Source organism: Cebidichthys violaceus, unplaced genomic scaffold, assembly GCF_023349555.1.
Source record: "Cebidichthys violaceus isolate CVI_PGR_0920_01 unplaced genomic scaffold, fCebVio1.0.p SCAF_28, whole genome shotgun sequence".
Lineage (NCBI taxonomy): Eukaryota > Metazoa > Chordata > Actinopteri > Perciformes > Stichaeidae > Cebidichthys > Cebidichthys violaceus.
This window is the reverse complement of record NW_027176461.1, coordinates 4,524,896-4,594,352: the sequence shown is the minus strand read 5'-3', so window position 1 is coordinate 4,594,352 and position 69,457 is coordinate 4,524,896. Positions and strand designations below refer to the sequence as shown.

The following is a 69,457-nucleotide window of genomic DNA, read 5'->3' as shown; positions in this document are numbered from 1 at the left end:
CAGATAGGTGGAATGTGAAGTCTGTCGGGGAGCCACACTTACAGCCTCCTTGCTGCTCTTCCCCAGGCTGAATCTGGAGCGCAGGGATTTGCGCGGCGCTTCTTTCTTGTCGACTTTCGGAGAAAAGCATCCGGCTCTCCCAGACTCCACCCTGACAGAGAAACACATTCAAACGATCGTCAGTATAAGCTAAGAAACGCCTTGAATTCATCTTTTAAAAAGACAAATAAGAGGCAAGTGGGGAAACGAATGGCTGTGTGGCACCATGCATTTTAAGGCATCATGTATGATCTAAATAAGATGATTGCATGTTCAGAAGGCTAACTGGAGCGTACCTGTTGACAGCGTGTCTGCTGCCGAGTCGTCGGCTCTTCCTCCTCACAGAAACGGCAGACTGCCTTCTAGACTTCCCCGCTGACGACATGGTAGTTTGGGAAGAGTCCAAGACCCCCGAAGCGCTGTAAGCTAGATAGAAGAAGAAAAAAGGGGGAGGGTGAGAAGATGTACGCTTAACCACGAGCTGTAGGGACAGCAGGATAATAGACGTCCATGTGATCAAACAACCATCGCTCATCGATCAATACCTGATCCAGGAGTGGAGGCTCCGCTGAACAAAGTGTTGGGAAGTAATTCTATCCCGAGGGTCTTTTTGACAGATCTACGTTTCTTGTTTGAGAATCCGAAAGAGTGGCCGGATTCCAAGGGAAGCTTTCGTTTTGAGGTTGGCGTTGCAATCACAGGAGTTGCAGAGGAAAAGACTGGCAGAAATCACAAGAGAATTCAAATCTTCAGATGCGTTGCATTAGTTTGTCATATTTGATTATTTGAAAACATTCCAAAAAAGACGATTCTGAGCCAAGGCACTTGAAAGAATCAGCAGGTCTCGACTGAAATTTGTGGAAGATGATCCGTGCAAATGACAGACAAGACAGGCAAAAAAAAAAACACAAGCCAATAAAGACACCTGAAGCAAAGCGCGATTAACAATTATTCACATGACTTATTGTTCATCATCCACGGCAAATTTGAGTCGGTTTGCAGAAAGCGTATTGTTTTTATGTGCAGAGCAGATGGATCGCTCCGGTATCATCATGCTATAGGACAGGCAACATTGATTTTGTCTGACCTCAGTACCTACCAAGACTGTCTGACTGGGGGACCTTTGTGGGCGTTCTATTAGTTTTTATCTTATTCAGGGCACCATTGACCATATCTGAAATGTGAGACAAACCCAAGCGTATAAACAGTATTTACTGACTAAACCTGCTTCAAAGTGAAATGATTCATTTTACAGTCACTGCTCCATTTGAGTTAAACATATCTGTGTAATGTCTCTGGATATTTCCAGTGCAACTGGAATCTATCTGACATTTGAATGGAATCTTCGCAAACTGCACTTTTGACACGGTCTTACCTCCGAAGCTGCGTCTGTGTCTCTTCTTCATCCCTGAGTTTAAGTCCAGCTCCACAAGTCCATCGGTAGGGGACAGACCCCCCGCTTCACAGCCCATCATGGCTGGAACTTTGTCGAGAAGAAACTGCGGTAAGACACCTGTGAGAGAGAGAGAGAGAGAGAGAGAGAGAGAGAGAGAGAGAGAGAGAGAGAGACACACAGAGAGAAAGAGAGAGAGACAGAGACACAGAGAGAGAGAGAGAGACACACACACAGAGAGAGAGAGAGAGACACAGACACAGAGAGAGAGAGACAGACAGACAGAGACATATTTAGTGCTGAAAAGCTTTGGACTGACACAAAGGTAAGATGCATCGCGTCCTACCAAAGTTGTGGGCGTTCTCTATGAAGCTGTGCAATATGGCCGCCTGCAGCTTGAGGCGCTTCTCGGTGTTGGCGTTCATCTTCTCCGTACCGTCTCCAGCGTGGAGGATGTTGGGAGCCAAGATTACAGACAAGTTACTGCTATCCATCTTGTTCTCCGCACTCCTGTGATTACACAAAGAAAATGACAAAAAAGCATGATGTAAATGGGGGGGTTGGGGGTTAGATGTAAAAGCAGTCCAAATTTTTTTTTAATATATTCTAGCACCTTTTGGACACATTGTGTAGGAAGTCAAAGAAGTGACGCAGGATGCTTAGGTTTCTGTCGGGTAGAACACAGGACAGCAGCATGGTGGCGGAGGTCCTGTCCTCCTCGGCGGGGAGCTGCTGGGCTTTGAGGAAGGCCTCCTGCAGCTCCGTGGGCAGCACAGGCTCCGGCAGCTCCCTGAAGAACTGCTTCACCAGACCGGCCACGTCACAGGGAAGCGCGGTGGACAGGCATTCCTCGCCCGCATCCAGCTTTGCCTGGACAAGACAAAAAACACACTCTGAAAACAACCCCTCTCTCTCTCAGGGGTCAAGGTCCCTCGGTGAATCCAGGGTAAACGTCAGCGATCACTCACCCTGAGCGCTTTCAGGCGAACAACAGAGCCAGATTTCCTGAACAGGCCCTCTGTGTCGACATGTGCCAGCAGCAGCATACACGCGTCGACCAGGAAGCTAAGAAGGCAGAGAAATATTAGTATATATTTACCTGAGAGGACAAGAAATAACTTGCCAGCTGTAGGCTCAAACTAAAAAGGAAATATGCATATCCACTTGCCTCGGCACGCTCCCACATTCCATATTATAATACGGTAAGCTCTCCAGGGACACCCCGAAAACCTTTGTCTGAGGGAAACAATGGAACAATTCAAAATAACACATTACTCATCCATGTTAAATGTTAAACAGGAAGGCTACACCATATGAGGAAAAAGCCCAATCAGCTGTTAACGCTATTAAACCGATCACCTATGTCACAAGTTTGTTTTTTCCAAGCTAAAGTTTGAGCCATTTCCTGCTAATGCAGAACTTCAGTGTGCATTTTGAAAAGTCACAAAGTCTCTTGCAACAGGCCTCGTGACTCCTGAGAGCCAATTACAAGTAAAGTACACAAGAAGAAAACAGGGCCTTCAGTTATTACATTACCTGCCATTCTATTAGGAACGGCATATCCTCTAGATGTAATTTATCCTACCGCAGGTACAAGTTTTTATTTGTCAAAATGCCAAATACACCCACAACAATCTGCCATAGAGAGTTTAGAGAAACCGTTGCCATTGTTTGTGGTGTTAGCCTCGGCTTTCTATGAACTTTATGGCGTGAATAATCTCGGGAACAGCCAAACAAAGCATCTGCACTGACTGACATGAGCGACAACGGCCTGTGAACAGACGGGTCTCATCAGTGGGGGATGCTTTCAGTAATATGCTAATACGATTCAATTGCTTTAAAATAAATAACAGTGTGTCCGAGGCTGATGCTGTGAACTTGTTGAGTCGTGGTCTGCCACAACGGATTGTCAAGTGGAAAAGCTTCAGAATTAACTGCAAATAAAACGCCAGTGAATTGGCGACAGATATTTATTTTTTTGTTGAACTTACCGAGTAGCTGGCTGTTGACTTCCAGCTGGCCGCTTTGTTTTTGTTCCAGTTCTTTGTCTTTATCCCGTACGCTGCGCGAAGGTGTTGCACAGCCACCAGACGCATCACATTCTTCTCCATGACTTTCATTGTTACACACTTGTACTTTCAGAAGAACGTCGCAACAAATTCGTTCACTCGCTTCTGACCAGGAACCAACTAACGCGACATTATGGAGCACCTATTTAGCGGCTAGCTTCGTGCTTCAGTTGCAATGCAGTTAGCTCGCTAACGTTAGCCAGTGAGGTTTTAGCAAGTTACATAAACTATACGAAAAAAAAAAAAAAAAGAAAAAGCGTAATGGTGTCACACGACTCACAGTTGACGTTTGCCTCCTCTCAAACGGCCATTTGTATGAAATACCTCGATTTACTTCGTTAGCTAGCTAACTGCATTGTGCTATGGTTCGCTCGTCGGAACGGTTGGCAGCCTGTCTCACAGTTTCCGCAGAGCATTCAAACGGCGGCGCTCCCGACAACTCTGTGCTGTGATTGGCTGGTAACGGTTCGAATCACATTCTCCTGGGGGGGGGCGTGTTTTATCACCCAGGGCAGCCTCGTCGGGCGGGGCAGGTCTCTTTTGGGCCAGATGAAGTGGACGCATTTTGTCAACCGGTTGACTCTGTAGTTCAAACCAGTCGCACCTTTTAAATGGTAGATGCATACAGTACAGTACAGTACAGTTGTTCTGCACGTATTACGATCATATCATACACATAACCACATTCATGGTTGTAACTGACAAATGCCCATATTTGATGATGTAGCTGGTGAATCCCGTTTTTTTGTGCATTTATGGAACAGGATGTTGTCTCTGTGTACATCATTTGATAATGCTTTTGAAAACAATATTCATGTTCAATGAATGAGACAACTTAAAGAAGAATGATAGGACTGTAGAGGACTGAAGTTGCATGTAGTGGGGCCATTCCTCATAGATACTAAGACCAAGAAATGAAATGTTGTAATAAATTGCCTAGAAGTCATATAATATATGCGTATAAACCTAAAACACACCGGTGACTGCATCACATCCTCTTTCCTGGCTTTAAGAAACCCATGTAGTGTAACCTCATGTGCCAAAAAAGTCTTTTGGCACGAGCCCTTCACTTAATATTTGTATATGTATCCATTATTAATCCATTATCTTCACAACAAAGAAATAACCTGAGATAAGAAAGATAGCAAGACAATAGCAGTATTTGTTCAGTTTCTCAAGTAAAAGTGAAAGTTCACTTTTGTCTTCAACCACTAGGTAGAAGCATCACCACGGCATCACCAGCCATGTTTCAGCAAACTCATTATTTTGTGTATTTGTATTGCTGAAAGCAAGTACAGTAGAGGAGATACTCTCACAAGGGCTTATCTTTATTACAATAGAACGTACACATATATATACAGGAGACAACAACGTACAAATGCATGGTCGGATGGAGGTCGGTTGTGTGTTTAGAAGCACTTTCTGTGGACGATGGAGGGGCCGGCTTCGTCGTACTCCTGCTTGCTGATCCACATCTGCTGGAAGGTGGACAGGGAGGCCAGGATGGAGCCACCGATCCAGACGGAGTACTTCCTCTCAGGTGGAGCGATGATCTAAGCAAAGAGGAAACACCATTTCAGTTCATATTGAGCCTTAATTTGCTTTGTGATTGAAACGTGGTGACTTAAAACATTTGCAGTTCTCTCACCTTAATCTTCATGGTGCTTGGGGCCAGAGCTGTAATCTCCTTCTGCATACGGTCAGCAATACCAGGGTACATGGTGGTACCACCAGACAGCACATTGTTGGCGTACAGGTCCTTACGGATGTCAATGTCGCATTTCATGATGCTGTTGTAGGCGGTCTCATGGATACCAGCAGACTCCATACCTGGTAGAAGACAAGCAAACAAGATGGGTTTTGAGACAAAATACAGCATATTAGATCTATCAACTAAAAAACTAAAAATGGAACCAATTACTCACCAATGAAAGAAGGCTGGAAGAGGGTCTCTGGGCAACGGAAACGCTCATTACCAATGGTGATGACCTGACCGTCGGGCAGCTCGTAGCTCTTTTCCAGGGAGGAGGAGGAGGCGGCGGTGGCCATCTCATTCTCAAAGTCAAGAGCCACGTAGCACAGCTTCTCCTTGATGTCACGCACAATCTCACGCTCAGCTACGGAGCAGAACGTTTGAGCGTTGAGAAACAGCACTTGTACACCTCTCTCAGTAAACAAATCAACCACGATGACATAGACCTACCAGTTGTGACAAAGGAGTAGCCACGCTCAGTCAGGATCTTCATCAGGTAGTCAGTCAGGTCCCGACCGGCCAGATCCAGACGCATGATGGCGTGTGGCAGAGCGTAACCCTCATAGATGGGGACATTGTGGGTCACACCATCGCCAGAGTCCAGCACGATACCTTTGGCAAGCAGAAAAAGGACCACAGTGAGTGAGCTATGCATGCCTGTTAAGGCCTGCCCTCTTCGAGCATGTGTCACATCGTAAAGTATACAATGCTGCTGACATCTCATGGCTGGAGAGGGCTTAGCACCTCCTCTTGACAATGAGACAGGAATCTATCCAGATGACAGGCAGCCTCAGAGTGTAAATGTTCAACAGTTTCTCCCTTGCAGCACAACTTCCTCTTATTTTAGCTCACTGTGCAACTGACAACAAACTAAATTGGGTACATGTGAAAAAGCATGCGGTGTACTGACCGGTGGTACGGCCAGAGGCGTACAGGGACAGGACAGCCTGGATGGCCACGTACATGGCGGGAACGTTGAAGGTCTCAAACATGATCTGCAAGAAAAAGCAAGAAGAATGCAAAAAGGTTTGTCTCAACCCGAGAAGAAAGACGTGAACGCGGAGCGTAGAGTAGTGACTGTGACGTACCTGGGTCATCTTCTCCCTGTTGGCTTTGGGGTTCAGGGGGGCCTCAGTGAGCAGGGTGGGGTGCTCCTCAGGGGCCACACGCAGCTCATTGTAAAAAGTGTGGTGCCAGATCTGCCAGAGGAGAGAGAACAGCTGATGTCAGGACTGGAACGACACGACTGAACAAACAACAACCGGGTCCTCTGCATAGAAGCAGCTTTTTACGATGGCGGGCCCGGCTGAGAATCCTCGAGGATGCGGACGGTCAGCTGCCATGAATGTTGTGAATGAGTCGCCGTCAACACACACCTTCTCCATATCATCCCAGTTGGTGATGATGCCATGCTCGATGGGGTACTTCAGGGTCAGGATACCCCTCTTGCTCTGGGCCTCATCACCGACGTAGCTGTCCTTCTGACCCATACCCACCATCACACCCTGAGGGAAGAAGCACGAGAGGACCATAAGACATAGGAAGAAGCTGCTCTTACTTATTCTTCTGTCATTGTTTTTTTTTTGTTTTTTTAGATTTCTTTTGTTTTAGCTGACCTGGTGGCGGGGCCTTCCAACGATGGAGGGGAAGACAGCACGGGGAGCGTCATCTCCGGCGAACCCAGCCTTGACCAAGCCAGAGCCATTGTCGCACACGAGGGCGGTAGTCTCTTCGTCGTCACACATGATTAGGCTTTACTGGGGTGGTCTGGAAATTTGAGGGGTGGGGAAGAAACACAACGAGGATTTAGGATGAGAATCAGGAACAGCTGTTTAAGCTGCCCCGTCATAGAACACATAGCTGTTATAATTGAACAATCACAGACGCTTTATCGCTGGATTTGCTGACGATGTGACGAAGTGACTAGACCATAGCCTCACGATTAATATATGTATTAGCTGTGATGCAGTGTGCCTTTGAAGACCTGCCAACACCCACTCATAACTGCTTAAGTTATTATCACTTTGAAACACAAATACGGCGCCACCTCGATGGGTGCTATTCCTAGAGAGCTAATTAGACATGCCTTGGGATGCTATTTTGGTCCCAACCTTGCTGTACATCTACTGATACCATATCACCGCAGCCTGGGGATTGTTCCCGGGACATCTCAGAGCTGCTGAGGTAGCACCAAAAAGGGGCATAACAGAGAAACCTGTGGTCTATTTTAAGCTCAGCACCCACACTGTGCTTAACAGGGTGAAACAAGTAACACTTCCATCTCCTGCTATTTCAGGGCTGAGAGAGCTTGTCTGAGAGCCAAGCCAGGACTCATCTGTCTGCACAGCGTGGCACTTTTGTATTACTACATGGCTCCGTGCCCCAGCTGCCTTTTAGCATCATTCCTTGGAGCATGGGTGGATACGGCCGACTTCTCCACAGCTTTTGTGCATCGATCCAAGTGATACTCCCAGAAGATATGTTTGAGACACTACATATGTTGTTCTGTCTATACTTTCTATAGCATGGAGTGTCTTTGTCATGGAAAATCACATCATCTAGTAATGTTAATTACAACATCCCATGGCAGTCAGCCTAACATAACCGGTAACTCCAGTTTGAACTGTATCATCATCCCTTTCAGTTAGTCATTATAACGTGGGAAAGCCATGAAGTTACATCATCCATTCATTTATTTAAGTCTCATCAGCTCAAAGCACGACACATCAACTTTGTGAAACTAATCAAGTGACAAAAGATATCCAAAGCGAATCAGGAAAACAAGTTGTGAATGTACTCACCAAGGTGCACTGGTAGGCGGATGCTTCCACTGGGACAAAGGCTGAGGGTGGGAAGAGCCCTTTAAATAAGACCCAGCCTGGGATGAGGGACCAGGGGCGGAGCCAGGGGTTCACACAAGTCCAAATAAGAGCTGCCGGCAAAAATCAACAAGCCACAGGAAAGTGTGTTTCACATACATGGATGGGACTTCTTCTACAATGAAATACCTCGACTGACACAGTCTTAATGAAGTGTTGGTTGAGAATGAACTTAATGTGATGGATAATGGGATATTATTGGAATTATTGTATTATTTAATGCAAAAGAACAACATTAACATGAATGCATTTATTCCTTTTAAAGATAAAAAGTAATCTGCATTCCTAGGATTAAAGTTTCTCTCATGAACTTCATGAAATATGTAACTTCATGCCATAAAACAATTCATGCTTGCATGAGTGTTGCAGTATAATTTCTTTACAGCCCTGCAATAACACATTAAGACACTTTAAATGTGTCCCAATCAGAGTTTTAAAATACTGTGATTTCTGTTACTCTGGTGGATAAAGTGCCACTCTATACCAGGCAGGAACACACAACACATGTCATACCTCTATTAGGTTCTAATATACTCAGAAGGGCCCACTATGATGACCCAGTCGAGACAGCGCCACTCGTGTCTTGTTAAGGAGATGAAAACATTGCATATGTCTGTGAACCATGCTGCCGGTATGTGCGCTGAGCTTCCTCGACTTGCGGAACAGCTGATGGTAACGCCAGACGGGGCTCTGTGTGGGATCTGGCCGTCTCAGAGGCATGTGGTGTCAGTGCTCCCAGCTGATTGGCCCGGCTGTCTCCTTCTAGGGTTATGGTGAGCAAGAGAGTCATTAATGAGCAGCCACTGAGGTTCCCAAGCCGTGAGACTGCAAAGAGGAGGTCCATATTTGTGCCACCCACTTTTCCATATATTTTCCTTGATGTACAGTGTACCTTATGAGGTAATGCTCTCATCTACAGTATGCAGGAATGATACAAACATTTGACAGATTGTTTGTTGATGCAACATCGTTCCCAAAGATGGTCAGACCATTCGTGTAGGTGTTATGATTGAAGAAATGTATTGGTTTGGGTCTTCAGGTTGAGGAATGACTCAGATGTGAAAGGGGAGTACATAATATGTGAGTTTATATCAAAGCTGGAGGTATGTGAGAGCATTCTTCTGCTCCGGGCTGCCTCACCACACACACACAGCCTGCTAAATATAGCTGTGTTTCCTCTCTGTCTCCACAGATACATGCAGGAGCTGGATGCAGCTGAAGCATCTCTTAGTTATTTGCATGCCAAAGAAGACTTTCATAGATTGGATTGATATCATGTTGATACATGAATAAAGGGGATGTGATTCATTACCAGGCTTCTCTACCAAGCAACAGCAAGAGACTCCTACATACTGAAGCTTTGTCATAAAAAGTAATATATATATAGAGAGAGTGTTTTGCAAAAGCTTCAGACAATTTTTTTATTGGAACAAAATATATAACAGAGAGCCTGCATTACAAACTGGAGGTGTTGGGTTTAAAAGGTGTTTCTGGTGCTCTCTGCCTCTGCTGCATCCATTTTGACCATCCTTGCATGCATTTACTTTACTCTTGAATATGATTCCATTTGTTTATAATGTCATCCCAGAAACAATATCATAAAAATATCATAATCTTAATTCAGAAATCTGACATGGTATGAAATCTCAAAGGAATTCCTCATGTTTTAAAACCGTGAAGATTAGAGCTTTACTGCGCATGTGTTGTACCCATGTTGCACCCATACTGTACATATACCAGGACATGAACCTGTTATTTAGACTACACCTACCGTATACATTGTACTTATTCCCTTACTTCACGTTCGTTGACGTGTACCTATCAGTAAGTACTGTATTGGTACAAAAAAAGGCTTCCAGTTGAGAGGATAATGCTGCCCTCTAGAGGCCATGCCTAAGAACGCAACGTGATGACGTTTCACCTGCGACGCAGCTTGCAACAGCCACGCGCCAGTTAGCAGCGCTGTTGTGGTTCGCCTGTCGTCTGTTGTGAGTTAAGTTAGCCGCTGCTGAGTCGTGTAGTGACGGCGAGGTGACTTTCTGCTAAAGTTCCGTGTTAACGAAGTGAGAGAGGAGCGGAGCGGCGGCGGCGTGCTGGTACTTCCTCTTCCTCCTTCTCTCTGACAGCTGTGAGTGTGACAGGGCGGGAGGACCGCCATGTAGTTGAAGGCAGAAGAATGAGCAGTCAGGGCACTCCAACAGAAGAGACAGACGACTACGCGGCCCAGCAGGAGAACGAGCTTGAGGCTCTCGCGTCTATCTTTGGAGATGACTTCCAGGATCTGCGGAACAACGACCCGTGGAAGGTAACGCCAGCTAAGAGGTGGTAGCGGAATGCATGGCGTTTAATGCGCTGTTGAAGGGGGGGGGGGGGGAGTTGACACGCGACCACTACGAATGCTACTTGTAGTTATCCGAAGGTGGTCACACCCACCGTTGACGTTTCGTTGGCTGTATTTTCAGGTTAAAAGGCCTCCAGAGGTGCACCTCTGTCTGCGGCCCAACGGGCTGAACAGCGGACGGGAATGCTACGTGACCGTGGAGTTGCAGGTCAAATGCCCACCCACGTACCCAGACGCGTGAGTACTGACCCCTGACCCTTACCATGTATTGACTATGGCCATTACTGCCACTGCACTGCAAGTCTCGTTCGCCAAGCTCCTCCTGTGATGCATCTCCAACGTGGTCCTCGTATCACAATGTAGCGTGTGAGTCTGAAGTGCTCTAATTCATTAGTTGTGCGCATACTAAGACGCCCTGCCTGGTAAACTTAATTCAACTTTAGTATAAATTAAGTCTTTCTTTCCCTTATTCCCCCTTCACATATATTCACAATAACACTGTTTCTACACAATGCAGGTAGCACATGTTATTGTACTTGGCTTTGAAGCATTCATTCGGCACAGCTGATGTTAGCAGCATTGTCAAGTTTATTTATAGTTTCAAGAATTTCACACTTGCTTTAACACAGCAAATAGGTTTAAAGGCTGGGTGGTGCTCTAATTAAATCGTGTGCGTGTGAAACAGAGTTGTCATGTGACAAGTGCTCTAGTCTAGTCTGTAAATCCAACATCATGCAGTGACCAGCAAGCCCATGAAAAACTCCAAAAAAAAAGAAAAGAAAAAGCCACTAACGGACAGAAATATTTACAGACCTAAATCATTGTTCTGGTACTGGCAGTGAACAATAGTTTAGACTATTTCATTCAGGCAAAGTTCTTGTACTGCAGCTCGAGTCAATATGTTGGCTGGTTTCAGGGTTCCTGGACAATAATGTTCTTTAATAACTACCTAAAACAAGTTTATCTGCGTGAGCCCCACATGATCGGTAAGAAATGAGAAATATGCTGCTTATTTCCCCACAGGCCAAACTGTGGCTTTTGACACATTCCAGGACAACCCGGGCCTAATCTGAACAAATGTCATCTCGGTGTTTACCAGCGATCATTCACTCTTGGTCATTTATGTCTTGCGGCACCAACAGGCCTCCAGAGCTGGAGCTCAATAATGCCAAAGGTCTGTCGAATGAAAACCTCCAGAACCTTCAGAGTGAACTCGCCAAGCTGGCGACTGCGAGATGTGGGGAGGTGAGGATGCGCAGACGGGCAGACATGTATATGAGCGCACAGGCTACTGGTATTGACCCACCTACCTACCTGTCCACCTAGGTGATGATTTACGAGCTAGCGGACTACATCCAGGGCTTCCTGAGCGAGCACAACAAGCCCCCGTCCAGCTCCTTCCACGAGGAGATGCTGAAGAACCAGCGGAGGCAGGAGGAGAAACGAGCCCAGGAGGAGCAGCAGAAGATGGACCAGCAGCGCAAGCAGGAGGAGGAGATGGTGAGTAAGAGGGACAGAAAGCCTTTCGTGGTGGATTACTGTTATCTAGGGGTTTCATAATCGTGTTATTTCTAATTGATTCGTCCGGTCCACTCACAAAGGATGTTGGATTTCCTTCTGTGGGACCAAAAACGTTAATCTCATCTTCTCTGTGGAATTAAAACTAAATCATTACCACTTATCCTATAATAAGAAGCAGAGAACTCATCGTCTAATTAATAAATCATACATACGTGTGTGTGTTTGTTTATGTAAATACAATAAATATACAGAAAAGATACATAAAAGTATGTATCCTGTGGGTATTTTCTTAAATAACCAAACCCACATCTGACAGAAGTTCCAGCAGAACAGGAAGTTGACCGGGGTATTTTTTTTGTTTTGTTTTGTAGGAAAAAGAGATCATGGCTGAAATCCAAAGAAGAGAGGAGGAGAAACGGGAGGAAAAAAGAAGAAAGGAAATCGCCAAACAGGTGTCTGCACTGTTTCCACTGATCTCTCCACAGAAAAGCAGTAAAACATGACTCCACTCCTATTATAACGTCTGCAGAAAGATCGCATGAACAGAGTGCTGTGATTGACCTTTTTATTCACAGGAGCGACTTGAGAGCGCCTCCCCTCTGGGGAAGAGCCCACCCAGCCCCGGAGGAGCTCCTCCTGAACTCATCGAGGCCAAGAAAGCTGCGGCTAGCCGCCGACGGACCGCCTCGAATACACGCCACAGGTACGCAGCGAAGCCAACATGCTTCTCCTCTCAATGCTGAAGAAACGTTGCAATGATTCTTAAAGTTGTGTCCCTGTTCCCAGACGTGACACGGTTAATGAAGACAACCCTCGATCACAAGAGCTCCTTCACTTCTACAGCAGCACTTTTGGAGAGCTTGTCGTCCACAGAGGGAAAAGCTTAGGTGAGAGCGTGCAGCCGGTCCGGTGCAAACGTAGCTTAGTCCGCCCTGGTCGCCTGTGTTTACGTTTACGTCTGCGTTCGTGATACCGACAGGTGAAAGCGAGGGCCTCCGCCGTAGCGTTTACTATGGATTTGAGGCAAACTCGGGAGACTTTGCTGTGATCTACGAGTGGTCCCTACGCTGGAACAAGAAGATGGGCAAGTTCTTCACCAGCCAGGAGAAAGGGAGGATTGAGAACTGCAAAAAGCAGGCAAGTAGAGAAGGAACCAGGTGTTATCATTTGGAAATTAGTGGTTAAATAATGTATTTGACGGGGGATGAATATACTCCCTGTGTAGATCCACGGGGCGGAAAATGAGTTCAACTCCCTCCTGCGGCTGGACCACCCGAACTTGGTGCGCTACATGGCGATGAGCTCCACCGAGAAGGAGGACTGCCTCGTGGTTGACCTGCTGGTGGAGCACGTGGCCGGCATCAGCTTGACCCAAAGCCTCACCGCCCACACGCCGGTCCCCATGGAGAAACTGTGCCACCACACGGCCCAGCTGCTGGCCGCTCTCGACTACCTTCACACCAACTCGGTGGTGCACAAACAGCTGAGGGCCTCCAGCGTGCTGGTGGACTCCGACGGCAACGTTCGCCTGACCGATTACAGCTTGTCCAAGAGATTCGCCGACATGTGCAAAGAAGACATTTTCGAGCAAGCCCACGTGCGTTTCTCAGAGGACACGGCGATGCCGACGAAGACGGGCAAGAAGGGTGACGTGTGGAACTTGGGCCTGATGCTGCTGGCGCTGAGTCAGGGGAAAGAGGTGCAGGAGTACCCGGTGACGGTGCCAGCCAGCCTGCCTGCTGACTTCCAGGATTTCCTCCACAAGTATGTATGACTGGATACATCACCAGCTTCTTAAAGGAGAACACCAGTGGTTCATTTTGTTCGCCCATTAGTCCAAATCCTTTTCGTATGAAGTTCTTTTCTACACAGATTTCATTTAGATCTTTTCCTAATTTGCAATGTGTCTGCTTTGTAGCACCGTAGACTAGAGTGTTCCTGTTCTACAGTAGAACCGTTGTGCTGTGCGTGTCTTTGTCATAGGTGTGTGTGCCTGAACGACGCTGACCGCTGGACGGCCCAGCAGCTTTTGGACCACTCCTTCCTCAAGCCTCCGTCGCCTAAAAACCTGCCACAGCACCGGGAGGCCAGCTCAGAAGGTGACACACCCCGCCCAATGTACAATGAGGTGGACAAAATATTAGAAACACCTTTTTGAAGATTCAGTAAAACAGAAGCAGAAATTGCGACCAAATTGTTCTAAAATTGAGTCAACAAACAACTAAATTCAAGATTTCTCCTGAAAAACCGAGCCGTGTAATCATTTAGTCTATAACATGTTAGAACTTAGTGAAAACTGTGCATCGCAAAAAGCAAGGTGGCGTCTTTAAATAACGATGGATAGTTCAATTTACCAAGCAGCAAATACTCACATTTTAGAAGGTGGAATCATATTAAAATTGTTGCGGACAAATTTTCTGAGAACTAATTGAATTTACTTATTTTTTTTACAGCAATAGTATTTATAGCAGGGTAATTGTATTACATGACTTTGTTCAGGTGTTTCTGTTATTCTGTACAGTAAGTGTATACAGTGTGAAGAAGAGGGAGTTGATCTCTTCTCCCCCCCCCACACGTTTGTGATGTTAAAAAAAAAAAAAAAAAACAGTTTAGAAATTGATAAATGAGAAAGATGAACTCCAACAAGAGAATCTTGTCACATTTTATTTGTTGTCTTCTCAGAACCTGCCGTGGACTTTCCATCATCCGTCATCCCACGGAGCCACCTCCTCAACGCTCCGTTCAGCTCCGAGATGGAGAGGCAGTTTTCTCGCTACTTCAATGAGTTTGAGGAACTCCAGCTTCTTGGAAAGGGAGCCTTTGGCGCTGTAATTAAGGTAGGCTCTTCTTCTTTTTTTGACACACTAGCTTTAACCGGGAGAGGATTTTTTTTTTTTTACGCTTTGTTTCTTCCTCTTTTCCTCTCCTGCATCTCCAGGTTCAGAACAACCTGGACGGCTGCTACTACGCTGTGAAGCGTATCCTGGTCAACCCGGCCAGTAAACAGTTCAGACGGATCAAAGGCGAGGTGACGCTGCTCTCGCGCCTCAACCACGAGAACATCGTCCGCTACTACAACGCGTGGATCGAGCGGCACGAGACGCCCTCGTTGGGGTTGCTGAGCAACACCGACAGCTCCGAGGCTTGGAGCGCCTGCGACAAGCCGCCTCGGATCAAAGAGCCGCCGCAGCGCATCAACGAGCTGGGCCTCGCCGACGCCGCGGAGGACGCCGCGCCTCCTCCGGCCCTGTCCAGCTCGGTGGAGTGGTCCACCTCCATCGAGAAGTCATCCAGCATCAAATGTAGCGGGCACCAGTCGAGTGACGAAGAGGAGGACGACGACGACGAAGATGTGTTTGGTGCCTCTTTTTTGTGAGTGTGGTTTTTTTTTTGTTTTTTTTTGTGGCAGTAAATCCAGACTTCACCTCTTGATGCGTCACTATGTTCTTCTCTTTTAGGCCGTCGGATAGTGACTCGAGTAGTGACATCATCTTTGACAACGGAGACGAAAGCACAAACGAGATGTCGCAGGTTTGAATATTAACGCTTCATTATTCATTCAGCTCTTTGCGTACGTCGCCGTCGGGCTCGGTGCGACTAACAGATGGTGTTTCTCCTCGCAGGTGGAGCCGAGCAAACTGCCGGTGACCGACACCACGGAGAGCACCGACTCGGACCGACCCCTTCTTATAGCACATTACTTATACATACAAGTAAGCTTTACCTCCATGCTCCGTTCTTCTTTTTTTTATTTATTATTTTGCCACTAGAGGTCTCTGTCTCACATCTAATGTATGTTCTCTGTTCCCGACAGATGGAATACTGTGAAAAGAGCACTTTAAGGGACACAATAGATCACGGCCTGCACCAGGACCAGAACCGCTTATGGAGACTCTTCAGAGAGATCCTGGATGGCCTCGCTTACATCCACGAGCAGGTGTTTGATATATGTGTGTGTTTACGTGTCCCATAACATCAACGATTACACTTAGAAATTAAGAAAAACATTCTTTAAATACCTGTTGGTTTTTATGTATGGTAAGCAAAAACATGAACAAAAGGGAAGCCATGTTTTCAGTGACCCGTGACCGAGCACATCTCTTCATCCAGCCTCCTCTCTTTTTAGGGTATGATTCACAGGGACTTGAAGCCTGTCAACATCTTCCTTGACTCGCAGGACCACGTGAAGATCGGGGACTTTGGCCTGGCTACAGACCATCCTGCTAATGTGGTACGCTTTACCCCGACGCTGTGCTCAGTGAACAGCTTAATGGAGTTAATGGGAAGGAAGTGCTTAGCTTAATAGTTAAATTCATGCTTGTGCGTCTGAATAAAATGTGTAACTCCAGTGATGGAAATGTTGTCAGGCTGCAGGTAAATTTGAAGTGGAGGAGACCGGCTCAGCAGTGATGCCCAAACCAGACCCAACAGGTGCAGAGCGTTTGATAAGAACATTCACACGGTGCGATTCTGTGATATGCTCTTTCTTCTCTTGACACGTTGTGCTACTGTTGCGTCACCGTTCTACAGGTAACATGACTGGCATGGTTGGCACGGCGCTCTACGTCAGTCCGGAGGTTCAGGGAAACACCAAAGCCACCTACAACCAAGTAAGATTGTAATTTAAAGTTGAGATGAAATGGACATTTTTTTAAGATCACATCTCCTGCCATGGCACAACTATTTTACAATATATGCAAAAAAAATGTTTTATATCAAAATCCAAGAATCTTTTCTCCCTTTAAAACAAAATATGATGTGTTACGTAAGCTAGAACCAACCAAAAATATCATGACATCATCCATCAGTCAATCTCCAACTTTCAGCGACAAGGTGTGTGTGTGTGTGTGTGTGTGTGTGTGTGTGTGTGTGTGTGTGTGTGTGTGTGTGTGTGTGTGTGTGTGTGTGTGTGTGTGTGTGTGTGTGTGTGTGTGTGTGGAGCCACAGTCCTTTGTAACTCCGTACCATTCTAAGCCTGCTCACTTATCCCTCTTGTACATCACTCAAATATTCCGTTTCGCTGGGAATACTCGCAGTACAGAAACTAAAAACACTCTTAACTTCCCTGGAACTTTAACCGCACTTGCCTCCGTGTGACTCGTGTTTGTCCTTGGTTTTTGAGTGTCAGTGTAATCATCCAATCTCTCTGTCCTCAGAAAGTTGACCTGTTTAGCCTGGGCATCATCCTGTTTGAGATGTCCTACCGGCCCATGACCACGGGTGCCGAGCGCATCTCTGTGCTGAGCCAGCTACGTGTGGTACGTCCATATTCAGGACTGGGAGCAATCCATGCAGGGAATTTAGGGTGCTCGGGTCCCTTTTTTTTTTTTTTTGCTTACCTCCTCTCTTTTCACGCTGCAGGAGCCCATGATCTTCCCCGAGGACTTTACCGTGTACGAGCAAGGAACACAGGTGAGGACGCTGCGGCGCAACCTTTTTGACAGGAATCCCCTTTTTCCTCCGTGTTCTCGGTCTGACGACAGAGAGGCTCTCTTTGTCTCTTCTTTGCATCTATCAGAGGAAAGTGATCGAGTGGCTGTTGAAGCACGACCCGGCCCTGCGGCCCACCGCCCAGGAGCTGCTGAAGAGTGAGCTGCTGCCCCCACCGCTGATGGAGGAGTCTGAGCTGCACGAGGTGCTGCAGCACACCATGGCCAATATCAACGGCAAGGCCTACCGCAACATGGTTGGCCAGCTGTTCGCCCAGAACACTTCTCCGGTCATGGATTACGCCTACGACGTAGACCTGCACAAGGTATGGCTTCTGCTTTCGCTGTGTTTTATTCGTCTTGCATGAGACCATGTTGAACCAGTTCTGTGCTGGACTCAACATAAGACTTGTACTTTGAGTGTTTGATTAGATAAAGCATGTGTGCTTTATAAGGAAGTGAAAAGTTAGACCAGAGAGAAGGTTGTGTGTCGGACATTTGGTTAAAAGGCAACTTCGTGTACAAGTTGTTCCCCTCTCTACCTGAAGATGTCACTGCGGACATATGAACGGCTGCACCGACACCTCGGTGCTCCTTCACTCATCTGGTCCGTATAACCGACCAGCACAAGGTCTGGTAGTGCTTTAATCGATGTCTCCCTGATCCCTAACAGAGGCTGTTTGTTTGGTCTCCCTTCAGGGCAGCTTCAGCTTCAACGGTGCCAAATTGCAGCAGCATGTGTATGAAACAATCACCAGGATCTTCAAGAAGCATGGTGAGTACACTACGCTTGTTTTGGTGAGGGTGCGTGTGAGTCTTTGTTGACTCTCCACTGCGAACCCCTTGGACTCCTGACCTGTTTTTTCGTGGGACCCCCCAACATCTGCTCCAGTGAGTGGCAGCTAGACAATAAGTGCACTGTTGGGCAGCGCAGATACCGTGCAGGTGCTAGTGTTGTTGTGTTTTTTTTTGCGCACTCCGCTGACGATGTCCAGCTGAGCTTACTTGTTTATGCTCCGTTTGTATCCGCTCTCATGCATCGTCTCTTTCAGGGTGAGGGTTATGCTATCTCATGCAGATGTGACGGTGTTTGTTTTCAGGTGCGGTGCGTCTCCAGACACCGCTGCTCCTCCCCAGGAACAGGAAGTTGTACGATGGCAGCGAGCTGGCCTGCTTCATGGACCACAGCGGAATGCTGGTTACACTGCCCTATGACCTTCGCGTGAGTCCAACACACACACACACACACACACACACACACACACACACACACGGGGCGCGCACGTCTGCACTTGCACGCAAACACCAATTATTCAACAATTTGCATCAGCACATGCAAACACACACACACACACACACACACACACACACACACACACACACACACACACACACACACACACACACACACACACACACAGAGTGTGAGGCTGCAATCAGCGGCCCGCCTTGAGATCCTGCTACTTCAGGAAACCCCGAGGACTAAATGGTTGTTTCCACACGGTGATTGATTACAGCCCGGTATGCACCGACTTCACTGTCATTATGTGTTGATGTCTCAACTCTCTTTGTACTTCAGATGGCGTTTTCAAGATTCGTCGCTCGCAATAACATCACGCATCTGAAGAGGTAAAGTTAAATGAGCACATTTGTGCATCAATAGTCCTTTGTTACAATGATAATAATTTAGCTAAAATCTCTTTTCCAAATGGTCTTTTGGAAAGTTTTTTTTATATTCAGTGAATTCACCACCAAGTTAAGCGGTTCACACATAGAAACAGACGTTCATGTTGAGAAAAAACACGACTCTCTCTCTCTGTGTTCCTTTTTAATCTCAAGGTACAGCATCGAGCGGGTGTTCCGCCCCAGGAAGCTGGATCGCGCGCACCCGAGGGAGCTCCTGGAATGTGCTTTTGACATCATCACACCCGTCACTAACAGCCTGCTCCCTGACGCCGAGACCATTTACACCATCTCTGAAATAGTCCAGGAATTCGCCGTGCTCCAGGTTACACGAACTACCTGTGTTTAAATGACAGTTTTGTGCTGCGCCGCCTCGTCTTGATTCGCATTCAGAGCAGTTAGCTGACGGAGCGGATGCGTCGTTGTTCTTTTATTTTCCTACGGACGCCGTCGTCTCAACCTGTCCTGTTTTTTTTTGTTGTTGTTTTTTCCCTTTTCACTTCCCACTCACATTCCTAACGTACCAAAGTATGTGTACGCCTGACAGATTTACACCATATTTATTATTTGCATAGTAAATCTGTTATGCACAGCTTTGTCCACTTCCTTCCCTGCCGCCCGGTACAATCCATTTCCTGTCCACACATCCCAGTGTCCAGTCGCAGCTCTCCTTGCATGAACCCAGTCAAACTCCAGAGTCTGGCCTCTGGTTCATCCCTCATAGATCCTGTTTCTGATCCTCTCCACCACCCCGCTCTTTGTGTGAAAGCTTTTAAGAATCCGTGAGTCAGATAGAATGAGAGGGCAGCCGGACACAACAGTCATTATTCACTGAGGTGCCCATTGTACCGTAGTGCTCTCTGTTTTTGACTGTAATTGCAGCGGAGAGGGTTAAAGGTGTGCTTTTTGTGACCGCAGGAAAGGAACTATAACATTTACCTGAACCACACCAGCTTGTTCAAGGCCATCCTGCTCCACAGCGGAGTCCCTGAGGACAAACTGAGCCAGGCCTCCACGATACTGTGCGACGCCATGGTCAGTGCGGTTCACACGTGCATCACAGATGTTACTCACGCTGCGTGACTGTTGCACGATATGCTGGTATGAACATGTATAATGGTAAATATAGCGGTGGTAACATTCCTTCTCTGTATTTTCTCCAGAGCGAAAAGCTGACCAAACGTGAGGTGGAGGCAAAGTTCTGCAACTTTTCACTGTCAACCAACAGCGTGAGTCCACCGGGTTCACGGACCTCCTGTGAAAACAATCGGCCCCGCCGCAGCAAAACTTGTTCCCGCTCGTAAACCGCTCTCCTCTGTTGCGGCCAGTTGCAGACGCTGTACAAGTACATAGAACAGAAGGGGAATCTGCAGGACCTGGCGCCGCTGCTGACATCGCTCACCAAACAGAAGACCGCCGTCACCCAGCTGGCCAAGCAGGGCCTCAAGGACCTGGAGGAGCTCACGTTGCTGCTGCGCCGACTCGGAGTGAAACTGCAGGTGATTTGGATTCTGGGTAAATTGAATGTTAAGAGAAGAGCCGCTGTGCATGTGTTCTCCCCTTTAAAAAAAAAAAGTGTTCTCTCTATAGGTGGTGGTCAACTTAGGCTTAGTGTACAAGGTGCAGCATCACTCTGGGGTCATCTTCCAGTTTGTGGCTTTCATCAGGAAACGCAAGCGAATTGTGCCGGATATAGTGGCTGCTGGAGGACGCTACGACCACTTGGTATTTATAAAATAGTCTTCTATCTCACATATAGCTCTTCTGTCTGTATTCCATTAATGCCACATGATGCAGTGTTGGTCATGCAGTCTACGTGATACACTTCTAGGCTTTGTTCTCTGTGTCGCTAGATCCTGGAGTTTCGAGGGCCAGCTTCCACGGTGCCGGTGCCCTCTGCAGTCGGGGCCAGTGTGGCCCTGGACAAAGTCTGTGCTGCTATAGCCAACATGGAGGAGCCGGTAAGACACACACGCACACAGGCACACACACACACACACACTGGGATCTGGCATTCCTAATTATTGTGATGAAGGAGCAGCAGACAGCTACATATTTAATGATGCCTTATTACAGCAGTTGGCTGCCACACAGACACTTTTAGAATCTCGTTAATGACTATGATCACAGTGGCTCTTGACGCCATGGAGTTATTTTTGCAGGTGCATCATTTTCTTATCTTCAGAATGTGAAATGATGTGTGCAGGCCTCGAATAAAGAGAGTTGTATTTACTTCAGTTTACAGCTTTTTACTTTTCTTTTCTTGTCAGCCATCGGTGAGCTCCTGCGATGCGCTGGTGGTTCCAGTAGGACATTCTTCAATGTCCAGAGCCATCAATGTTGTCCAGAAGCTGTGGAGCACCGGCATCTCCGCAGACGTCGCCTACGATGTCTCACAGGTGAGCGGCCTGCCTGAGAGACATAAATAGTCTGAATGGTTTCAGGGTGGTACATCATATCACGGCAATTTTGATTCAGCAGTCCTCTGTGGAGTTCTGTTGTAAACAAACAGTTATGTTTACATTCTAAGTTCTTCACCAAAAAATGTTTGTGTATCCTTGAAGTCTTACAAAAGTGTTGATTGCGTTTCAGCCAATGTTTTCAACATGTTGAAACACTGCATCAGTGTTTTCGTGCTGGCAGTTGAGCCCTTCCTCTCTGCTGGTGTGTTGCTGCATTTCTTGGTGCAGCAACATGACGAAATATTATTTGTTGCACAAGATGTTATAGTGGTCAAAAACTCCAAATGGTATTGTTTTAAAGTGGGTTCAATGAAATGTCTTTAGTTGTGATCTAGCAGTTGGAAAAAGCACATGAAGTGTTCATAATTCAACTTTTTAAGTATATAAAAATGATCGTTAGTGTTGCAAAAATGCAGTCACTTAAAACCTAGTCACGCAAAAGCCGTGAATTCCTCTCAGCTAAAGGAAGCAGAGTCCACTTCACAGTAAGTCCACTCCCTTACTGTTGTTTCCGGACCTGCGACAGGAAGGAATCTGAGCGGACGTAGCTGTTGCAAGTAGTTCAAGCTTTTGTTTGTGTTCACACACTAACCAATGTATAACTGAGCCCTCATGTTTGTCGTATGTCAAAACCTCTACCACATTTCTGACTCTGCAGCTCCCTGAATGGGATTTAACCATTGCGTAAAATGGGTGAGTTCCCTCTTCTCCTGTAGTAACATCATCCCTCCTACAGAGGGCAACACCTGACTCCCACTCTTGAGAGGGGGGGGGGGGGGCTCCTCATCTGTCAGCAACGGACTTATCGTGACAGCATCAGAAATAGTAAACATCCCAGCGGGCTCCCCGGCCATATTAGCACAATACGACTCGGGAGTCATCGCTGCAATAATCGACTCCGTCGTCTGTTCGACAAGCTTCCAATAAACTTTTAGAATAAGCTCTTGTTAGGGGAACAGTCAAACTGAGATCAGTCCCTTCAAAGCGAAGTTATTTATCTTATGGTCCAAAACTCCTGATGCCATGCTTCTGTCACATTCTTCATGTTTATGTGACAAACTAATCTCAGCCTTGTGTTTGTGTGTTGCTCTAAACGCCCTCCCTGGCGTAGTGCTCTGCCCACACACAGAAATACTCCATGTTTTCTTTTCCCTCCTTTACTCTTTGTTGCCGATTGTTTTAACGTTCCACTTCTGCAACGGACAAGTGTTTTCCCTTTTAATGGTCTTCATTGTCTTTTGTACTGGCACAGGACACAAAGTGATTGGCCGCCTTCATTTCCTCTTAGAAGTTCTTAGAAGCGTTGAGGAAAAGTTGGGTTTGGCTGGAAAACGAGTGTCATTATGTCCAAATAGTCAACAGTGTGTGTGTGTGTGTGTGTGTGTGTGTGTGTGTGTGTGTGTGTGTGTGTGTATATATGTGTGTGTGTATATGTGTGTGTATATGTGTGTATATGTGTATATGTGTATTTTTTGATTATGTATGCAGGCAGTGCCTTGACCAGTGGTGAGTTGGGTGAGAACACCTTGTTTGGACCTCCTCGCCCAGCCCCCCCCCCCCCTCCACACCCCCTTCGCCAGACTTTTGTTAACACCTTTCACATGCTGGCCTCTTAACGGGCCCGAATCTGCAGCTTTAATTCATCCTCAGGAGACGGTTCCACTCTTTTAGCTTTTATTAGCCAAATATGGCAAACCTTTTCCACATGCTGTCAGCTTAGGCGCATGGCCCAGAGCTGCCCACCGGGCAATGGCTTACCTTTTGACTTAATTTGTTCTGTCAATGAGAAAGTTGCAAGAAAAGAGGAAGTTTTAGTGCTTACATGATGACGAGGCGAATTGACACGCACGCACACACGCACACGCACACACACACACACACACACACACACACACACACACACACACACACACACACACACACACACGCTCTCTCGTAGTACACAGAAGGGTTTGTTCTGCACCACCGTTAGCTCGGCAAGCGGAGCAGCCAGATGAAACTCTTGGGTTTAAGTTGGTGGGAATTAATTGGGCTGACACAAACATATACATACATACATACATACACACACACACACACACACACACACACACACACACACACACTGTCATGGTTGGATGCGTTACCTGAATACACATTGACTTTGCTTGTGACTCCCAGCACAGTGTGCACACTCACACTCCTGGTTCCAAAGCAAAACTCCAGTTAAACTGACTTTTTGAAGACATCGGTCCAGAATGAGCTCTCATGTTTAGAAAGATTTTCCAACCTAAGCATCAAACTTGACTCGTTATTCTTTTAGTAATTAATGGAATGGCAGTTTTCAGTAATTCAGCTCTGACTCCCTCTGAACTCATCCCACACTGGCCCTCTGGCCGCATCTTCAAGCCCCAGCAGTAAACCATAAGGAAAGGTTATCTTCAAGCCACTGCAACAAGATTTTTTTGTGTGAGTGTGTGTGTGTGTGTGTGTGTGTGTGTGTGTGTGTGTGTGTGTGTGTGTGTGTGTGTGTGTGTGTGTGTGTGTGTGTGTGTGTGTGTGTGTGTGTTAGTAATTCAGCCTTTTGTCATTTTGTGTTTAGTCTCAGGAGACGTTGATGGAGCACTGCAGGCTGGCCGGCATCAACTGCATGGTCCTGGTCTCTGACAAGGAGGGAAACTATGTGAAGGTAAACCAGCCCTATAGTGCAGCATTGTGCAGCATTCTTGCACATTTTAAGAAGGTACCTTTTTTTTTCTTTTTTCTTTTTTTTTTACTTAAGGAAACCGCTTTTCTGCGAGTAGTATTGCAGATTATGTTGCTTTCCAAACTGTTTTGATAAGAGAGAGTTCTGGAATGCTTTTGTACAGCAGCACATGGTGAAGTCATCTTCTGTCCTCAGGTCAAATCATTTGAGAAGGACAGACAGTCGGAGAAACGGATCCCAGAGTCGGACTTGGTGGACCACATCATTCAGAAATGTCGGACCAAATTCTTTGAGGACAGAAGCATCAGGTAAAGCCATTTGTGTTCTAATGTGCTGCTCAGATGTCTGCATGATGTAAGGGGGGGGGGGGGGGGGGGTTGTTCTTATATAATGTTGTCCTTGTTGCCCCTGTAGAGAAAACTCTGAAAGCATGTCTCAGAACCCTAAAGGATCACTGCTCAACGCCACAGGTACGACTACCACGTACTCTACAGTCAGCCTCTACTTACAGCTGGGACGGTGTATTTGTGACATTAGTCTTTCTGCAACACGAAACGGTCGCACCTCTGTTTGTATATCGTTGTGCTTTGACTGCAATCAAAGCGTTAAAGACTATTTAAATACATCGCGATCAATGTGCAAAGTGTGACGGATCCTCGTGTTGCATTTCCACTTCTGGCATTGAACGGAGTTGTTACCTAGAGTGACGTAGGATTTTGGGCAATTGAAGTAGAAGTGTTAAATTTCACACCGACTTCTGGCATGCACGCAGGTAGCCAACAAACTGGTTCAATTAAATCACTTAACTGTTGGAAATTGTGAATGTAATAGAAGCTTTATGATGGGATAACATGTGCCTCCAGGCTCTTCAGAGCAGCATGGGAGCAGCAGCACCATGAACATTAATGTGAACATCATCAGCCCGGAAAAAGTTTCCTCTAGTGTCAGACGACGCTATGACACTCAGGTTTGTGACGCGCACACACACACACACACACACACACACACACACACACACACACACACACACACACACACACATTGGCATTCTGCTTCCCCTGCCACCTGTTCAGATTTTTTATTCCATTTTATGACGATAAACCGTTAAGTCATTATTTATCGCCAAATGTGGTGACAATGGTGAGTTGATGAAAACCTGTGTGTGTGTGTGTGTGTGTGTGTGTGTGTGTGTGTGTGTGTGTGTGTAAACTAGATTCAAAAACACACTTGCAATTACCGCTTATCGCCATTGGTGCTTTTGAAGATGATTACTATCCTGCCAGTTCATTTATTCATGAAAACAACAATTATTGTCTGCCACTGTTTTTCATTTCTTTCTTCCTTACTTTGTTTCTCTCTCTCTTTCTTTCTTTCTTTCTTTCTTTCTTTCTTTCTTTCTCTCTTTCAGATCCAAACCAGATTACAAAATTTTGGTACCAATTTGCAGAACAAGAGCAATGACATTGAAGTTCTGGCAGTAAGTCATGTGTTTGTTTACCTTTTATCCTTTCTCCCACCTTATCTCTTGAATTCATGTGTGAAATCACAGAGCGCGGGGGGGGGGGGTGGCTTTTGATAGCTAAAACCTCAAACATCACTGGGACGGCCCTTTTATAGTTCTTTGCCTGGTGCTACAATCCCCTGCTGGAGGTTAAGAGGGCTGCGAATCCTTTCCAGGCGCTACAGAACAATGAACACTAAACAGAAGGCAGTCACCGTGTCATTTTTGGGGGATGTAAATGGCTGCCATATTGAGTTTATTTGTGGTTGCGTTTGGAAGATTTATGATCCAGATATTCTCAAAGTAAATCATCCCGGAGTGTCTTATTCACCGTGTCGCCGCATATTCCAAATACATTTGTCTTCCCTGTTGGGGTCTGGATTGCATCAGTGACGCAACAGTAAATACGAGTTATTGAAACAAAATCGCCTCGATTACGGTAAGCAGTGGCTTCGGCCTGTGAGGCTTCGCTGTTGCATGTGAGCGGCCTGCTTGTCCGTCAGTCAGACTGGAGCAGCACTCATTTTCCAACGATAACCCCAGGAGGCCAATAGACTCTTCCTGTAAAAAAAAAAAAAAAGGGACACCGAGTGCTCTCAGGCCTGGTGAGAGCATATTGTGAAAGTGGAATTATAAGTCATTTTCTATACGAGTGGGATGGATTATCTTGTTTTTGAAAGAATTACACAAGCGTTTTGGGCAGCGGGAGCCAGCAGTTGATATTTTTAGCTGGACTCTTGAGTACGATTGTGGAATTGTTGCGGCGTGAGATCGGGCTCCGTTGTGTTTTTGTGTAACCCTGCTTGTGTTGTATCCCGCAGGTGGACCTGCAGAAGGAAACGCTGGTGAACTTCCTGTCTCTGGAGGTTGGTTTTTCTTACTGGCTTCCATTACAGAGTTAATAAAAGGCCACATCCTTAATGGGGGGGGGAGTGGAAAGAACGACCAGTAGAGGTCAATATCCTAGACAGGAAGACGGAATCCCGTCTCCTTCCTCACAGTACTGATGAGGAGTGAGGGAACACCCCGGCCCTTTTTCCTACAGCCGGGGGGAGATTGCTCTTTAACAAGGCTCACATATGGGACAGACGTGTACTACAGTTAACAAAAGGCATACTTTAGAGGTGTGACTAAGGCCGCACTCATAAACCCCCCCCCCCCCCCCCCCCCCTGGTTCCTAGGAGCAGAGGTTAGATAAAAGACAAATTATATTGCGCTAAGAAACACGAAGAAAGCTGAACAACGCTCCTAAAGCCGCCGTTATATAAGCAAAAAAAAAAGCCACTGCCGTCAATGAATAGGCCACCTATACAGTCGGCCCCTTTCAGCAGCATGTGTCAGAGGAAACACAGTTAGTATATAAAACACACGACAGTACGCGGTGCGTGTTGCCAGGCGTGCAGGAAAGGCCTGTTTTAATTACGGCAAATTACCCCGTGTCACACAAAGAGGCCCCCCCACTGAAGCTGCACCGCTACACTTGACATGCAACAATATACTCCCAAGGCTGCAGATGAAACGCCCCGTTTATTCCTCCAATTGGCAAACATGCAACGACGCCCTGTGAGGCGTCCACAACTTTAAACTGGCCTCTGTGTTGCATGTATCATGTTGTCGCCAAGCTTTCACTCTTTCTTAAGTCGTTTCTTTCTTTTCTCTCCTTCCAGTTCGATAGCGAAGAGCAGTTCAACAACAGCGTGAAGACTCTGCTGAATCATCTCCCCAAGCAGCGCTACCTCAAGTCCATCTGCGAGGAGATCCACCGTTTGAAAATTACGAAAAAGTGAGCTGGTTGTTTTGGCATGTTTGTGTGTTCCTTATCATTATCATCAAAGGGAAATCTAGCTATGTTTCCTGCCAGGCCTAGCTATCTATATCATTAATGGTCTAAAGTCGGTAGGATTCATTCTCTGGGGACCATGAATGTCTACAAAGGTTTGTTCCAATCCGTCTAGTAGATGTAGAGATACGTGAGAACGTAAACAGTCAGGGGACACCTAAGGTTTTTGGAATTGTACTCTGGGCATCATAGTTCTTGAGACAAATGACTTAAAAACCAAGAATTTTACCCTGCTGGTGGTCCTAGTGGTGAGGGTGGGAATCACGCCAATCCATCCAGTTGGTGTTGAGATATTCGGAACCGGGCCAAAGTGGTGGTCCTACCGACCGACCGACCGACCGCCGTACTTGAATTATCTGAATAAGTTCACACTTGGCTCCGCCTCTCTGCTCACCCCCGCCGGTTTTCCATCCACTACCGACTTTGTTACTTTCTTTCAAATGAAACCCGAGGTAAACGGTGGGATACGTTAAAGACCACTTAAAAAGGCAGACTTCCTTTTACGGGCAGCTGTCACTCCAAAGCTCCGCCCACGCGCTCCAGGTGTAACGGTGACAGACGGCGCTTCAAAGGGAGCGCTGATACGGATAACTACTGCCTTTGAGGACATCAAATCCTCAGCTGATCCCATTTCCTGAGGTGAAATCTGGAGGAGGATTTGCCTTCTTTGGGCTTCTAACTTCTGTCTCCTAACACCCGAGTTGATTGACTCTGAGATTGCAGAACGGGGGTGGGGGGGTGGTTGTGGACGGAGCGGTTAATATTCCCGAGCTTCCCAGCTTTGTTTGTTGTTTTTTTTTCTGGCTAAAACCTCAGTGTTTGAGCTTCTAGTGTTGTGACGCTCGTGCGTTCCCTCAGAGAGCAGCCCTGTGAGGGATTCAGTGGATTTTCTCATTCATGAATGAGATGAGAACAAACAACAACAACAACAACAACAACAACAACAACAACAAAAATCAAAAGCTTCTCTTTCTGCTTTCCCGTCCGCCTCTCCAGAGCAGTTGGTTTTAATTTCCTGTCTGGGGGGAAAAAAAAAAAAAAAAAGTGTCTTCTGATAAATGAGCGTCACAGAGGACAATGGATATATTCAGTGTGTGTTTTTATGTGTTTGTTTAGTTGTTTTCATCAACGTGGGGCGCAGGCAGCTGAGGCCAGATGAGTCAGCTAAAGGGCTCATTTATTCACCTGGCTGCAGCAAAACCGTAAACTAATCTGATCAACATGAAATAGATGCGGCTAGCGTGGCTAAAATCTGTTTATTCTAAATGATAATGGAAATACATGGAGTCAATTTTCGTGATGACAGGTTATGTGACTCTTGGCAGTGTTGAATCCTGAGTAATGTTCCCTAGAGTGACATCTTTATCTAGAGAAATCCAAGATCATGAAAACCTTCCCGGCTGTATTTCATTGTCCTGATGTTTTTATTGTTTTCTTTTTTTTTGCATATTGTTTTAATCTTGTAACGGACAGATGTTGTCCTCTTGCAGGGTGACTGTGGTGGTCTTGTACAGCTACAAGGAAGACTACTACAAGGTCCTTCTCTGAAAACCAGGAGGTAGCGCTGGCCCGCTTGAGGCTCAGTGGTCTCCCAGAGGCTGTTTTCATCCTTGGACCTGCAGAAACCGCTCGAAGTCTGACAGAGTCATCGACAGCCCCAAAGACACCATGTATTCACCCCAAATCCCTCCAATGCTTTGTGGTCTTTTTTTCAGACCGACTACCTGACTTTATTGTCTTAATAGAACTATTGGAAGGTGAAAAAGAAGAGGGGTTTTTTTTACTGAAGATTGTGTCATGAAGGCAATACTTTTACATTTCCTATTAGCAATGGGACGGATAGTTGTAATAAATGACTTTTTCCCACATGGAGCTGTGATTTTGTATCTGTTTTTACAGAGTATAACGCCGCCATTTGCAGCCTAATGATCAACGATCTGCTGATTGAGTATTATCTCGTAAGCTCATCCTCATTCTAACTCGTACTTATAAATGGTGGTAGTGTTCAGTGGAGACAGACGTTGTGAAAGTATCTCAAATCAAATATCACTACCGTAGTCTGGAGGCTACGTGTTGAGCTATTTGTCGTATTCAAGGCCTGGGAAGCGGACCTTGCGTGTTTCCTTAATTGATCCTTCCGGAGGAGCTTCCTCGCCTTGAAGTTTATGAGCAAGCTTTGACGGACAAGTCAAAACAACGGCGCGGTCCGCTCTGAGGATTATCCAGGTTTCCAGGTCTGGCTCGCATGTCCTTCTCTGTGTTCTGTTAGCCCGTTGGATAGATGAGGTGTCCCCTGGTCTTTGGTTGCTCTCGGCTCTTAAAGGGCCTCCCCTGAGAAACAACCTACCGCCACCAAACACATCTGCAAGTGCTACTGACAGGAGAACAAGGGAAACCGATTAGATTTAAAACAACTAAGAGAACTTAGATAAAGTCCCATTTGAGGCACAACTTCAGACCAGATGTGCATGATCCCGCAATTGTACGAGTGAAGTAAAAAAAAAAAACCCCACTAACTGATACCATCTTGAATGACATCACTGCACTTAGGGGGGGATTTCTCCTCAAAGCCAGTTTGAGCATCATCGGTGGGAGCCACTTTGGTTCAAACATTTATTTTTCAAAATAAGTGTAAATGTTACAGTTCATCATCTAGGAAACATATTTACAGGTTTTGCAACAGTAAAATAAATAAGGTTGTATAGGATATAGCAGATAGAAACGGTAAATAGTCTACAATGTACAGCAGCTTTGGCTACCAACAGTTCATTTTTCAAAAAAGAAAAACTCAAACTATAGTTTAGTATTAATAAATAAAGCTATGTGAAAAAATAAATAAGGTACTCTTCTGTCCTACTAATTTAAACTACTTTTTTTTTTTTTTTTCTTTTTTTTTTTTACAGATAGAAGGAAAAAAAAAAAAGAATTGCGTAAGCTTTTACAGTCGCCTCTTCATTTTAAAGCACATGGTCATGATTCAAACAGACACAAATCTACTGAGTTACTTAAACACTTCAATATAAATTGGTCTCCAACCAATTTTGGCATTGGGAAATGTCTTTGTGTTGAGAAAATTGGCAATAGATTGAGAACTCTGATCCAAAACCTTTTTTTTTTTTTTTTTTTTTCTTCTGTGAAACCCCAGTTTGTTTCGTAACGCTTCTCAGAGCCTCTCCTTCCCCGGACTGATCAGATTGGTGCGGAGCCTTTAGCTGCAACAGCGTGTTCACTTGAGTGGTTTAACATCTCTGTGGGCTTAATATGCCTATCAAATCCCTGATTAAGGGACTTTATCCCTACAAGAATCCTGCAGGGAGCTCTTTAAAAAAGAAAGAAAGAAAAAAAAAAAAAACACACACTGGCTCCAAAGAAAAGTGCTGCGTCTCTTTAAAACCAGTATGTACAGCAACTAGCGAGCTCCCCATACACTCCTCCACGTCACATAATTCATTTGTACGTGAAGGGGTGATGAGAACTATCAGTGACGCTGTACGACAACATCTGTTCATCTTATTAATATCGGGGGAATATATTACTGATTCCTTGATAGGGGCCGAACACAGATATTGAATGATGGCAAGATATGCATTAAGGCTATAGAAGTAAGGCTTTGAAATGAATCGATACTAACTGTCTCTAACATTCAGTGTGAACAGTAGCTCCACACACACACACACACACACACACACGGCTGTGCATGAAGTTATGAAGGGAGGCATGGTATCACATTCCTCATGGGCCCATATGAAGCGTGTGGCACCGCTCTGCAGTAAATAAAATGACAGTCCTCCTGGATGAACATCGCTCCACTTACACTCTGCGCTTATTGTAACGATGAAGTACGACTGAGTCCTTCCTGAAGAGCCGAGGTCGGATGAGGCTGAGGGGGAACGATGAAGCCTATTGGCTTTTGTGAATGGAATGACTCGGCTCATTATTATCATTATTTGGGAAGCGTGTCCTTCCTGAACATTGATCACGGGAATGTTTAGACTTGGTAATTTCACAATGTTTCAATCTGGCCCCACGGAAGACACCCATAATAAAAAAAAACGAGAGAGGTGGCCAAGAACAAAATTACAAGTAGTACAAATACCTTGGAAATATACAAAAACTAAGACGGAAACCACACATTCTAGAGCAGGGGGGGGGGTCGGATCTGGAGGTCTATATAAAGCCTGTTGACTTGATTTGGCTGCTGAACCCAATTTGATCCAACTGGATTATCAGTTCCTTTGGCCTCCCTGCTAATGAAAATGATTACATCCACGAAGCACTGCTGAACTCAGGGGGGGAGGGCAGCGTCCTCTGCACCCCCTTTTAACCTACGGACCCAAACCCCTGTCCTAAAGCTTTTTATGCTCCTCTTATTGCCTCAAAGTTCCAGTTTCAAAGGAGGCTATAACAAGCAGTAATATTACAATGTTCACAGTCAAATTCTGATTCATACAGAGGAGCCTCTTTGGCTGCCTCCCTCTCTGTGTTAAAGCAGAGCCCGGAGTGGCTGTGTCCTTTATATGTCCACCCGTCCGAACACCTCCCATTCGTCTCGCTCCACCAAAGAGAAAGAATATGGACTTATATTAAAAGAAACAGAAGTCACACGCTTTGTCTCTTGCAGAGCATCCTCAGGTTCACACAGACAGAAGGGTGGGAACAAGGCAGCGACGTCCCAAAGTGTGTGTGTGTGTGTGTGTGTGTGTGTGTGTGTGTGTGTGTGTGTGTGTGTGTGTGTGTCTGCGTCGTTGCACTAGTCACCATGGATACAGCAGTAAGAGAGAGTGGGAGGTGCCGGACAGCTCTGATCTGCAGAGTTTGAGCGGTGTGTGTGTGTTTTTTTTTTTTTTTTTTTTTTTTTTAAGTTTAGCGCGCCATCCAGTTGTTGCCCATGCTCAGCTTGGCCCTGGGGATGGTCATCTTGTCGGCACACGAGGAGTTCATTTCTGGAGAGAAATGGATGATGCCGCAGTCGTTCTTCACATTGTGAAATTTGTTCTCCTTGGAGGGCTCCATGTAGACCACCGAGTTCTTGTTGACGTGCTTCTTTAGGATCACCGTCTAGGCAGGAACAGGAGAAAGAGCGCAATACCTTCAAGTCTCCATAGCTGGTTGGTGATGAAAGCTAACTAAGTTATGTCAGCTCGGCTTCTGATAACAGTCTGACGAATTCAGATTGACACTGTCCACGTTATTTATAAGAGGGAGTCTCTCTAATTTATCCGAGTTTCAAGCCTTCAAAACCAACAAACTGATTCGTGTAATTTATGGATTAACTTCTCACCTTCTTTGGTGCGCTGTAGCAGGACATCTGCACCCACTTCTTTTTCTTGTTGATGAGTAACGCCACGGCAATGAAGATGATGATGGCCAGGAGGAGACCTGCCAGGATCCAGGCGGCTGATTGGTAGATGACGGCCATCTCTGTTTTGCTGGGGTAATTCTCACCCAAACCTGGCTCGTCTGTGGGACACGGACGACACCGATATATAGATATCAGTCCCAGAGAGAGCTTTTTCATTATGGTGCCCACCCCATTTACCAGATCTAAATAGAAAACAGCTTATTCCTTGTGTTTGTTTTAAGAGAAACCCCATTTAGCCGGAGTCCATTAATCATTGCTTTCATTGTCAGTGACGCCAATGACTAGGATGGAGGGATTCAATGAGCAGGTACCTGCATCAGCAGCGATGGGCGGTACAGTGACAGTGGTGATCCACACCGCACTCTTCACTGTAATGGCGGCTGTTGCCTTGGGGGCGTTGGTAGACACCGGCGCCGGCATTGGCGTTGTAATTTCTGTTCACACAAGGGGTAAGATCCGTTACCAATATCGCTGGTGTAATGCAAAAAAACATTCCAGACATCAACCTGTCCAACCGCGAGTCAGTGTATGAACCCGGTGTCTCTGTTTGATAAGCTGCGTTCACAGGCACCGTCCCCTTAACTTCGACTGTACAGCTTTGTAAAGGCACTAGGTCAAAAGCTCTGTTGTCCACGGGGCAAATAACAAAAAACAAAGGCCAGAAAAACGGCAACACATCGGGGTGAACAATGGGAGCCTATGCTGAGGGTTTTCCTCTATAGGAAAAGCTGACATGGAGCTTTGCCTTCCTGTGCCGCCGCAGAGAGAGCGTCGCGGGTCGCCTCAGCCGGGTGGGGGGGGGGGGGGGGGGGGGCAGGAAACACGTGTGAATGTGCGGATGCTCGAGGAATGTTTTTTTGCTCCGAGCGGACCGTGTGTGTGTGTGTGTGTGTGTGTGTGTGTGTGTGTGTGTATGTCACATGGAATGTTGTTGCGAATGACGGGGTGTTTGCCCATGTAGCGCCAGAGTGGCTGTGTCTAACGAGCAAACGCGTACACATTCGGTCTGGAAGCTGGCATTCCCTCAGTTCCGCCCTCTTTTTGACATGTAGCGTTATGAACTATAACTTTCCCAACAACAGGCTGTGCCTTGTTCCAGTGGTACCACTTCTTATAAAAAAGCGATGGCCGTTTTGCACAACTTTGACAGTTCCTGCTCTCAAGTTTGTGGAAGTGTTACTACATATAAACTCAAAGTTTATTTTTAATGTAATACAAAAATACACAAAGTGGCACCGTTGACACAAATACTTCTAAAGGCCTCTTTCTCTTTAAGGAGACGCGCCTAACGTACTCACCGAGACAGTGTGGGCAGCACTGGCCCTTGCGTAGGACGGGCACCCTGCAGTTGGCAGCCGGACAGCGCTGAGAGAAACACTGAATGGTGCCGTTGTTGCAGGTGCAGCTGGTGCAGGCGTTGGCCTTCCAGGAGTCCCCAGACAGCAGCACGTCTCCATCGCTGGTTATGCAGTACTCCTGCTGGCTGTTGTTCACTGGCAGCAAGGGGCTCAGCGTCTCCTCTGTGGTCGCACGGGTGCATAAAACGGGTTGATAATGAAAACACGCAAGAGTTAAGGTAAGACACAGGGCTGCGTGCTTCGTCGTGTCGCAGCCTATTTCCTCTGAGTTGCCAATACGGAGGTATAGCCTAAGTTTGGTTTTTAGAGAATTGCCATTTTCAAAGAAAACCCCTAATTCTGTCTGAGTTATATATCTGCTTCTTTAGTGGCCTGCTTCAGCATGACTCCTGCATTTATCCCAGCTGTACAACATCTCAATCCACTACAGTTATTGGGGCTTACGTTCCAGATAAGATGCTTTACTGTATGTTAAACACAAACACAAGTCCCTCCATGTGGCGGAAGTCACTTCAGTCGAAGGCCTTATCTCTCCCTCTCGTCAGACCCCTCGCGGGCCTGAGATCTACGGCCTTCTCACGACCACAGACCGTAGATAGCGTGTACGCACCGCGCTGCCCAACTGTATACATACATCACAGCGCCTGTCAGTGAGATGTGTATTATTCCCACATTCCTGGTGACCAGGCCCATGCATATATCAAAGGCTGCCCTCTGACAATCTGCTTTTGTGAAGGGAGATGCAGGGAGATAAGGCGGGCCGGCATTCTCAAGGAGCAGCTCTCAGGCGCAGTCATGCGTCGCTGATTTGTGGGCCTCATGCTCGGGAGTACTTGGGATATGTTGATTCTAAGTGTATGAGAAGAGGCTTGAGCGTTTGGGTACATTTGTAAATAAAATATGTGTGTGGGTTTTTTTTTTTTTTTTTTTGCGTTCGCCGAGACGTTTGTGTCAAAGTTTATTCCCATAACCGGAGGAATAGCAGAGATTCAGTGATATCGGTTGCATTCTCGGGCCTTCCAGCTATAAGAGAGTCGGGTGAACCTCCGCTGTGGACCACTGGGTGAAAGTAGTCCACGTGTGCTGCAGCCTGCCTGGAGGAGCGCTATGTAAATCCAACCGGTCTCGGCTGGTTTCTTTATGAGACTGTGCGCCTGACATTACTGCTCGACAGAGTGCAACATGCAAGACCTTCCAAAACCACATGCTGATGGCACATCCAACACAGATTTATACTTCCCCACCCACTGCCCCAACTGAGTTTTTATCTGACATTACCAATGCTCTACTGCAGCCTTGTTATTTTAATTTTTTTTCTGTTACCTGGGCATACGTGGCAACAGGTGTCCTTGTTCCTGATCGGTGTCTGGCAGAGAGCCGGGGGACACACTTCGGTGTCGCACAGGACACGTCCCTTCCTGCAGGTGCACCGTGTGCACTCGTCCAGGTTCCAGGTTTCTCCCTCCACATAGAATTCCCCCCCAGGTGCTCTGCACACCACCATGTCCATCCCCTCGAGCTGACCGCTGCCTGACTCATCTACAGCAGAGAGGAGGAGGGAGGAAAAGAAGAAGAAAAAAAAAAAGGGAACGGTCAAGTGTGTGCCATTTCAAATTCACATTCTAGTCCGGACCAAACAAAAATTCATTCATAGCGATAACTCCTACGCGATGAAGAGAAGAGAGAGTAAACAGAGTCATAGGTTATGAGAATAAAGATGCATGGGAGATCACTAGCCATTAAAAAGAAGCCTCGGGCACTTTTTGGGATGGTGTCCAAGATGTGTTTTGACACTGGTTTAGTTGAAAACATCTTTCTGTCCAGCAGAGTAGCAGACATCTGCAAAGAGTTAGCCTGTTTGTCCCCTGACTGCAAAGTGTGTGTAGCTCCTGAAAGTTGTAGACATTCTTTCACTCCTAAATATTTGAACAGCCAACTGAGTCACTCCTCCATAAATACCCTGCATGAGTTGGAGGGTTGTGGATTAAAAAAAAAAAAAAAAAAAAAGTGTGGGTGTGGATCAGTGTGCCTTCCATTTTTAGAGAAACAGACAGAGACTGTGTGTTAGGGAGTTTAAGTAGCCTGCAAGTCTAAAGCCTAAAAGCTAGCTAATGATCCAAAGCTCTCTGTTGAGTGAGCTGATAGAGGACTGTATACTTTGTGTTGCCAGATATGCGCGTGTGTGTGTGTGTGTGTGTGTGTGTGTGTGTGTGCGTGTGTGTGTGTGTGTGTGTGTGTGTGTGTGTGTGTGTGTGTGTGTGTGTGTGTGTGTGTGTGTGTCCACGTGCAAACAGACATTGTGTATTAATTACAACTAATTTCTAACAAGTATTTGAGTGTCAAATTGAAGGGCACTCTGAGAGAGCAGACCTCCCCCAAGGTCAAGCACTATGTCGCAATGTTAACCAAAGTGAAAAGTAATCTGTGTGTCCTGTGACTCAGAATCAAAATGTACGAGTTCTTCCTTGGGAATCTGGCAAAATTGGGACAATAAAATTTAGACAAACCGATAACATAACCTCCTTTGTGGTGATAAAAAAAAAGGTTACAATATTGTATGTCGACACATTAAAACAGTCAATCTGATCTTACACCAGTGGTAGAACGTGCCAAATGAAGGATCAAACAGGCTGGTTAAAACTTTTGTAGTTTTGGCCATCATTTTTATTGAGGGTTTGTTTAAAGCCGTCTCACTGTGTTATGTTTTATTCTTCTGAGCGATGACATTTCCGGATCTACAATTAGCTTATTACTAACAGGAATAATAGCCCAAACTAGAAAAATATGAACCAGACATTGTCCTTAAAAGCTGGAAGTAATTTAAAACTGACAAAACCTTTTTAAAACTGGATCTGAAATAAAGTCACACATTTGAGTTGCAGAGACTTACCCTCGCAGGTAGGACAACACTGGTCAGGCCTCACGACTGGATGAGAGCAGCTGGGCACGGGGCAGGATATGAGCACACACATCTCCCGTCCGGAGTGGCAGTAGCAGTCACGACAACCGTCGTGCCAGCCGTCGCCTTCCTCGTATCGGTGCCCATTGGAGGTGAGGCAATAGCGGGGAAGCGGGGCGGGGGCAGTGGTGCTTGGGACGTGGCCACTTTCTAAAGACAGAAAACAAGAAAGGTTCAGACTTTACTGGGGTGGCTGAGGACTTGTGAAACAGCTGTGCGAAACTTCAAAAAACAACATGCTATGGCAAGGTGTCCTACTAATGCACATTAAGTACATTTATGATTTACAGTCAAATGTGCCAGTATTATAGTCTTATGTCTAATTTCATTAGAGGCTAAATTGAGAGCTAAGTGGTTCCAGGAAGTGGTTCCTTTTTTGCGTATTCATGTCACAATAATTCATTTTCAATCCAGCCACAAATAAAGCTTGATCATTTCCAAAAACTGTTGTCAACTGACAACCAAAGACTAATATGTTGTAGCTGAGGGACACATTGAGCTAATGAAGGGGCCCAGCGACTGTCAACAACATGTGTTGAACTCAGCGTGGCTCTCAAAGTTTGTAGGAATCGGTTTTGGAACAAACAAAGTGAGTCCAGGCAGATGTTTCTTGCCTCTTCTATTTCAATCTTTATATAGAAGAGGCAAGATAAAAAAAAACATGCTTCCAGAAAAAGTTTCTTTACCCTAAATATTTTAACAGTCCACAGAGAGAGACCGGCACAAGAGTTTCAACAGCAGTTTATAGGTGTTAGGCAGTGTGGCGTCCCTCTATTTGTGGAGACGAGGTGCCAGCTGCACTGATCAACTCACCATAGGAAAACCTCAAGTATATTTGAAGCTGAAATATTTATAATACAGCTAAACTGGCAAAATAAACAATTCTCTTAAAATGTGGCGCAGCATAAATACGGCATCCGCAAACTTGCTTTAAACTTCGGGGGCGAGGAATCTAATTAGAGTTGCACACACACACACACACACACACACACACACACACACACACACACACACACACACACACACACACACACACACACAGCCTCCGGCTCAAGCTAAACACCAACAAGAACCAAAACAAGCACACATAAAAGTCTCCTCAGAAGGTCACAGGAAATCAAAGCTGCAGCTCAGTGGCAGGAATTCAACAGAGCTCTCCTATCTCAGTCCATCGTAACACCCCGTACACTGCTACAGTTAAGAAAGTGTGTTGAAACGGTAGTTATGTATCAGAATATATATATATAACTCTTAAGATGTAGCTATGATCAACTGAAAGTAGGGGTGATGTATTGGTGTATCATATCGGTTGGGGAAGGGAGATTTGTTATGTATGAGTGAAAATTTTGGCTTGAGACTGGTGACCAACGGAAAGGTCAATATTTCCAAACCGGCACAGTTCGTCCTCTGAGGATCGTGAATATCCACAGGAAGCAAAATTGTTAGGAATAATCGATCCCAAATATCTCGTGAAAGCATCAGCAATCATCCCCGAACCATAGAAGTTTTATCCGGACAAAAATAGTGTCAGTTACCTTTACACATGCAGATGGAGCAGCCCTTCCTGTTCTGCCTATAGCCGTCGTTGCAGTGCTTGTCACAGGTGAAGGGGGGACACTTGATACAGCGACACATCTCACAGCCGTGCTTGTTCCTCCTGTAAACAAATGATGAAGTACACACATAATAAAAAACTAAATTACTTGAAGCACGTGACAGGAAGTCAAATAAAAAAAAGACACTCCTGTGCAGCTCGAATAGTTTAAAACCGGCTTCCCATTGAGGACATCTCCGAGATGAACAGAGGCCTGGGGAGCATCGTGGTGTTGTGATTGAGGGGAAACCCAGATGCTCAAGTCTGGTATAATCAACATCTGGACCTGCTTTCCCCTCTCTATATTAGCCTCCTTTGAAGAAGGCCTAATAAAAGGCCAACACGTGACATCTCCGTGGTTTGCACATCATACCAACCCAACGACTTTGGAAGGAGCAATCCAAAGCCAATTCAGATGCTTTCAATTCACTCTGTTGCCATCCTTATTGCTCCAAGAGCCTTTTTGGCGGACATACAAGAGCCCCTAAGAGCAGCGGTCAGACGAGAGCTAATGGCGGCGTGTTGATGGGGGGGAATACAGAAAGGGACAGTAAGAGCAGGGAGAGATAGGGCCTTCTGGTGGTCACGCATGAGCTGTTGTCTTGGAAATGAAGTGAGAACTTAACTAAACTGAGCAGAAAGGAAACTTGAGTCAGAGCAAAGCAACAAGGGATATCCTCACATAGGAACATTGTGAAGTGCAGAAGCTTCAGAGGGAATCATGCCAGTTGGATGCAATTATAAGCCTTATAAAACATGTGATGAGCTGCGGGGTTGACACATTGTGGAAAAAACCCAGATGAAGGAATGATATGTAGACGTCTCTCTCGTCCTGGCCACCTTCTCCATCCCTCCCTGTCTCATTCAGCCTCCCCTCCCCTCCCTCGCGGTAAGTGATGATACCCATTTATTATGAAGCCGTGGCCTCACTAGGCCTGGGTAATGACTCTATTAATCATAATCTGCCAGGGCAGCATAAATAAAAGAAGCCCTCGAACCCTTCGGACGGCGCTGTGTCCCACAAAAGAGGACAGAGCATCTCGGGCTCAGCACACAGCGGACCCTATCTGTGCTGAAACAGCAATAACGGCTGTTGAAACAACATTGCGAGGGCTCGGGCCAGTGCCTCACTGTACAAATACAGAGACAGAGAGCGCTGCGACCTTAGAGCGAGGCTTTGTTTAAAGATGGTGTGTGGAATGCCAAGCAGCGCTTTGGGCTCCAGAGGGATGGAGGGGATCGGGGAGGCGCTGGGGGGGGCCCCCCGGGGCCCTGGCACTGCTGGCTCGGCACAATTTCCAGTGTGCAGCAACTGTGATGACCAGAAGAATGCCATTCACCACCCGTAAGGTCACAGCGACCTTAGCCATGATGGACGGGAAACACAACTTCAGCCGTAGGAACTGCACTGGGAATGATCTTCACCTGGACTGTTAACGCCAGAGAGCAGTGCTCAGTTCATGGGTACACATAGTGGACAATCAAGAGGCCTGCAACTTCAGTGTTGGATATGTACATTGCAGTACACACAGGATGTCATCCATACAACCAATATATACACAGAGAGCCTTTGTGCCTTTTGTTTCCCTGCGGTGGCTGCATGCAGAGGTCCTGTGTGAGAAGACAGATCTGCATTGTAAGGCTGGCAAGCTCTTAGAGGATTTCAGACTTCTGAGGCTAGACCGAAACAGCTGCTTATGAAGGATAAAGCCACTACTTCCTGCTCTTCTTTTCCCCCACAGAGCCCCCCCCCCCCCCCCCCCCCCCCCATCCTCTCTTCCATCCCCTCCTCTGGTATCCCACACAGGCATATCAGGCCCATCTCGAGTCTTGGCTACGCAGAGCATGGGTTTGAGGTACCCGAAAGAATCACAACTGCATACGTGTCATGAAGGCCGCTTTTGTCCTGATGCGTTTTTGATCGTTGTTTTGAGACCGCGCGGGTGATTTATGAAATGAGAGTGGTGCCTGGAGACCGAGCGTCCCGGTAGAGAGCACTTCCAGATGTTTGATTGGGTAAAATGGGATTAGGAGGAGGAGATGCGTTGCAAGGGGCCGAGAGGCTGGTGAGGACCCCACAGTGAATTACTCACACGTCAAACATGCACACAGATTGAGAGACCTGGGCTTTGCCACCAAGGTTGGCCCTTTGATCTCGGATGCCAAACTACTGCTGCAATAGCCTGTTCCAGTTCCTTTACACCTCTGGGCATCACTTGATAATATTAGCATTGGACTTCTAATCTAACCATACCAATTTGAATACAGGAGGTTAATGATATAGCCAGAAACAGATTTTAAGGTGCAACCATTTTCCCTTGCATTGTACATTATGAAACTGATCACATCTCACCGACATAACAGAGTTTCCAAACATCACTATCTGCTTCGATTTTTCTGTTTTATGAGAACGTTTAAGCAAAGTGTATATTCCCTGATAAATTGTCATTTCACTGACAGGAGTAGAGGTAACACATTACATGTACGTTACTGTAAAAAAAGTTCCAAGTATCTTTTTATATCGGTCATTTTACTTTTACTAAGGATAAGTAGGCTACTATTCATCACAATTATTGTACTTCTCTACATTTCAAGTCAAATTCGTTACTGAGAAAAAACGAAAAAATCTCATGAACATTTTTCAGTCACCACACCCGGTCAGCTCACTAAATGACAAACCCCCGATGTTCGTGACCTACAGTAGGGCCACGCTGGGTCTGGCTAACATGCTAAATGCTAACGTGCTCGTTAACCTTCAGTGAGGTGTGTGAGGACCTTCTGCTGATTGAGGCTGTTAATCCCTGATGTGACGATGGAGTCTCATTCATCTGAACACGTTTTGAATCTGAGGAGCGCACTGGGACACAGAGAGGCCGAGTGGACTGCTTACATTACGCGTTGAGAGTGAACGAGTGGAGAAGTTGAACCTGGAGAGCATCCTGTGAGGACTTTGCGGTGCCGAATGGAATTTCTTTTGAGTTTTTGTGTCTTTTCTGGTTCATTCTTGTGAGGCTACACTGAGGAAGACTGTTGTCTATTTTGAATTGACTATCAGACTGCAGACATGTCGGTTTGGACTGAGGGATCCTTGGTGCTGATGTTGTTCCACTTGTGTATACGTTTATATTTAATACAATCAAATTTTTAACCTAAAGATGCTCTTTAATTTAAAAGTAGTACCATATCAAAAGTAATCTATTCAAAGTAACAACACTTATCGTCGGTACAATACTGTCGCGCTCTTTCCACATCTGCGGATGCCTTTGAACGTGTCGAAAACATGGATGAGCGATCGCGAGAGAAACGAGAAAGCCACAGGGTCACAGGGCGTACTTACACATAACCATAGGGGCAGGTCTTAGTGCAGGTCAAGGGGCGGCACTTGGACACGGGAATGCTGCACTCACACACCTCGCAGCCAAAATCATCCGTCTTGTACCCCACTGGGCATTGGAGGGAACAGTATCTTCCCAGGTCAGGGCAGGAGTCATCTGAAAGAGTTGAGGGAGAGGTCATCTGACCAGGGGCACAACAATCCATCAAAGGCAAAGGCATGAGTGTCTATGGGGCTCCTCACGGGAACATTCTTGTGACCGAGAACCATGAACTGTAGCCAATTGTATGCAAACAAACTGTCATGAATATCAGCATGTCTTTGTCGCTGTCTATACCAAGGAGGTTGGCAAATTGTGTCGATATCAGCGTGAGCAAACGGGTAAATGCGCCGCCGTATGTCCACCGTTCTAATACAAGAGGCAGCGTGTCAGACGAGATGTATGATGTTCATGCTGCTGCAAGTCAGTCCCTGAAACTTTAACCCCTTCAGGTCAACGTAAAGCGAGGAAAGTGAACTTACTGTTGAGGCACTGGCAGAGCAGACATCCATTTGTGTCTTGTTGAAAGCCGTAGGGGCAGTCGTTCCCTGACAGGGAGCAGTTCTCCAGGGGAGGGCATAGCAGGGGGCTAACAGTTTCATAAGAAGGCTCTGGAGAACAAAAGAGATGATGGAGGGTTAGAACTTTGCATGAGAGCAACAGTATTAAAAAAAAAAAACAAGCTGTGATTTCTTTTATGACTTTCTCTCTCACTTTTTTTTTAAAATATATATATATATATATGTGTGCTAGGATCCCCTCAGGTGTTCCTCCTCATCGATGCTTTTTGTGCCAACTGTAATAGCTACCTATTTACACTGCTCTTATTTTGGACTAAACAGTGATTACAGATAAATGTAGAGCAATTACACCAGGGTGGGTAGCACTGTAATGGGGGTTCTACCTCGCCGTCTCATTGCTTGGAACTGTCTCCCATTAATAAGTTGAATGTGTCTAAAAAAAAAGCCTGCTTTAGCTTCGAGGACTACCAGTGAAGACAATAGAGTGCCCCCCCCCCCCCCCCCCCCGGTATGAAGTTTCTGACAGCCCCGGACCCCTCTTGAACCAGGGCCGGCTTCATTGTGAAGCCACACTGAGAGGAGGCCAGACGTAGCACCGTAGCCATCCCCGTCAAAACGTCTGTTGCCACGTTCAGTGGGAGGAGCAGCCCAACGAGCTGTAACTAATTACGCTCACAAAAAAAAAGAAAAAAAAAAGATCCACTTCAATTATGCAGCCTACTGCGTTAAAAGCACGGCGCAGGCTCGCACACACAGGTGGGTCTCATTTTGGCGGGCAGGGGTAATAAAGGAACACAAAGAACCCTGCAGCTTGAAGAATGCTCCGTGGCCTCCTCTTTAATGAGCCCATGCCGACACGGCCTCTGTAGCAAAGCTGCGGGGCCACAGGAGCCTCCGACATGTGGTGTGCGGTCTAATGTGCGCCTCATATGAGCTATATATATATATATATATATATATATATATATATATATATATATATATATATACGTTAGATATGATTTAATATAAAAGGCCAACACGATGCTCTACCTTCGCAGAAGGGACAGCACTCTCCGGGGATCTTGACGGGGTATTGGCAGCTCTGTTTGCAGGCCATGGCCGTGCAGTGTGGTTCTCCATCCACACACTGGCAGAAGGTGCAGTCGTCCTCTTTCCACTGCTCCTCGTGGGCCCGCAGCTTGTTATTCACCCAGCAACTGGCCTTAGTGCTGTCCATCGACAGCAGCTCCACATCTGAGAGGACAGAAAGACACATCGTGGGTATGGCTGGGGCAATATATACATCGATATTAAATCGATAACGTGCGTTAATCACAGTGAAGTGATGTGATTTTCTGAACTTACCAGGATGTTCTTGCTGTTCTAATCATTTGCTTTTTCCCACTTTTGTCATTATATCCACATTACTGACGATTATGTATTAAAAACTTCATTGCGCACCGATGGTCAACCCTTAAATATCATCATCGAGGTATTTAGTCTAACATATTGTGATACTCTCCACATCGCCCGACCCTAATTGTTGGACAAGGAGGTGAATCTTTGATCTGATTCTCAGCAGACTCACATGTACAGTTTGGTTTGGCTATGACTTGAATTTAAACCCAAGCTACAGTCCAATTAACCCTCTACTACATCCTCTACTGTAATTGAATTAACAGGAGACAGAGTGAGAGCAGAGCTGAAGGAAGCAGGATACTCCATGAGGGAGCTAGCAAGATATGGAAACTGGCTTGTCACCAAGAGCTGTTGAATAGAGATGTTTTATCTACATTTACGAGTGGGGAGAGGCCCCTGGCTTTGCGACAACATACATAGGGATTTAAATTGAAATGAGACATGTTTTATGGTATTGCCGCGTCGTCCTGAGAGAGATTCGATCATTGTGAAAACAGCAAGCGTGACGACGTTCGGAACCGCTGGTCCCCACAGTGTCCGCTCACCTTTTGACTGAAGACTTGAACTCATCCAATGCGAGTTTCAGCCGTGACCCCTCAGGTCAAAGGTGCTTGATAGATTTTGGTTCCGAAGCAAAAGAAGAGAGAGAGCTACAGTTTAAAAGCCAATCTGTGAGGCCTTTCTGCTCAGCTTGAGGTGGTGTATGATGCCTGAGCCCAACTCTGGAAGCCTTTTTTTTTTTTTTTTAAATTTACTATAAACCGTTTTAACTGTTTTTGTTACACTGTTTATTGGTAACGGAGGAAGGTTAGAAGTAGGTCTCAGCATTTTCTCCGTGTGGTTCCGCGTGAAACTAAACTACGTTCATATATTTCTGTGTGTTTATGAGTTTGGTGCGGCTTACTGAATGTGTGTCAGAGGGAGAAAGGGTGCTGTGTATTGTGCACAGGGGGGTCCTATTAGCCCTATCTGATCCCAGCTGAGTTTTGGCTGCTGAGGTTCCTTCCATCTGGCAGTGATTAACCTGGACAGGATCCATTTTTCGAGATCGCCGCTGTACTATGACCCTTATTATGAAACTTTAAAGGGTTGCTTCAGGATTTAAAAAAAAAGAAAAAAAAAGAGTGTTAGATTTTTGTGTGCACGTTACTGGTTCAGCTCCAAAAAAAGTTCAATTTCCTTTACAAGGTCTACTGTCTACTTATAAGCTGTCTGCCCCTGCCTTTGAGAGTGCTAAGAATGAACCAAAACAGTGTAAAAACATTAAATTAAAAACGTTAAAGTGTCCAGTGATAATTCTCTGTGGGTTTTTGATTGATAGGCATTTCAAACGGTCATTTATTTACTGTTAGAAATATTGATTAGTTCATCTTTTAAGTATAATCTCAACCAGGTAGCCTTGAATACATCTCTGAATCCAGATTACAGGCAATGTTAAGTAAGAGCAGCTTTCCATGAGTGGAAGATGAAAGCGTTCAATACCATCTAAATGCATACATATTCCAGGTGTACCTCCATCACTGCCCTAACATAATCTCCTCTGCCGTCTTGCTCCCTCGCTCTCATGCGCCCAAACAACTGTAGCCAAAGCAGCGGACAGAGGCTACAACTGGCTACCGTCTCCATCCACTGGCTTCTGGCAGACTGTAATGTGGTCGCCATATGCGCTGCAACCCTGTCTTTTAACAAGTGCGCATATCAGAGCTCCCTAGCTGGCTTTGAACACGTGTTTTGCGATTGGACCCCCCCCCCCCCCCCAATTGAGCCAGAATCAGATATTTCAAAGCCGAACTGTACACTCTGAAAGAGGAAATTAATCCCTGGTTGGCTCTTTAGTGTGCGTCTTGTTTCCCCCGGTATGTTAACAACTGTGGAAACTGGTTATATGAGGAAGCCATTAAAGCAGGGTCACTGGTCGTAGGTGTTGGGCATGGTGAATTTTGACATCACCTCTACCTCTCCCGCACCAGCTTTCCACTCTGCCAGCTGGCCACACAGGCCTCCTCGTCTGCGCCGCATCAAGCGCAGCTCAAACCTCGAAAGCTTCGATCACAACATCCCAATTTCATTAGTGTAGCGTTTTGGCAAATTGAAGAATTAGGTTGCCACATTCTTAACAAAATATATATATATATAAACGTGTGTACCTATGCAGACGGGGCAACACTCGCCCTCGGGAATGTAGAAGTTTTCACAGTTCAGCTCAGCGCACTCTGCCTTGGAGCAGAAGGAGATTCCTCCCCGGCACTGGCACAGCCAGCAGGGGTCTATGCGATACACCTGTCCCTCAGAAAACTCCTTCCCGTTGTGGACGCACTTGGGAGAGGCTGAGGAGAAGAACAAGGAAAAGAGGAATCAGACAGCCGCTGACAACCTTTAGCTGAGAGCCACGTGGGTGTGTTAATGTATAACACACACTCTGCAGTTGAACCACAGGACATTGTGCCCTGTCACGTTGTCCGTCTGTGCATTTGTACATTCGTGCAAAGATTAACACAAGGATTTTTGTCCTCGTGACTTTATGTCAGAAAAATGCAGCTTTTAATCACAAATGTCAAGCTTGATCAGTGAGGGACTATCACGACTGTATACAATCAATTAAAAATGCATAAACACATACATTCATTTTCTGCTGTTGATGGAAATGTTTATCTGAACCAAATAGTGCTGAGGCAGACACTGATGGCTTAAGCCTGTGGGGTGGAATGGCATTTATCAGACAATGAGGCAAGCCAAGTCCATGAGGAGGAATTTCACAGGGATCTATCTAGTCTTGAAAAGGCGTCGGACTCTCGCAGTGGCGAGTAAAAGAAAACAGTAGTGGGTCTGAGGCTTTGGCAGAATCTGGGCTCAGTGTGCTGGTGGCAGGTGGAGTGAATCAATGCTCTGGCTTACCAGAAAGCATCCAAGCACTTAGAACCTCTTTCCGCTGCGTTCCCTTTACTATGAAATAAAATGAGCTTAGTTACAGCACATGTCGGGGAAAAACCAAAGGTCTGGTCTTGTGTACAAACAGGCCCAGCAAAAGACCAGAATACTCACAGGAAAACCTTGACCGGGTCATTGCACACTTGGCCCCGAAAGGCTGAATCTGTGCATGAATGTCTGTGTGCATAATATCGATATCGAAGTTGCAATTTCCACATAATGAAAATGACACGGTTAATTATTCAAAACAAATGGTGGAAGTTTTGGAGCCGGAGTAGCAGGCAGAGTACAGCATGACATCGGTAATACTAGACCAAACAGGCACACGAACCGCAGTGGGTTTGGGTGACTCAACATTCTAAGATCTTGACAAACCGCACAGCAAATTTTCATCAAACCCACTCCAACATTAGGGGAGTGAGGCAATGTGGTTATGTAAGAAAGTCTCCAGACTCCGAGGAGTAGCTACACCAGTTAGGCGAGTACAAATGCATCGCACAGATGCAGGCAGATGTGGGGCCAGCGGTTTCTATTAATGAGAGGCGGAGGTTACGGCGGCATCTGTACGCCATACCTTTGAGCGCAGTCTCGTCTGTAACGATGACCCCCATGTCTCCCAACAACCAGCACTGCGCTCTGATTCAAAGCAGGTGGGCCGACTAAGTTTAAAGTAGAGCAGGGGAATTTGTTCATCATTTATTCTCTTTCTTTCTGTTCCGTTCTTTCTGCCTTTTTCCTCTTTGTCTCTCCAGTAGTCCTGCAGTCCTGCATTGCGTGCAGCAAAACCAAGCAGAGAAAATGCAATAAGCACTTCAGCTGCCCTAAGTCAAAAAGGCACGGCAACCTTTTTTTAACGCTCACAGAAGCAAGAGGAAGTCACATGATGGGATGCTCACATGTGATTTCCGCTGTGTTTGTTAATGGTAATCCCTAAAACAACTTGCGGCAGAGAGTCTAAATTCCAGTCATGCTTTGTGATGTTCAGTGTTCTCTAATTTGAGGTGAAGATTGGCTCTGGAGATAGATGGGCCATAAACCATTGACCCTAAGCTTGTCTAAATCATTTAGAACAGACTGTCATACAGGCGCGTCTCGTGGTTTACAGCCGAATGAAGCAAAACCACATTGGGAAACACGACTTTTCCCAGAGAAGAATAATGATGGCATTCATTAACATCAATATAGTAGTGATACTGTTGATCAGCCAAGACTATCAAATGACAATGTAGAAATACAAGTTTAAGTTATGTCACCAAAACAACCACTCATCAATGTCTTAGGACATAGCTGTTGCGTGTTCAGAACGAACTCAAGCTGATCCCCCTGAGAACCTCAGTGTGGTGATCTCAGCCTTATTGCTCAACACCGGCGTAAATCTCAAAAGAACATGTGCAGTCCTGAACCCACTCCGCGTCCGGGGATCACCACTGGGGACATACGCAGAATATTTGCCAGCCAAGTGTTGATAAACGGCAGGCAACGGCTTAACGGAACCAAACAGGATCATCTGTAGCATCGGATGACATCAGGTCAGGACGGTGCTGCCAGGTTTGGTCTGCCACTCAGACACAGCCATTCTCCAGCCAACAGTGGAAAGAGTCTATCGTCGGCCAAGTGGGCAATGGAAACAAGTTAATCAGTCCAAGCCTGAGCGGAAAGACAAAGGGGGTCATGTTAAAGGGTCTTCCATTAGAGGATACGCATGGTATTTGACAGCAACAGTCCCCAAAGCCGGTGCTTTGGGGACCAATGCAGGACTTGGGTGAGGACTAGGGGGGCCTAGTTTGTGTCCTTGGCCATGTCCCCGTCTGTGGAGCTTTCTGACACGGCGCGCAGTCATGCAGGCCTAACGGACGGTAGGGGCAGCACAAAAGGCATCAAGCCCCAGGCCCAAAGAGCAGCAGACACTTGTTATCAAAACACTGATCCCATGGCCCCCACGGCCGCCATTCAGCCCCCGCTGGCCTGCCGGACTCGATTACCCTCCCCACTGGCAGACTGGAGCACATAAAAAGCATTCCCATCAATGAACTGTTGAACCTTTTCCCTTTGGACGTGTGACCAGACAGGAACCCTTTGACACTGCACTTCTGTTGAGCAAATTCGTAGCCTAAGCACTTTTCTGGTCACTGGGCTCGTTAAGTCCATTAATTCCGGGACACGGCGCTCATTTATGCATGTGGAGGGGCCAGAATGGGAATTTGTTCTGTTGGTAAAACAGCGAATATTTGTTGGGAACGCAGAGTAAACAGACCAATACCACAGGTCCCCCTCCCTGCCTTCCTGACTCTCCTGGCTGCCTCTGGGCCTCGTCAGAGAGCGCTGAGGTCTCTCTATTTGTGCTTCTCTCTCGCCTCTCTTCTGCATTTCCTGTCTCTTTTCTCACCAGATGAGAAAATGCTACAAGAGTGTACTTCAGACCAGCAGTTTGCTTTAAAAGATCCATTATATGTAATATCCCTTCGGGCAATAGAAATATTGTGGATACACCCCTGGAAAAATGTCTTTGAACGATGGTCTTAACCCTGGCAGGCAGCGGTCCAGCCTGATAAACAGCCCAACAGTAATTATCCAATCAGCAACTTTGCTTTTCATCTGTCGCCATTAGGTCAGCAGGGAGGAAAGCCTTACTCTTAGGAAAATAATTGCTTCCTCAAAGGCGATGAATCTCACACCGACTGTGCCATTGCTACCCCCCCCCCCCCCCCCCCCCAGTGGGAGACCAATCAGAGCAGATTGTGCAGTTCTGCAATTTCAGTGCAATCACCTTTCTGGCACTCGAAGACGTCACAGCAGTCTCCTGGCTGACCGCTGGCCTGGCTGAGCGGCACGGCGCGCTGTCCGCTCGGGCACTGGAGCTTGTGGCAGGCGCGGAGGTCGCAAGTGCACTGCGGCAGTATGGAGGGGCAGCAGCCGGCAGGGGGCGTGTAACTCTTGGTCAGGACCGAACCCTTAGGGCAGGAGGGCACTGACAGAGCAGGACACATCACGCCGGCACACCTCAGCTCCTCTGAAACACACAGTAATGAATGCACGTTAGGACACAGGTGGGGTATGTTGCATTCGGTACAGTGAAAGGAAGTTTGTCTTCCTTTTTTTAAGACATTCTGTAACGCCACCTTCAACTGCTGTAGGCTCTGACAGTCCCCACACTGTTCTCCAAGAGGAGGAAGGTTGTTGTTTTTTTCTGTGCTTGCACATGTGTGCGCATGTGTGTGTGTGTGTGTGTGTGTGTGTGTGTGTGTGTGCTTCTTGTAGTGTCAGTTGAGCACCCTTTAGAACAGCGCTACTCGTGTTACGGTTTAAAGGCTGAGTTCACACAGTGCCCCCAACACACACCGCGGCACAGTCATCAGATTCCCCCCCCCCACTTCAGCCCGTGACAGCTTCGCAGCATCCTGTCAGAGAAGTGAGAGCGGCGCTCTAGACACGACAAGGCTCCGTGCACATCCTGTCTACGGGCGTCTGATCCCACCCAGCCGGGCTCGCAATCCAAACAGCCTCTCGCGCTCTAAAACCAGTCATTAATACCAGCCAACCTTCAACAGAGCTTTTCTTCTTGCCAGTTTAGAATCTCCCCTTCACTTAGCATACCAGGATGTGTTTGTCTTTTCATTTGCCAGAGCCAACATAATGGCTCTGATACCCCCTTGTTAAAGGGGAAAGAGGTGCAGGGGTACTGGAAATCTGGGCAAGGGGCTCAGGGGTGTATTTTGGAGCCTGTTCAGGAAAAGAAAAGTGGAGCGCCCCTCTGTACAGCCATTGTGTGAGAACAGTAGCTACCTTACAGAGATCGGATTACCCAAACCAAAGGGATGTGTTTATTTTGGTTCTCAGTGTCACTGTAATGTATACAGTGCAGGCAGAAGAGAAGGACTGGGGAGAGCAGATTCACGTCCTGTAATTGTCAATCACTGAGCAATTTCTCTGATCTCCTGCTGAAAACACAGTAGATACACACTCGGTCGCACTCTGACAGCTGAGAGTGAGAGTGGGACAGCGGCTTTAACTCGTGCAGAAATTATGGACGACAAAGAGGAAAATCTGGTTATCTAGTTTAAATCATCGCTGACATTTAAAGGAGAAAATGTGTCAACAAATGGCTGCCTTATTAGAAAGTTAGTTATGACTTGGTCATGGTGAATACTTGACAATCTTTGCATACATATGGTTTGTGAGGAGAGAGACTGATATAGGCAGAGGTTGCATAACAGCGCTTGGGGTTTTCGGTAGTGTTTCCCCTGAAGCCGAGTTTTCTTGATGGTCTTCCCAGACCGGCCCCGGCTCCACGGTGCAACATGAGTCTCTCAGAGGATGTACCTCATCCCTGACATTTGAAGACCTGTAAATGGATCCCTCTGGGTTTTGCCACAAGATGTGGGGAACTGAACCGGTGAGCAGGTCGGGGTCCAGACTACTGATTCCCTGATAATGATTCTGCTCTGCCAGTCCTCAACTCCAGAGCCAGACCCTCTAATTCATACTGTATATCGTCAAACTCTTTAAGACCTGATGCTCTGCCGACGTTTCGGTTGAGTGCCCGTTTGATGCCTACCTGACCTAGAATAAGCATGGAGGAAAGGGGCTGCATGACTGCGGCTGCTGTATTTTGGTGGGTGGGGGTAACACTTCTGACAGATGAAATTGAGGATAAGGGGAAACGTTGAATTTTTCTGGCTCCAGATAAATAGAGCAGGAGTGTGAGGTATCTGTACTGTACTGTTTACCCAAGCAACCTGGGAACAGTGAGGACCGCCACAAAGCTCTCATTGATAAACTTTGTAGCTGAATAGTCTCATAGAAAATGAAGGGAAAGCCCCTGAATTAAGGGAGGCTACAACCCTTTTAACGGGTTTTGGCCTAATTCCTAAGATGGAGTTAAATAAACTTCAGTTGGAAGCGCTGATTGGTGAATGTTTTACTTCCAATAAAGTCTAACGAAGTCTGCTGCTGCTCAGTTGAAGACCGGTTTTGCATATGAAAACCTTACACCGCTCGAAGCCAAAGAAAATGCCCTGGGACGATCTTCTACAACGTTCTGCTCTGACAAACACTTTCTGTGTATTGTAGAGAAGGCTGATTACTCCTTCAGTTGTGATAATGACTGGGGTTAGAGTGCGCTGGGAAAAGCAGCTGGCAGACATACCATTGTCATTCAAATGAATAGAATTGTATCCATCCGTGGAAATGCTCCAGCCCTTGCAGGTCCAATTAATATCATTTTCTAGCTGGCACATTCATGAGCACAATAGGCAAACAGAGAGGATGGGAAAAGTCAGCAGCAACATTGGATTTTTATCCTGTGCTGTTTGTGTTCTATCTCTGAGCATAAATGGTTGTAATTAGAGAGTCAGCAACCACAGAACCAATCTTGTATCACAATGCTGGCCATACTCCAGCCTGCACAAACACAAAAGGCCTGATTTGGTATGCTTGATAAATTCTCTCTGCAGATTAGGGAATATGTGCTCTTCAAAAACTGTAGTATAGCAAAGAATGGAGAACCTTTGACCTCAATGCACAACCTGCAACAGTCACACACACACACACACACACACACACACACACACACACAGAGACAAATCTGCAAGAGGTGGGATATACGGAAATTGCTTAATTACCACAGAATGGTCTCTTTTGTTAACAATGCATATTTCTGGCATCTCAGCAGCTCATTGAATAAAGAAAAACACCTCCTATCTAAATGGGTTTTTCTTCCCTTCAAGCCCGGGTACAAGGAGCGCAGTCTTTCCTTGAACCAGAGCGGCTCCGCCGTGCAGAAGAGGCTGTGTTGACAGCCTGAGTTTACTCATGGAAAATGCGCACAATGTGAGTTCTGTTCACCGACTGACTTTGGAAGCAAGTCAGCGGAGAACAAAGCTGTCTCAGTCCAGCTGCCCTCCGTGGGTTTCTGGTCTGTCCTCAGGTTTTATAAAGTTGCTCCGCAAAAAAAGGGACACATCGGGGCCGTCTCTCACGTAAAGCTGTGGCCCGGTGCCCACAGCAGTTACAGCCGAGAGAAGTCGCCATTGTTCACGGTGTGTGTGTATTCGCGCGTGTGAGTATACACGTGTGTGAGGACCAGGAGCAGGTCTGGGAGGGGGGTTCGGGCCAAAAGGCACCGACGGGGGGGGGGGGGTCACCAGGCCGAAACACTTTGTTGGAACTTCACACCATGGTCTGAAGCTTGAGGTAGACGGGCGAAAGCACGCAGCAGCCGGCAGGCCTGCATCTGCTGCCTGCACGCCTCGCTCTCTCGCTCTTTGGCTAAATATTTGCAGATGAAGCCCGTGATCTCAGTGTCCCGAGTAACACCGCTGGCAGCTGTCAATGAGCATGTTTGGGTGAGGTAATGAGTATGTCCACATGTAGGTGCACATTTTGCACATAGATTCTTCATGTGTTTTGTGTGTGTGCACAGCAAGTGTACATAGCATGTGTGCATTCCATTGAAACACACCCTTTCCCCTTGCCGTCAGATGGCCAATAAGATTAGGCCAATGACCGTGAAGCGTGAGGGACTTCTATCTCGCTAAAGGGTGAGTTCCTTAGTGATCGACACTAGGCATGGTTAATCGTTATATCAGGCACAAAATGCTTATGGAAAGGGTGAACACGCTCTGCTCCAGGTTGCTGAACATAACGCACAGGGCACTGTGTTTCCCGTTAATTATTTAAGACTGTGGCGGCCCGCCATAGTCTATTTTACGCCGCCATAGTTTATTATGAACTGAAAATATTTTTTTACAATTCTCAACGGGTGGGCTGGCTGGCTGGCTCTCTACGTGCGCATTTCCTCCACTGGCTCTTGTTTGGCACCGAAAGTGAAAGTGGATCAGGACTTCAGCCGTGTGAGCTTTACAGCAGCCCTTAGCCCGGAGTGCGACACATTCAGGGGCCATGAACGTAGCGCTCCGGGGCCCTCGTCCTGCGGCGGAAGGACAGCCTGTCCGCAGTGCGCGATCTGGTGTCGGCGACCCGCCGTAAAAACATTCACCGCGTCTTGTTTACCATGCTTTGCGAGCGTGACTTTTTGCCGCGTCGTCACCATTCATATTTATACGACCAATGTTTTCATGTTTCAATTATTTACTACAGCACAGTGTGAAAATACTCAGTTTGAAGTAAAAGTATTCAGCATCAAAATATACTTCAAGTACCAAAATTACAAATATAATTATTGTATTGTATAACTAGTAACTAATATTGTCAAATAAATGCAGTAAAGTTAAAAGTACAATATTTTCTTCTGCGATACAGTGGATAAGTACAGTACTTGAGTAGCCTAAATGTACTTAGTTACACTCCACCACTGCTAAAACAAAAGCTCAAAATTGTTTACAGGAGAGCAAAGTTAATTTTCCTCTCAAAGTGCACCAGATTCATGCATTTAACTGTAAAATGTACAAAATATTTTTTCCGGGGGAGCCTTCCCCTGGACCCTCATGAAGGGTCCGAGGCCCACCCACCATAGCCTGACTAAATCCTGTGGGAAACACAGTGGAGACATAATTGAATAGCTGTCACATGTACTGTCACTCAGGCAACACTATAGTTCAAAACATAACTCAAAGCAAATCTATAGCAAATGTATAGGAGACCTGGGGTGTTGAATACATTGCGTGGCAGTTGAGTTATGTCTGTATGGATTTGTTCCCTTTCAGGGGAAAAGAATGGCGGATGATGGATGAAATATGCCTGGGAACTAAAGGAGGGGACTCAAGCAGCAGTTGGAATGGGGTCTGGGGTTTCAGGTCAACATTTAGTGAAAGGAGTGAGGGTTAGAGCTGGACATGCAGGAATGGTCTGAGACGTTGCGTGTGTGTGCGTGTGTGCGTGTGTGTGTGTGTGTGTGTGTGTGTGTGTGTGTGTGTGTGTGTGTGTGTGTGTGTGTGTGTCTTGGCTTTTACCGCTGGCCTAATGCTGGCTGGTTTGGTTTAACCGCAGACCACGAGCAGTGAGCGGGGTAGACGGCAGTCCCAACATGCTATTAAGGGAAGTTCTTTGTCTCATTCACCACACAAGACTTTTGTTTCCTCTTTGAAATCACTACCCACACACATACAAATAGGCACACACACTGGGCAACGAGCAGCTTGCAGGGGTACAACAGGGGGCCACGGCTTCCGCAGACGGCACACAAACACACAGCGCTGAGACGTCTCGCGCTCCTGCCAGCCGGCGGCGGCGGCGGCAGCGGCGGCGGTCTGGCTCGGCCAGTAATAGCTCCGCCACAAAGAGACTGCAGCCGAGCAGAACTAACGGTTCGTTCGCAAGGGGCAGAGAGGGGCAGGAACAGAGGGGGGGGGGGGGGGGGGGCAAAGGTGGGAAGATTTGTGGGAGCAAGCTCAGTTTGTGCCATGCAATCATAGTGGGCACCGCTCCCCCCCCCCGTCTGATGAACCGCCCGTGAACTTCCACGTTCCTGTGAGGGACGTAGTTTACTCTGTTCTATCGCCACTATCAGTCTGCAAGAGCTAGTACGCAGACAACCCGACTGCTTCTGCATTGCTTGGGTTTTCAACGGTCACTAATTCCGAGCAAATGTTAGTATTAAGTGATGCCGGTTGTATGAATCACCTAAACACTTCCAAAATGCCACAGCTTTTTTCCATCTGTGAGCAACAGCAGGGGAATTCCTCTAAAATAACAGTTAGGAGTCTTATCATAAATGAAATATGTAAACAATCCTAGAGAGTAAAATGACCAAACACCACCCTACCAAGGCCCTGAGGCCTGTACTTGACACAAATACCTCAACAAAATGGTCAGCCTTACTTGTGTTTTCTTATCTTCCTGCGTCTGCCTCCCCCCCCCCCCCCCTCCCCTCCCTCTCTTCTACTTATCACATCCTCTTTCCCTGACATGTGGGTATTACATCCGTTGCTTCTGATTGAATGTTTTGCAGCCAAATTACATCAGTGTCTTGAATACCGGCAGAGAACAGGATCTCCGCTGAAACAACACGAGGCAACATTAGCAGATTGAACACCAACAGTTGGTGAGGCAGAGAAAATGTTGAGTTTTAACAGATCAGACTGTGTCACAGGGGAGGGGTGAACTAACAAGACCGCCGAGTGAGTCAGAGGGAACGTGAATGGTCAAACCATTTCCATATGCGAGCTCGCTGGAGAGGAGGATCTATGGTTCCGACTGATGCTGGGACACGAGGTCTGCTGTGTGTGTGTGTGAAGGGCGGTTAGAGGAGCTTTCACGCCCCGGGAGCAGGTTTAGAGGATGCATTTGCTTCTTCTTGACAACCGCTCGTGTCTAAAGACAACGAGTGGTTGATGGACGCAGTCTCCGTGGAGTCCAGCAGGACTGAGCGAATAAGATCCTAACCACAGAGTCCCGGTCTGGTCGGGGGGGGGGAATCTCTCCAGACAAACAAGATAATTATCACACACAGACAGCGCAAACACACACGTGATTATATGCAACCACGTGTGTGCATCTTTCCACATGCATACTTGCAGACACAACAGTCGCACACATCCTGGTCTCTTACTTAATGAGGGGCCATCAGAAGGGCGGGTGTGTTGCAGTGAGAACTCATAAGCCGCTGAAAAATGTTGTTTACAGTTTTCGCTGGTGTGAGTTTAAACTGTCACCGTCGGCTTTGCAGACGAGGGAGTTACAAAACAGAGAACCAGCGGTATATCTTTCACTAGACTTCAATTATTCTACGTCTGAACAATATCAGGTTGGATGAACACGCTTCCTGTGGGATGGACTGATCGAGAACATCCTCACAGCTCCGGTGTAAACGCTGTGGAATAACCGCCGTGATATTCGCAGACTAAATAATCTCAACTATGTCACTGTGACACGTTGCCAGACACCGTTTTTGTCTATCTTGATAGCCGTTCTTCGTCTGAAATGTCAGTACATTTCAAAGAGAGTATCAAAGGGGAGCAGCGTGAAGATAAAGAACAGTCACAGTCGCAGGCTTCGGACTTGATCTGTTAACTACAGCCGCGGGCCACTGTTCTTCAGGAGTCAGGAAGGTTTTCCAGTTTCCTCCTTGTTCACCAAGTTCACCCAACATCCACGGAGGTTCGGTGAGTTCACTCAGTGGCAGACCTGTCCCATTTTGCAATGTGTCAGTCAGGAGGAAGCCGCCACTTTGCGCCTGTCTCTCTACCAAGACACCTCACAGTCCAAATGAGGAAGCTAAACTCTCAGTGCCAATAACATTTTTCACTCGGACGTGTCAATCACGGAGGGTGCTGAGAGTGGAGCTGAACGCACATTCTTGTATTCTCACACATCATTCAAGGGATTCTCCAAGCATCCATCTGACACTCCGTGGAGACTTTTTCCTGGTTTTGCCACTCTGTCAGTCCGATTCACACCTTCCGTCTTTCCTTCTTGTTTTCTTTTCATTCCATCGGCCTCTTTCTTTCCCTAAACCTCCTCCCCCTTTGCTTTTTCCCACTGTGTCATAAAGTGCAGTACTTTATGCTATGTGCCTGTTAAGCTTTCCCGGTGACTCGATGTAAATATTCAGGTAAGATACATTTGTACAATCACACACAAAGTCTTAAGCACTTGATCTTTACAGGAACCCTTTGCCTTATATGAAAGTTAACCCCATCTAGAGTCACACGGTCTCCATTGGACGTCGGCAATGTGCTTCCTGTCACACATAATGGGCTGAGACATAAGGAATTCTATGTTCCACTCAGAGTGGTGACTTGTCCAAGAGAAGGGCAAAGCTGTAACATACATTGCTATATCAATCTTTATACTTAGCATGGGCTTTGAATGATAAAATCCTGTTGTAAAGTAACAATGCAGTTGCAGAAACTTCAGACTCGGGTAAACATCCGAGCATTTCGACACTAAATGAGGGAAGGGAAGCTGCTGGTTGGCTGCTGTGTGGTTTGTCAGATCTAGTTGCAGGTTCATGTGAGGGTTACCTGCGGCTTCCTGGCACTGGCTGCGGTTGATGTAGGCGAAGTGGTGGTGGCAGCTCTGAGACTCACACACACAGCCCTCGGTGGTCAGGTTACACCCAGAGAACATGCAGGCCGGGTTGGATGGTCCCACATACTTCTCTCTGTGTCTTTCCCGGTGCTCGTGCCTTCGACCCTCTGAAATCCCGTCGTGGACACACACACACACACACACACACACAAACCACAGTCATCAATGAGTCACAGACAATGGCACCACTCAAGGGTGAGTGGGGGACCACTACACATAGTCTTAGCATGTGTGTCATCACTATGATATGCAAGTAGCATTAGTCACCTCAGAGCCACATCTGCTATGGATTAGCTCTTCTCAATGGACAGTATTATTCCCTCTGACTCAGATTCTGTGCGCGTGTGTGTGCATGCGTTAGTGTTTCCAACATGTGTGTGTGTGTGTGTGTGATGGGAGGACAGGGCTCACCTGACTTGCTGGCCTTCATGCAGGTTTCCTGGTCCGGGTAGACGAAAGAGCCCAAGCAGGAGTGGCGGGCATCGCACACGCACTGACCTCCGGCTCTTTCGCAGCCTGTCATCAGGGGACAGCGCTCGTCCTCCAGGCCTGCCTCTGGATGCGAGGGGAGCGCTGCGAGGGGAGGGGGGGAGGGAAACGGAGGACATTAGGGTAGGGGAAGATCATGAATTTCTCACTTGGACTGGTCCTTTTTCACTGGGAATAAAGAGACACTGGGCAGAGTTACAGATAAAGCGTAATCGCAAGCTAAAATGTGCCAAGAACCAAGATTTCTTTTCCCGAAAGTGCGAAAGGGTTAGCCAGCTTACAGCTTCGGTTGCGACACATTGCCCTGGCACCACCATTACTGAAGCGACTAGTGTATTTCTGGGCTGCCATCCCTCCTCCCCCCTCGTCGTGCCACGCTACTTCGGCCATTGAGCCCATTTGTTTGCTTTTGTTCCACAGCATGGGGCCCTCCCAGGGTTTCCATCTCTGCTGGCCGCTGGAACGCCTCTTCTGTATCAACGCCACTTGCACAACTTATTGTTCCTTCGCCTAGCGAGATGGCACCTTGAGGCTTCGCCCCAACTTGGACCGAACTTCACCATAGGAAGGAATGTCCGAGAGAGCAATGCGTCTTAACATACACATCGCCCATAGTGTTCCTTTCCCATGCGTGCATGACTAAACGCATATTTGCACCCCCGAATTACCCTCCTTCACAGTTGCCCAATTCCACTAAGAGTGGCAGCAGAGTAAACAGGATGAGACAAACTGTAACCCCGAGTAACCCTTTGCCAGGCATTTAGCTCCCAGGCCTCAATCAACAGCGTGGAAGCCCGATCGGAGCTTATCATAATACTCTGGCTTTCTTCTCTACACACCGCCAACAGAGGAAACGGTCCGGTGAAAAGGTTTAGCTATCCAACGCAAACGCTAGCGCCTCATGGTATGTTTATCGGACTACTGTGGTAATCCCACCTGGAAAAAAAAAAAAAAAAAGCCTCTTAAAATGAAAATCAGTTTCACTCTGTTGGGATTCAGAGAAACAATAACATGACGACTCAAAGTGACTGGAAACAAATGGAATTCCTTGGCTTTGCTTTTAAAAGCCGTTAATCGTAATACAACGCACATGTTTATCCATATTAATTTAAAATAGATGTTTCATTATTAGAAAAAGTGGGACTCTTTCTGGAACATATCTTACAGTTGAAGTGGATCAATGTGACTGTAGAAGAAAGCAAACCCTTTCCCCATGTTGAGGTTGGCTGTGTGCAGGGCTCCTTGGTGATGCTCACAAGCACTATAGTAAAAGGTAACGCTACCTTTAGCCAGCCTGTGCTGTTAATAGCTCTCCCAGACGGCCCGGCGACACACAAGCAGCCTTTTGAACAAACCGCACCAAAACTTTCCCTGTGATTTCCTTTCACCTTAAAATGATCCTCAGCTCCACATTTTTTATTTTTTTTTTTTCCATCCAGAGGCTTTTCCTGTGCCTGGGAGGGTATTTTCATTTGAGGTGGTGGTGGCAGGGTTGCCTGTCTGTGCGGAGTGCTAAATCTGGCATGTAGAAAATTAGGTGGAAGTCAAAACAATGAATGAAAGGCTGAACACTAAAGACAGTGTCTCATTAACTCATTTTGTGCTTGACCCCCTGTCAGCCTAGCTTGTTCTAAGCTGGTCTGCCTCAGCCTAGTCCCCCCCTTTGTCCTGACCCTGCTCTGGTCTGGGCATGCTATCTATTATCTGGCCTGGCATGACTCTAGCCAAGGTCTATAACCTCATCCCAAGGGGGATTCCTCTCTCTGCCGCTGAGACGGCTTGTCTTGGCATCCAGGGCCGGGATGAGAAAGCTGACCTCTAGAGGCCCTCTGGCTGATAGTGAGCTAAAAAGGAAGTCTTTGAAACATTAGATAATACCAGAGGAAGGGAGAAATAGAAGGCATGCGAGTGGACATTGCGTCCATGTAAGATAGACGTTCTGTTACGTGGTATGTTAAGTGCCTGTGGAGCTGGTGGAAAGTTGCGTGGGAGGACAAGACAATGAGAATACAATGAGAGCATCAAAACAAATAATTCAGCTTTAAAGACTGAACGGTGTCACCGAGCTGACAGGCGGGTCGCTGAAGCAAAATATGACAAGGTGACAGGCCCCCCGATAACTCTGCCCCAGAGCAGGTGCCTGAGTTACTCAACCTACAACCTGAGGCTGCAACATCTGAGTCACTTGTTCACTGTTCAAGAGCCAAATTCCCTCATGAGAATTCCCTGATTTAAATACCACAGGTATTATTTATGGGACGCTACAACCGTTTCAAGAGATTCTTTTTGGTTGTTATACCTTAATAAATGGCAGCAGCGCCTGGATTTAAATGCTTCAGCAGTGAACAGTTTCTCTCCAGCCCATTTCCAATTCTTTTTTAGAAACCAGTATCTTACATTATATTTCCAGGTCTGGAAAACACATGCTCAACGACTATTGCAGTTTCAACCTTGACCACAGGAGCCCTGAAAATTGCATCATGCTAGCTATTCCAACAAGTTGTTCCAATCGTATCGACAATAGAAGTTTAAAAACTTGGTGCTGATGCGTCACCACGGTGCACTCCTCACGTAATATGCAATATGTCACCTGTCACAGGTTGCTCCGTCTCCACAATAACAGATTCCGACCACCCAGAAAATCAAAACTGTGAGCAGAAAGGCAGGGGATCGGAGAGCGGAAACATTTACCCCTTACTCCTGATTGCGAGTCTAATCACTTTAAGACCCTTGCAGCTTGAAGAGGGAAATCTGGGATCAGCCTCCAGCAGCCTGCCTACTGTGGCCTCTGAAAACACACCGGGAGGTGTTGATTTACCCCCACCTATAGACCCTCTAGGATATTGAGATTGTGTGTGTGTGTGTGTGTGTTCGTGTGTCTGATTTAGGGGTCAGCAGCGTGCTCCGAGGCCCCTGAAGCGAGAGGACCAGAAGAGGCACCGCTCAATCAGAGGAGCCATTAGGTCTGCCACTCGCTCCAAAGCTGTTAATTTGCCGAGAAGCTGTCCTCCAGGCGCCAGCCGAACCTGTGCACGGGGCACAATCAGCAGCAGCGTCTCCTGGGATGGTCTTGGGCTTGGGACCCCCAGAAGACCCTCCTGCCTGGAGCCCTGACTTGGACCACCCCACGGAGGGATGGTAAGAGGGCAGGGTCAGGCCATCCAGACACCCACTGAGAGCTGCCTACTCTCTCCTACAGTCCCGTCAGTCCATTTCAATCATCCAGAAACAGGCTGGACAAAGTGCAGGTGGAGGCGCTGAGTGGGTGGGTTATTTGTTCCTCAGGGGAAGGCCATTGCTACTTACTGCATTCACTGTGAGGAACCTGACCCCCTACACATTACTTTGACGTTCAGAAAGTTGTGCATAAAATGAGCACATCCATAAGTTTGGCTCGGCAGAAAGAGATCAGCAGAACACTGGGGATTCACAAGACTGCGAATGAAAATCTGCAGGAGATTTTAGCAACGGTGCTGGTGGTAATCAATACAGACAAGAAAGGGGCAAAAAACGCAGTCATCACTGTCGGTCATGCCATGGGTAATCCAGAATTCACACTAATTCAAACAATACTTTTTTGGTCTTATTTCAATTCACTGCCTTCTTTTTTTATTCATGCCTCTTTTGAGTCGTAAAGCAAAAGAGAACAGAGCCCACTAAAGCTGAAGTGCAACCTGGTGCCAAATCACTGCTTCCAAAACGTATTGTCACGGCTGTGAGCAGAGAGTGAATGAAGCTTTGAGGAGGGAAAGAAAGAGTAGTTGAACATGACTCCTCTCATGGCAGTCAAGAGCCCCTCAGACCTGGGGAGCTGCTCCAGGCAGCCAGAGACGAGGTAAACACTGACACAGTCACTGCAGTCAGGATTTAACTGACATTTGAATAGTGATGCCTTCAAGCCGCTTAAAAGAAAAGGGGGTGGTTGCCTACCAAATTAATTGACTGTGATTTCATTAAAAAAAAAAAAGACACTACCCACCTTTACATACTCCAGTTTCAGGGATCGCGGCTGCTCCTGTTTTGTTAACAGAGGCGCAGGTCAGCCCCAGGGCGCAGTAGCCGTGCGCCCAGTCCTGTCCGCCGCAGGGTTCCCACTCCAGCCGGGCACACTGGTCACAGCATCCGCACGGATCCCTGGCCAGGGTCCGGCCACCCTCGCAGCCGTGTGGCGCTTTGACGGGACAAGTGCGGAGATTACACGGCGTGCACTCGTGAGCCGAGAGCGCACGCACCAGAAAAAGGACATTCAATAACACAACGGAGCACTTGCTGAACATGTTTTTAAAAAATAAATAAATAAAAGCTTTCTATTTAAGTTTCCCAGAGAAATAGTCCGCTTCTGTCAGATGACCAACCGCATGCAGTCACCGCGATGCACACTACAAAGTTGCAAAAAAGTCTTCCTTAAAGTTTTTTTTTTTTGTGATGTGCCTTCCCTCGGGCGCGCTGAATTAACACACCCGCAGCCTACTCCAGAAGCAAAAAAAAAATAAAAAATACCACGAGACTGAAGTGTGCGGATGCGCTTTAAGTGGCAGCGATGTCCAAAGGTTCAGCGTACAGGCAGGTAGACGCACGTCTTCGAGCGTCTCGTCTGAGTAACGAATCCAGGACCGAGGCTGTCGACGTCCAGTGAGGCTTGCTGCTGCTGACAGCGACGCACGAGAACGCAATCTGGCTCTTAAATTGTCATACAGGCATATAGAAAATTAGCGGTGCACCCCTCCCATTGACTGACACAGGCACCGACCAGTCACAGGGAGCGATAGGAGGGAGGATTTTGAACTGATGTGTCCCCCCCGCTCGGCAACTCGTCTCTGTGTTGCGCAATGATGCAACTCTTAGTGCTTGAATGCAAGTTGCTTTTCTGCGTCATCTTCTGTAAATCACTGACATTTTTTTGCGCGTAAAAGCTATTTATTAGTTTGAAAAACGGATTTGAAATACTTGAAACATAATAAAGCAGTCTTTTCGTATTTTCTTCAGTACTTGCTTTATGTCACACTATTACAATATGAACACACCAATAAAGGGGGTTAGGCTATAATTCACCTCATTAAAGTAGCCTGTATGAACCCATGGCAATACAATAAGAATACAACATATAGTCTATACACTCCCTCCCTCATTAGGATGATGTCTTTTGTGCCACAGAGAGCATTTACAGCAGGGCTCTTGTCACCAACCCCCTAATTGTTCTCCGCCTCTGTTCAACAATACAGCCATAAACTCTGTCAAAGCCTCATGATCAAACACGACCACGGCTGTATATCATTCCACAGCCTTATACCTTTTGTGTGCGGATGAGTGCGTGCTCAGTTGTGTTTGCAGGTGTCCGACTCTGTATTTCTTTTTTTTTTTCGAAAGTCAAAAGGTCATCTCATGTTTGTTGAAGCAGTGTTTGTGTGCTTCCACTGGCAGATGGATGGTGTGTGTGTGTGTGTGTGTGTGTGTGTGTGTGTGTGTGTGGACAGTGGGCACAGCTGGAGGCTGATTGTGTCAGTGCCACACACACTGACAACCTAGAGAAAGCAACAAAAAAAACCCCAACCTTTTCTGCTGCACAAAGTGAGCAAGAGCAAAGCCGACAGTTTTTTTTCCCACGGTGACAGATCATGTAGTCTTCAGAAGCAGTCAAGTGTGATGGTAACACTTGGGTCGGCTTTACACAAAGCTGGCTGCCGGCTCTGAGAAACTAATAACAATTACTGGAAAGTAAATTACACGATAATAGACATTGTGTATTAAAAGTGTGAGGATGTTTTCTTTAGGTTTTTGGAAACATGTCCTCTTCAAACACCAATCAGATGTTGTCCGGGATGATTTTTCACCACAACACACAACAGCACCTCCTTCATTTGCAACATCTGCCTGGATCCACCCGCTCCAACACAAACACAACATCCAGGAAACAAGCCCCACAGCACGCATAATCAGCGCTTGCAACACAACTCGGCTCTTGTCCTCCAGCTCTCCCCCCCCCCCTCCCTCGCTTCATCCCCTCCTTATAGCTCTTGTCAAATGGGCCGACCCGTTGACCGCTGGCCGGGACACTTACTGTTGGTTGACGACAGATCAGACCAGGACTTCGGTTTCCATTCACTTGCAGAGATTGTGGCACAGCGGCATTGACCTATTTGCCTGGGCAATGGGCTTTCAAACAGGGGCCAGCTGGCTGCTCTCAGAGGCCCCATAATCCTGCTATCACGGACCAGAGGTTTGTTTTTGCCAATTGAAAGGTCACCGCGGCACCTTATGGTCCTATCTATCTATACTAGTAATTAGATATGCAAATCTCAGTTGGGCACCGGGGGAAGCAGGGGAAGCGATCAACAATACAATAACGGGGACCAAAGAAGAATACACCCTCATTAGACTCACTCGGAGCATATGCCCTGTGTCAATGTGAATTTGGCATTTGGAAAACTGCCCTATTGTTCAGTTTGGCGTCGAACATCACAGTGACATTATTCATCATTTATGCCTTGTTTTTAATTTCAAACAAGGGCCGAAGTCGCCCCCTAACTAAGCTAATTGGATTTGTTGAGTGCCATGTTCACTAAAGCCAGAGCACAATCCGCTACAACAGTAGCTTATGTGTGCAAATCATGCTTGGAGTCACAGATCCCTGGCAAAACACAGCAGGAGGGGCACCAGCTTTCCCTGTTTTTTTTTTACATTGGAGTCTGTGGTGTGATGATTGTCATTCAGTCTTGTGGAACCAGGTCCAGGTGGGCATGATCAATCCCTGCCTCCATAAGACTCAGGGGTCACGGTCTGTGAGATCTGACCCAGAGATTGGATGACCTCTGCCTGTCGTCTCCCCCTGTTGCTTCTACTCTATCCCCTCCACAGGCAGCTAATTTACAACCGCCTGCTGTGGAGGCGTCAGGCTGGTGGTGAGGAGGCGTTTCTGGGATTTAGATGGGTGTGAATGATGGTTTGGAGGTGAGCTCACCGGCAGCAGCAATGCGAGGCTGAGGAGTGTGCCGAATGTGGAGTGTGACGTGGAGTGTGAAGTGCATGTCGAGAGGACAGCGTGCGGCCCACCTGATTACAAGTCCCCAGGATGTGCTCTGGGATTTTTCCCTGAGGATCAGTGTGCAGTGCTGGTTATCGCCCTTGCTTAGCTTATCTGCGAGCACATGGTGCTGGACTGAATCATACGTTGCAGCTCCGGGCCAAGGGGTGGTGGTGGGGGGGTGAGGAATGAGGGCGAGGGGGCATAATGGCAATGCATACTGACAGTTGAAAGAGTTTCAAAGCCATTCAGACGTCTACTAAACTGGGAAAATATGGAGCATTTACTGTAGTGAGCAAAGTATAGATACTAATGAATGGCCTGTTTCAAACCCAGAGCAGATGATGTCATCGTGTCTTTTTTATACAAGCAGCCACAAACATGAGATACATGAGAAAGAGGTGTGAACAAAACAACACTTTTCAGAAATTCAGCCAAAGCGATGAGCAACACAATGCCTTTTGTTAGAAACAGCCGGTTGTACAGTGAATTGAGGTAATAATCGACAGAGATGACCACTTCTCTTTTCCATTGTTGCCATCCAAAGGGACTCACTCTCACTTCATTTGTTTGGACCTCCGTAGACGGAGTTCGGAAACATTCGGAGGAGTCCAACAGAAAGAGTAGCGCGTCTTGCAGGATTTCTTTTCTTTCAATCAATGCCGTCCTCTTCTCTTGTCCTCTGTCCTTGACTCCTTCTCTTTTGCCTCTCTGCTCCCTCACTCTGTTCTCTCTGTGAGGTCTGGTCCAGTTGCTGTTTTTCGTGCAGGGACTATAATAATGTGTTTTGACACCGTCAGGTCTCCTGCTGTCTTTTTCTCCCTGCCTCGCAGAGTCATCACAGCAGCAGTGATACGAAACTACCCCCCCCCCCCCCCCCCCTCTCCCATCTTGTTCTGCCTCAAAGCAGTTCTGCTTGAACGTTAAAGGGTTCAGTGGGTTCAACCAGGCCTGAGGGTTAGGTTCTCCACTTTGTCTTTGTAGTCTGTGAATTGGCTGTTTTCTGTGAGGTAATGGGGAGAGGACATAAATCTAAGCAGATGCCCGGTCATCTACTGAGCTGTCCATCCTAATGCCTGATTTATACTCATGCGTTTTGTGCAGGGATACATAGTAGTGCGGCGGATTGCTTGTGGCATATTGATTTGGACTCACGATTTTAAAATCCTTCGTCGGGCGTTCTTCGATCTATTTGATATGTGTGATTCAGTAGTTCCAGATAAGTCGGACCTAACACAACTCCCATGTTGTCCAATCAAACTTCTGCAGCGTCAGTGCTGCCTGGCGCGTCGTCACATTTTTCCCGGAGGTGTGCGGCACGTCTCTGCAGCTTTCTGCGAGTTCCGCAAACCATCTCTGCGGCTCTGCGGAAGCTCTGCACAAGTTTTTCTTCAGTATAAATTCTGCATACATATCGACATGTAAATCACTGCTCTGTGAGGCACCGTGAATGTTGTCTAAGTTGAGGAGGCCGAAGCGGATGAGATTTAATTTAATTGGATGACGTGTTGGAGGATGAGCCCTGTACCTGATAGATATTTGATCAACTCTTCTCAACAACAAGTTGATGGATTGCCATGCAATTCTCTACAGATATTCATGGTACCCAGAGGTACCATATCTCCTGACTCATTCTATGAAATATCTCAACATCTGCAAGATGGATTGGCACACACAACTTCCTAGAAGATGTGTTGTAATGATTATGGTGATCCTCCCACTTCTCCTTCAGCTCCATGAGGTTGATATTTGTGATTTAGAGTCAAATGTCCAATGGATTTGTGTTCCCCTCAGGATGAAGTGTAACAACGTTCGTGATAATTTTTTATACAGCCCCATCATCATGTCAACGTTTCCATTTGCCAAATACTTTGGTTTATCACCAAATACCTGCATAGCTAGCTGCTAACATGCTAAACTAAGACGGTAAACGTGATAATCATATTTGCTGAACATCAACATGTTAGCATTGCGACAGCATGCTAGCGATAGCATTTCGCTCAAAGCACCGCTGTGCCTCAGAACAGCCTCAGAGCATTGCTAGTGTGGCTGTATAGTCTTGTTCTGTGAAGAGCTCATATCAGCCCTGGATAAAGTGACAAAGTCCAAGTCCACTATAAACTTTACACCACTCTCAGTGTCGACGTACAACATTTTCTCTTACCAACTACATCAACACTTTCTAAAAGCACTGCAATGACACATAAGGTTTCTGGGTTCGATTGGCATCAGGAGTCATCATGACTCAGACCCAGACCCTTCCCTCCCAGTCATGGCTCAAATCCTCTGGCTGCAGTTTATGCCCAACTCTGGGCACTCTCACTCTCCCTCCATCCCGCTCTACCGTGAGATCCTGCGACCTCGCAGAGCAAACGGCCACCAGCTTGTTTGACAATTATAAGTGGCATACTTGCTCACCCCTGTCGTGCTCCGGCGGAACGTTAAGTGGACCTCTCAGAAGTTTTAATCTGAAAATCTATGTGAAGATGATGAATTCCTCAGAGGATTGGAACCTAAAAGAACCCTTGTGTCCCATTCCCACAACACCTGCCTGGTGTAATCTTCCCTTTCATACATGGGATCATTGAGACCATAGACCCAGTGAGCCTCGGGAAGGTCTACGGTTACAGTGAATGAGTATGGGGCGAGGCTGTAACCCAGATTTTCTACCTGGTCATAAACTGCTTTGAGTGGGTGTAGCCTGGAAACATTTGTCATGTGATTGACCTGAAACTGTCTTGTGCTCATGTGTGAGTGTGTTTGGTTCTCATATACAACTTCCAATAGACCCGAAGTGCAGTTTTCTCTGGTTAAATGTTCATATTCATAAGCAGCGTACTTGGTAGTTCAATGTTGAGCATTGTTTGACATGAATGGACATGATTTTGTATTTCATAATCTTTTATGGCATTATATTATATGATATCATTGTAACACAATTTAGATATCCAGAATGAAGGCAGCCAATCGTCTTTTCGTCCACAATAATGTTAAACCTTCATTAACTGATATTTTGGCCACTAGGGAATAAGGTGTTGTTGTTGGCAAGTTTGTGAGAAAACAGTTGCTTATGCACACATCAAGCACAGACAAAGCATTGGTAATCTGGAGGTTATTTTCTAGGCACAGATGGTAATTTCCACTCTCCTTTTAGCTCTCTTTTGGTCTCCACCAACTCCCAAGGGAATTATTTGGCACTTTAGCAGCTAAATTGCTCCACTATGTTCACCAGCTAGTTGCTTACGGCAGGTTTTAAATTGAAAATAGCTGACTGCTACATCTGAAAACAACACTGACTGAAGCAGAACAGTCGAGGTGTGGGTCAGAAAAGTAAAAACAACGAGCTGAGCGATGCTTAAACTGCATCAGTCAGCTGATAATTCTCTGTGGGCATGTCACTACAAGCAACTCCTTTTACATTACACGTCATCTTTTGACCCATTTTACTACATTTAGTCCATTTGTGTCTTTGCTTCTATTCTGATATGTTATTGATATACTATGTATCAAACTAGTCAATTGGTATCATAACTCTGACCTCTGTGAGTAGGTCCGGTTGTCACTGCACTGATGTCTTCAACCATGTAATCCTTATGGTCTTGTGGACTGTGTCCCTGTTTCTCCTCTCAGCTGTCTGACTCTCCTTTTCTTTTTTTTAACCCAGTAAGAAGTCAGAACAACTGAATTATAAACCCTCCTATCTTCCCCCAAAAACAAGTATTCTGATTGCACTTTAGCTCATCAAATAGAATCTCATTAATCTCATTTTCATTTAGCGAAAATTAATCAAGCAGATGAGGCTTCCTATGAATTATGAATACATAATGAACTCTATCTGCCTTCACTCCATCACCTTGATTAAACC

The 69,457-nt window shown here is 46.6% G+C and overlaps 4 protein-coding genes across 5 annotated transcripts in view; 1 reads left to right on the top strand and 3 right to left on the bottom strand.

The window, feature by feature from the left end:
* Positions 1–3,883, bottom strand: part of arhgap11a (Rho GTPase activating protein 11A) — a 6,807-nt gene extending 2,924 nt beyond the window's left edge. The window contains exons 1-10 of one of the 2 annotated variants that reach the window (XM_068721922.1): positions 3,424–3,883; positions 2,601–2,668; positions 2,401–2,497; positions 2,046–2,302; positions 1,779–1,942; positions 1,415–1,552; positions 1,139–1,213; positions 585–758; positions 336–465; positions 43–151 (exon numbers count right to left, since the gene is read on the bottom strand). In XM_068721922.1, coding sequence (XP_068578023.1) covers positions 43–151; positions 336–465; positions 585–758; positions 1,139–1,213; positions 1,415–1,552; positions 1,779–1,942; positions 2,046–2,302; positions 2,401–2,497; positions 2,601–2,668; positions 3,424–3,552 — 1,341 coding nt within the window. In that variant the 5' untranslated portion in view covers positions 3,553–3,883. The remainder of the gene's footprint in view (positions 1–42; positions 152–335; positions 466–584; positions 759–1,138; positions 1,214–1,414; positions 1,553–1,778; positions 1,943–2,045; positions 2,303–2,400; positions 2,498–2,600; positions 2,669–3,423) is intronic. The other variant, XM_068721923.1, reaches the window with a different exon arrangement.
* Positions 3,884–4,808: 925 nt separating this feature from the next.
* On the bottom strand, positions 4,809–8,156 carry LOC137880427 (actin, alpha cardiac muscle-like). Its single transcript, XM_068721796.1, has 9 exons — positions 8,056–8,156; positions 6,871–7,021; positions 6,631–6,759; positions 6,343–6,453; positions 6,165–6,249; positions 5,705–5,866; positions 5,427–5,618; positions 5,150–5,331; positions 4,809–5,054 (listed from the first exon to the last, which is right to left on the bottom strand). Exons 2-9 carry the CDS (start codon positions 6,997–6,999, stop codon positions 4,911–4,913), a joined length of 1,134 nt encoding a protein of 377 aa, XP_068577897.1. The 5' UTR covers positions 7,000–7,021; positions 8,056–8,156; the 3' UTR covers positions 4,809–4,910.
* A 1,915-nt stretch (positions 8,157–10,071) lies between these two features.
* On the top strand, positions 10,072–29,468 carry eif2ak4 (eukaryotic translation initiation factor 2 alpha kinase 4). The gene is made up of 39 exons (XM_068721510.1): positions 10,072–10,438; positions 10,596–10,711; positions 11,617–11,719; positions 11,801–11,974; positions 12,367–12,447; positions 12,571–12,698; positions 12,782–12,882; positions 12,975–13,132; positions 13,221–13,759; positions 13,979–14,094; positions 14,678–14,832; positions 14,934–15,367; positions 15,454–15,526; positions 15,619–15,708; positions 15,810–15,932; positions 16,122–16,226; positions 16,363–16,426; positions 16,526–16,605; positions 17,152–17,253; positions 17,357–17,407; positions 17,514–17,750; positions 18,124–18,199; positions 18,525–18,646; positions 19,004–19,053; positions 19,264–19,432; positions 20,026–20,142; positions 20,271–20,336; positions 20,436–20,606; positions 20,698–20,832; positions 20,961–21,068; positions 21,378–21,506; positions 24,151–24,237; positions 24,451–24,563; positions 24,670–24,725; positions 25,119–25,222; positions 25,664–25,732; positions 26,578–26,622; positions 27,424–27,539; positions 29,087–29,468. Exons 1-39 carry the CDS (start codon positions 10,310–10,312, stop codon positions 29,142–29,144), a joined length of 4,950 nt encoding a protein of 1,649 aa, XP_068577611.1. The 5' UTR covers positions 10,072–10,309; the 3' UTR covers positions 29,145–29,468.
* A 727-nt stretch (positions 29,469–30,195) lies between these two features.
* crim1 (cysteine rich transmembrane BMP regulator 1 (chordin-like)) lies at positions 30,196–63,215 on the bottom strand. The gene is made up of 15 exons (XM_068721511.1): positions 62,551–63,215; positions 58,494–58,655; positions 58,016–58,189; positions 49,861–50,103; positions 46,313–46,492; positions 43,797–44,000; positions 42,726–42,854; positions 42,207–42,360; positions 38,811–38,932; positions 37,207–37,425; positions 35,640–35,855; positions 34,257–34,478; positions 33,270–33,392; positions 32,878–33,056; positions 30,196–32,654 (listed from the first exon to the last, which is right to left on the bottom strand). The coding sequence occupies exons 1-15, from the start codon at positions 62,846–62,848 to the stop codon at positions 32,460–32,462; spliced, it is 2,820 nt and encodes a 939-aa protein (XP_068577612.1). The 5' UTR covers positions 62,849–63,215; the 3' UTR covers positions 30,196–32,459.
* Between the last annotated feature and the right edge of the window lie 6,242 nt (positions 63,216–69,457).

Excerpts from the sequence above, each read along its gene's own strand:
- LOC137880427 (XM_068721796.1), bottom strand. The coding sequence starts at position 6,999 with ATGTGTGACGACGAAGAGACTACCGCCCTCGTGTGCGACAATGGCTCT. Across the intron at positions 5,619-5,704 it reads CTACTCCTTTGTCACAACTG|CTGAGCGTGAGATTGTGCGT; the intron begins GTAGGTCTATGT and ends TCTGCTCCGTAG. Across the intron at positions 5,055-5,149 it reads CAAGCACCATGAAGATTAAG|ATCATCGCTCCACCTGAGAG; the intron begins GTGAGAGAACTG and ends CTCTTTGCTTAG.
- crim1 (XM_068721511.1), bottom strand. The coding sequence starts at position 62,848 with ATGTTCAGCAAGTGCTCCGTTGTGTTATTGAATGTCCTTTTTCTGGTG. Across the intron at positions 50,104-58,015 it reads CCAGTGCCAGGAAGCCGCAG|AGGAGCTGAGGTGTGCCGGC; the intron begins GTAACCCTCACA and ends TGTGTGTTTCAG. Across the intron at positions 44,001-46,312 it reads GTGTTGCCCCGTCTGCATAG|ATGTGGAGCTGCTGTCGATG; the intron begins GTACACACGTTT and ends CTGTCCTCTCAG.
- eif2ak4 (XM_068721510.1), top strand. The coding sequence starts at position 10,310 with ATGAGCAGTCAGGGCACTCCAACAGAAGAGACAGACGACTACGCGGCC. Across the intron at positions 15,933-16,121 it reads TCGCTTACATCCACGAGCAG|GGTATGATTCACAGGGACTT; the intron begins GTGTTTGATATA and ends CTCTCTTTTTAG. Across the intron at positions 18,647-19,003 it reads CACTGCCCTATGACCTTCGC|ATGGCGTTTTCAAGATTCGT; the intron begins GTGAGTCCAACA and ends TTTGTACTTCAG.